Raw genomic sequence first — 72,089 nt, forward strand, 5'->3', positions numbered from 1 at the left:
CTTCCAGCGCTTTATGAATCCTAATTAATTAAGCCTCTCAGCATTCCTGTGAGGCACAGAAACTTTCCCCCCCCCTAGATTGGGAAACTAGAGCCCAGTAATGTTAAACTAATGGGTAGAGATTAGAGTGAAGTGGTGGCAGAAAAGGCACTTGAGCCCGGATAGTTTAGCTCGCCACCCAATTCTAGCCCGAAGCGTGATCCGCCAGGAGCCGCTGCTGCTTAAGGACATAAATGCCATGCTAGGTCAGACCGATGGTCGATCTAGTCCAGTCGGCAGTGGCGGTGGTCCCTCTGATGTCCGCCAGGCTTGGTGGGTCTTTAGATGACCGAGGAGCCCGATTTTTCTGGATGCGCACACTCTTCGGCACTGGGGGCATGTTGTTGTGTAGGGGAGTGGGATTTGCAGCCCCGGGTTGGTCTCCTTCTCCTTCCTCTGCTACCGCCGCTCCACCTCAGTATCGAGTCACTGGGCCTTGAGGTGGCGTGTGCTTTGGTGGACCAGGAAGGCTGTTGGGCCACAGCTTTGCTCCACCTGCTCTGCCACTGGGGGCTTCTTGGACCATCCTTTGTCTGGAACTTCCCCCTCGACTGTACCGCCAGGAGTGGCCCTACCAGAAGCGTGAGCTCCAGACGGCATTGCTTTTGGGGTTATTGAAGCATGCGAGCCTCTCCACCACAACAAGGTGACGATCCTCGGAGGGATCTAGTCCGGTATCCTATCTACAACGGTGCTGGTAGTAGATATTACAGAAGGAGAGCAGGGCATGTATAGAGTAATCCATCCCTGTCATTTCCCAGGCATCAACCATCATTGGTTAAAAGTTATCAGAATACACATCGCCCACTTTCTATTTAGTTTTAATTTGCTTCTCATTCAGTTAGTCTACATGGTGCATCCCTACCCTGCCTTATCATAGATAGAGAAGTAAGGCTGGAAGGGCCTCCAGAAGTCATCTGGTCATCTTCTCTTATTGTCACTTTTGCTGTTTACCTATGTATCTACTCCATGTGGCTTCCCACAGATTAAAATGGGGCATGGTCTCTTGCCCAAGAAGTTGACAGCCAAGGCTTAAGGATGTTGGGGAGAGAGGAGGGAGAACATAAAATACAAGGGGTAATCTTGCAAGGTCAAAGTGAAGTCGGCTGGCTCCGTGCAGGCACAGCAGTTGTCATGGAGGTCTTTTTGCCAATAGGGGGCCTAGCAATTGGGCGTAGTGCACTTCATGCCCAAGAGCATCACGTGCGCATGACTCTTCTGCCACAATTTTCTGATGAAAAATAGAGCCAAGTTCTATTTGGCAACTGTGCGGGCTTGCAATTTTGGGAAGGTGAGATGGAAAGAGGTTTAAGGAGACTCCCTGCCTTTCATTAAAGGCTAGCCAAAGGATTGCAGCTCCACTGCTTGAGGGCCTGTTACTGAGATGGTCCTTATAGGGGAGCATGGTGTTGTGTTAAATGCACTGCAGCACTCGCTGCAGGTAAGGACTGTCCTATTTGAAACTGTCACAAAGCGTAATGGAGGATTGGTATGAAACTGGACCCTCCTCCACTTTCGCACTGTTACCTCCCTGCAAGGGCTGTGGTGCCCGAGTGGTTTGGGTATACTGCTGTGTGCACAGTCCCGAGTTCAAGACGTGAACTGAAGGTTACACTGGCTGATGCTGGTGTAAAGGGGTCTTTTTGTCTGCCTTGGCCTAAATGGCCCAGTAGGGCAGCTTGGTTAAGACACCCCTGCTGTTTCCTTAGGGAAGAGTGCACAAATGACTGATGGGAATAGCATTGTGTCTGGCTGGTTTTGACCCTCCAGCTCAAAAGACCAGGTGCCTATTTCCAACTGGGGTGACTCCAGAGAAACCTAGAGTAAAATTTGAACCTGCACTTCTGGATCTCTCAGGGGACATCTTAACCATTCTGCCAATGTGTCCCATGGAAGGAAGCAAGGGTATGTACAGGGCTTTTTAAAAACATCCAGCTCAATACTCCCTAATTGATTTAAGTGATGATTTTTTTTGCCTTGCAGGTAAGATATTCACTGAACAACCTTTGTTTAAAACTTTAATCAAAGTTTGGCTGGAATAGTTTTACTTCCGTTTACTTCCTTCTGTATCAGCCTCCTAAATGCCCCTTGGATTTCAGCCTTTGCTTGGCTCTCCTGGAAATTCTTGATGCCGAGTGGCAGGTTTTCAAGTCATAATCTGGGCAGTCTCTGCCAGGACAAGAGTCAATCAAACAAAATTAAAGCCTGATTGAATTCAAATGCAGATATTCAAGAATTAGTTAGGTGAAGTCCAATTCCTTCTTGAAGTATGAGGAAGTAGAATTTCTCTGCTCAAAGATGGTAAAAATAAAAAGGTGTGTAGTGGGGGGGGTTCTTCTCTTGTCTCAAGAAACAAAAAAGCTTAAGTGATAGCACTTCTGGTTCACCTCTAATTAAAAAAAAATAAAATCAGGTTCTTTTTATTGCGTCATGACTATCAAAGAAAGTAGGTTCTCTTGATTCTAGCGGTGAATTTAGGCATCCACATTTGAGAACACCACTAAACAATATTTCCTCTGCTTTGATCATCTTGGTAAGCTTTGGGGGAAAAATAAAATATGAATAGGGATTGGGTTTGCCCTCAAAAATAACGTTTCTGTGGCTATCGCCTCTTTTTGATGAGCTATAAGGTCAGCAATCATGTTGTCTTTACTGTTTGCAGTTGCTTTTTGTATCAGTTGGATCCCCTTCAATACGAGGTTTAACGTGCTTTCCATCCATCCTGGCAATTCTTCTGGTACTTTTTTCCCAGCAGGGATTAGGTTCTCCAAGTTTTCCAGTTTTCCCTCTACTAATATATTGCTTTGTACTTTTTGTGAGTTTAGTTAACTTGCCAGACTCTTCTTTATGGCTGTTTATTTTAGTGTCAGCCCAATCCAGATGGAGCTTGCTTTCTATAGCTCTGCTGTCCTACACGGCTAATTTCTCAGCCACAGTCTCTAACCTCTTTTTCAGCTGAGGTTATAGATTTTTGCAGTCAGCCCATCCTGCTGTGAAGCGCTGATATGTTTTCTCTCAAGGAATTGTCCTCCTGCCTTGTTGCATGTCTGCATCTGCAGAAGATGATGCAGGAGAATTATTTGGTGCTCCGAAGACCTGTACCTGGAGGCAAATAAACACCCACTTGCATCCTTTTCTTTTTCCCCATATCAGAGGTGCAGTTTATGTTTATGCTGCACCTGATTTGCTCTTTGGCTACATCACGAGGGAATTAGGTTTTCGTAGATGTTTAATTGCAGATGCTTGGCCTTGTCCCCTCTCATTGTTAAGTTCTGACCTCCAGCCCTTCCCACACACTTGAGCCATCGAACACAAGGTGAAGAATGACCTCCTGTTATGACCTCTATGTCAGTCACCCCTCCCCGGTCAGAAATGGTTTGATTTCCTTGCTGATGGTGGTTTTGTCTTTTTAATTGGCGAAGGCCTGTTGCAAAAGATTTCTGAAAGACATTGGGGTCAGTGAACAAGATAGTGGACTAGGTCTTGAGGACACCTGATGTCTCTTCCCAGCTCTGACACCGTCCTTTCACCTAATGCTTTTCCCCTACTCCTGGTTTATGTTTTAAACCCAGACTTTCTCTTACTATGTGTTTGTATGTCATTTAGCACAAGGGGGCCTTAACCTCAGTAAGGGGCCTCTCGGCACTTAAGAGTACTTACAGTTTGCATGAAGCATGGTTTGGGTGGAGCACAAATGGGCACGCTCCATGGGGACTCGGGGACTTCCACCTGCAGCGGTTTCGCTGAGGACTGCATTGCCTGGATCGGGATGAGGGGGGTCGGGGCAACTTGTGAGCCAGGCTTCGTGTGGGGGCTGGTGTGTGAAATAGGTGCTGGCCACGGTGCTGAAGCTGTGGCCCGATGGAGAGAACGTGTGCTCTTATCCGTGACGCAAAGTTAATAGCTAGCGCACCTCTCTTCCCCAGCCCACCTCTGCCCCAAGGTAAGGGCCTTAAAACCGAATTGTTCTAAAACATTTCTAGAGCAGTTAAAATGTTGGAGATCTACCATGAAATGCTGAGCAAGGGGCCCACGGCTGAGAAATCTGTCCTCATCAATTATTGGGGATCTCACAAGGTTTTGAAGCAGGCCATTTCCCCTCCAAGGGAACAGGCGCATTGGTGCCCAGGTAGCATTGGATGTGATATCTGGCAGGGAGAGTGGGGTGAGAGGCAGCATGCTCTTTACTTCCTGCATATGCCAAGGAGATGTGGGAAGCTAACTGTGACAGAGTCATGGTTCATCTCCTGATCCTTCCCTGAATGACCCAGTTATGCCTTACTTGGGGGAGACTGCAAGGAGCCTTCAGGAAGATGTATCTGGTGAAAGGACAGTGTTCTTGCCCAGGTTCAGCCCCTTTTCACTGACCTGATTTCTTTCTGAAAGTCACAGGAAGTGCTCAGTGAGCACTTGTGGTATATTCCAGGCCCGTTAGGAATAATGGTTAATTTTTTCATGAGATGCATTTCTCTTTAAGATACTGAAATTTACCTTTTTCTTGCTTTCTCAAGATGACTTTTTCTCTGGCTGAGGACCGATTCAATGATGTTGTTCCTTGAAAGTCTTTCTCATTATTTCTGGGGGGGTTTCGGGGGAAGAGGGAGGGGTTTATTGTTGTTGTTGGGTTTTTTTGCAGACTTACTTCACTTTGGAATAATAGAATCCTGTTTAAAAGAGTAAATTTTTAGGATTTTCTAGACACAAATAGATGTTAGAAGATGTCACCCTTACAGCCTTTCTTTAGCCTATGAAATGGACCTATTCTGTTTTTTACGGAGTGCTATTGAATTTGAGTCTCTTTTTTTAATTCAAATATCAGGTGACTATTTGGACTAATATAAATAGCTTAAGTAGCTATTCATTGAAGTCACCAAGTCTAATCCTTTGGCTAATTGATTAAATAGCTCTACCATTGTATATGATTGAAATGCAGTAATGTTAATAAGACCTTGTAAATGCTTAAACACACAAAAAAATCCACAGCCCCTTTAAAGTAGGAAACCAGCATCATTAAGTCAACTGGACTCATTGAAGGATCGATAAGTCAAAATACAAGTCAGAAAAATATTGACCCACAACTCTGAATTTGCTTTCTAAATAATTGTGCTTTTTTCAGAAGGTTGAAAATAAATTTAGTAGTGTCAATAGATTACCTCTGTACACCAGCTTTATTGATATTATTACACCTGTTACAGAAGCATCCTTTAAAGCACAAAATAGTGAAATGACTTTCTTCTGCCAGTGAATCAGTAGCATAGGACCCAGGTGTCTTGGTTCTTCAACCGCCCTCTTTACTAATTATGTTACTTCATAATGAGGAACAAATCTGAGAGCTGTAATTTCATGCAGCCTGGCTGATAATGGTAATTTCTTGATGAGCTATTTATTCATCTACTCCTTTGTCATTTTACTTATGGTTATGCTTATTTGTAAAAATGAGAAAATCGATAGAGTATGGGGGGTGGAGAAGAAATCACTTGCAAGTACTACAATAAATGTATTACAGGGTAGAGAACTCCAGGGATGAAAGCAGATAAATGCTCGATGATAAGTCGAAAGGCAAAATTTGAATGATTCTTTGACTCCCTGGGTAGAGAAAACTGTGGCTGGGGTGATCTAGTCGGGGCTGGTCCTGCTTTGAGCAGGGGGTTGGACTAGATGTGACCCCCCTGAGGTCCCTTCCAAACCTGATTGTCTATGATTCTGTGACTCGCTAGGTATTTTTCTGTAGCATGTATAGAGAGCCTGACATACGGCTGCTTAAAAGAGCAGATAATCCCGATATAATGAGAACTTTACAGTTGCCATGAATTTTTACACCTTCTGATGGTGCAGCACAGCAGTCCCTGGTGAAAACCGGAGGACTGATTCTGTGCAAGCACATGGCAGCAGTGTGGGGGTCCTTTTGTTAGCTCATTTGGACATGGAAGTTATCCACCATTCTTGGAAAACCCCTGCTCAGCCATGGCTGCTGCTTTTTAGTTCTTTTATTTTTTAATTTTTTAAAAAGAATGGACCTTTCCTTTCAGCCTGAGGCCATCATGCATTTACGCTTGTAGAACTGCAATTTCTATTTATTGCAACCGCATCGCTAATCACTGGAGGAGGAGACAATCCCTTCCTTGAACAGCTCACAATCCTAGTGGAGGAGAGGTGACAAAAAAGAGGGAGAGATGACTGAGTGCAGCCTCCACTTCTGTATCAACCCTGGGCTGTGCCCAGCAGTGCCCAGGGATCAGGCCCTGCCCAGTAGCCCCCAGTTCCAGAAGTGGGGCAGGGGACAGTTACCCCAACACTGCTCTCATCATTAGATGTGCACTCAGCCAGGCTCTCGGGCAGCTACATCACCTCATTTTGGGGAGCTGACACGGAGAACCTGAACGAGCCGGTTCCTGGGTGCAGCCCGGAGGCAGCACGGGCCTATCTGGAGGATGGCTGGCAAAGGTAGGCAGCTCCCTGAGCTGGTTTGGGCTTTGTTCTGATGTTTTAAATCCTTCCGTGGGTTGTATTGGGTGGGGATGGACAGACGACGGAGACGGGTCGGTGACGGGGAAACGGGGGCAGGAAGAGCTAGTAGCGTGGAGGGAGGCAAGGCCTTCCAGTGTGAACGCTGTGCGAGCAGTGGGACCTCCTTAAGGCCACGAGGCCCTGCCTGACCTGCTTGCGCAGCTGCTCTCCTGGCTTCGGTCTCCGGCTCGTTCCTCCGTCTACTTCCGTTCCCCCGGCCCATCTGGAACAGCTGGTGGGTCCTGGGAGGAGCAGTCTCCTCTGCTTTGAGCGGGTCCCCAGCTGCATCCCAGTTGAACCTCTCCACCTCGTGCTACAGTCTTCAATGAAGCTGTGAGGATGATAACTCCCCTCTGGCTGGTGCCACCCTTCATGCTCCTGCCGCAAAAGGTGAAAGCTGGGTGCTAGATGCGCGTAGCTGTTTCCTTTTGAAGCAGGTGGCGCGCGATGAGCAAACTTACTCACCCCGCTGGGAGCTTCTTAGCTCCTTTCTCCTCATTATTTGTGCTTGGCTTTTATATAATAAACTGTTACTAGTTTATGGATTGGATCGAAGAGGCTGTTTATTTTGATTGCTTATGCGCCCTGGTGCCACAGTTGAATGAAGCTCCAGCTTTCCACAACATTTAAATTGGATTTTTATTTGATAACTAAATAGTTTAGAGGTTTGCTTTCTTCATCGGCTACTCCTGGCTGGCTGTGTGGGGCAGGACTGCCACTTGGAGTGACCCTGGTTGAAGAACTGGCTTCAGTAACTTGTATGAAGTTTGTCGGGTGATTGCAACACCAAAGATTAGTCTAAGCTCACGATCGCACTTCGCTATCTCTGGCTGCGATGCTGTATCCCTGGTTTACGCAAATTAGAATAAGGTGCAGTAGCTGCAGAGAAGAAATGTAGACAGCAGTAATACTCTTGTTGTAAGCAAAGAGCTCTTTACAAAGGCATTTTGTCTCATTGCAGGCTATGCCATGAAACCACTTGCCAGTCCCTGATATAGGCTCGGCGTTTTGCTATCTACTTTGCCCAGCGCTCAGTCTGCACAAAGACTTGGGTGTTGACAGAAGGGGAATCTCTTGTTTCCTTGAAAAGCACATGAATTTGGGGTCACCAAATCACAGGGGGCTGGATATTGAATGTAACGCTGGATATAAGTTTTGTTGACTCTGTGGATCTGGATATATGTTGGGCAATACCTATTTTTGCTCTTAATCTGGTCAGATCCTTGAAAGCCAAGAAAAGGAGTTTTCCGGAGGGTGATGGAGAGATTCCGGGGCAGAAACTATTCCTGTCTTGAAACTTGAGAGAGAGATTGTCATCTCATCTCTTTTCCAAACTTGTATAAATAAAAGCCTAATGTTGCCGCTTTCTCTTCCCCCCCCAAAGCCTGCGGAAAAAACTCCCCTGATGACATCTCTGCACTGATTAGTCGATATGCAGAAGCACAAGGAAGCAAACCTGGTCTTATCTGTTCCCTTGGTGTTTTCACCACCTTTTCCCCTCCCTCCATGACTCTTCTTCCTTTATTTTGTGTATTTTTTTTAAAAAAGCTCATCTCAACTCATGGTGACCTGGAAGTCTGTTGGGGAAAAGCTACCTTGTTTTGCATCCTAAACCATAGTAAGTGTCAGCTGGTCTCAACAGCGTGAAAACCAAATATATACAAGAAAGGTCAGAGATTGTGTCCAGTGTCCACACTGGAATAGCTAGGGGTATGGTAATTGAAATTGGTATATATGAATGCCCTAATGGGGAACTCGACCTCACTTTGTAGTTGCCAGGTACTATTTCAGATCATAGTTTTTCCACATTACAGTATTAGTTTTGATAACCATGCAGAGACAGATGGCATTTTGTCCGCTTTCCAAAGCAGAGAAATAATTTGCTGAGCTGTAGCTAGTGTAATGAGAAGCCATGTAAGTTGAAGATGAGGTAAAACCAAAGCATCTGTCAGTCCTTGTGTGCCAGTTTTGAGATGCTGCAGACAAACTAATATTTCTAGCACAAAAAAAATAAAAATGGTAGAGACAGTTAGAGATTTGTGGAAAAGATGGGGTTTGATAACAATGCCACAGCAGATGTCATAGAGTCCATGCTTGATTTTTTTTTTTTTTTTTTTTTTTTACTACTGCTCTGTGCCTTTCTGGGAGAGGCTTGCTCTGCACAGCTTGTAAGGAGTATGTTCATTATAAAATTTTATTTTTCAGGAAACAATAAATTGGAAAATTTGTAGCTAATCTGTTATTGTCACCCTTTATCCTGCTTCCTTAGTTGCTGTGGCAGAAGGGTATGTTCTTATTTGATTCCTTTCATGTCGGAGAGAACTACCTTACATATTGTACACAGTATAATTTTTTTTTTAAGAGCTACCTATTAAAGCACAATACAAAATTTGAGGTTGCTTGCATTATCCAATATTACATTTTCCCATGTGTGTCATGGAAAATGTATAATTATCTTTTACCTATTCAAAGAAATCCTTCTCTTGCCCTTAATGCTGCTCTTTTTCATCCTATTTGATGAGGGAGAACAATGTTTCAAAAGTTCCCCTTTACGAGTATGATAGTAAAAAAAAAAAAAATAAAAAAATAAGACTCGAGTAGTGTGTGTGTGTGTGTGTGTGTGTATATGCTACTTGAGTCTTTCTCCTTGATAATAGATGCTGTTGCCTCCATAGAAGAAGTTGCTGTCTGAGATAAAAATGATCCCTGGCATGCACGTCTCCTCGAACGTCTCTCGTTATATGTGCATAATGTTATAGTTGGCCAGATATATTCTGCCCAGAGCAGTACGTGTAGTTAGGTGTATGTAGCAAAACACTGATGGCAAAAACGGGATCAAATTGGGAACTGCTGCCTATAGGATCCAGGTTCTTCCTGCTTGGTTGTCCTTCAGGAGCACTTGTGCAGATGATGTTTTCTTGGCCACTGGAGCTGGGACAGTTGAACGCAGGTGTGGCCGGTGCTCGTCACGCTGCCTTACCTGGAAAATGAGTAGCCGCCTTCTGCTGTAGCTGAAGCTTGTAGGTAAGGCTCAAGGGTAGCCAAAAACTCCAAGGGTCTGGATTTGAGATGGTGAAGACAGCTGCCAAACTCTGCAGAAGTCACACTCGAGAGAAGGACACAATCTGTCGGCTAGCAAGGTGCAGCGCAGATTGTGGTCACTTGTGTTCACCCGGAAACCCGGACTAGGTAAAAGAAAGACCCGGAGATTATAACCCACTTCAGCCATCGGTTGGCAGGTGCTCTGGGCTGAGGGAGGAGCCCTGAACCTTGCCAGGATACTTCCCTCTGCCAGGCGGCACCACCTTATCCAGACTGAGCCTAACCCCGCCATGCTTTCATCCAGGTCTGTATTTCTGCCAGCCGCTGCAAGAGCAAGGACATTTTTCACGCAGTGAATTTGATTCACTGACTTTCTTCCCTTTTTTATGGCTTCTGAAAGGGTATTTAAAACACTTTGTTACTGACTAAAACGAGCACATTTCAGACGCCCATCATTCTCTCTTAACTCTATTATCCTAATAAAGAGGGAACCGCTGTTTTCCAAACTCCACAGCCTTTCTTGGTACAGTAGTATCTGGTGCTGCTTATAAATTGCTGGCGCATTGTACGTTCTGCATACTCCATTGTTTTTATTGTGGTTTGATCTTTACAAGTGTGAAACTCTTATCTCGCATTGTGTTGAATGATAATCCAAACTGCTTTTGGAGGACTGTTTGGATGGTAAATATTAGTATATAGAAAACCCACTAATGTGTAAAAAAAAATAAATAAATCAAATACATAAAGTAAACACATCTGAGCCAGGGAGAGAGGAAAAATAGCAGCCAGCTTGTTTTTATTGCAGCCTCCATGCAAGAAAATCTGGCTCATCTCTCGTCCTTTTATTTTGCCTGAATGTTCATTCATTCAGCTTATCATTTAAAAGAGCCTTGGCTTTAGCGATGCTTTGCCCAGCCACTCTGCACAAAAGTCTCCACTTGATAAAAGCACCATTGATAGCAGGCTGGGGATGTTATCAGTCGGGGAAGTTTTTTGCATGAAACAGTTTAAGATTGTTTGTCTGCCGTTCCAGCACGCAGCTGTTTAGAAAACTCATGCCTCCCGCAGTATTTCTGGATTTCTCTGAGCTTAGTTCATTCCGTTCTCACGTATGGGCCACAGTTAAACAAGAACAAATCTATGTGTGAGCACCAGAATACAAGACGATACATCATGTATACCGATGGTAGCGGCTCCTGTGCAGCGTATGCCCTCTGCCTCCCAGAGCGATAATGGATTTAGCTATCATGTTTATGCATTTCAGGCCACAGCGTGAGGGTTGATGATTGCCCTGAACTTGCAGGTGTTGTAAGGGCTGAGGGTGTGGACAGACCACATGATTACACAAAGAAATGTATCCTGGATTTTACCTTGCTGTATGTTTACCCCGTAGTCAGGAGCCACAGGGGAGGTTCTCCTACATGCCTACAGTACGTCCTAATTGACCTTTCATGTTACTCTTCACACCCCTTGCTAGCTGCAACTCCAGTTGCACTTTGGCCTTCCTGTCTTCAGCCCTGCATGCCCGAGCAATGCTCTTATGTTCTTCCCTGGTTATTTGTCCAAGTTTCCACTTCTTACAAGCTTCCTTTTTGGGATTTGTAGTTTACCGAGGAGTTCCCTGCTAAGCCAAGCTGGTCTTCTGCCAGACTTGCTAGTCTTCTTCCACCACAGGATGGTTTGTTCCTGCGCTCTCAGTAAGGCTGCCTTAAAGTACACGCAGCTCTCCTGGACACCTCTCCCCCGTCTGGCTTCCCAGGGGATCCTGCCCATGAGTGCCCTGAGTGAGTTGAAGTCTGCGTTTCTGAAGTCCAGGGGCCTTACAGTGCTGCTCCCCATCCTTCCTTCCCTCAGGATCCTGAACTCAATCCTCTCGTGGTCGCTGCTGCCCATGTTGCCATCCACTACTACATTCCCCACCAGTTCTTCCCTGTTTGTGAGCAGCGGGTCAAGAAGAGCATGTTCCCTACTTGGTCTCTCCAATGCTTGCACCAGGAAGTTGTTTCCAATACTCTCCGAATCTTCCTGGATTGCCTCTGCACTGCTGTATTGCCCTCCCAGAAGATGTTAGGGTGGTTGAAGTCCCCCATGAGAACCAGGGCCTGTGATCAGGAAACATCTGCTAGCTGTTTGAAGAAAGCCTCATCTACCACTTCCTCCTGGTCTCGTGGTCTATAGCAGACCCCACCACCACATCAGCCTTGTTGCTCTCCCCTCTGACCCTAACCCAGAGCCTCCCAACAGTCCTATCTCCAGTTTCATACCGGAGCTCTGAGCAATCATATGGCTCTTTTACATGAAGTGCAACTCCTCCTCCTCTTCTCCCCTGTCCTTCCTCAGCAGTTTGTACCCATCCCTGACAGTGCTCCAGTGCCCTATACTGCTGCCTTGCAGAACGGAGGGCTGGGTTTGCACTGACCCCCAGATCTCCTGGGGTCAAAAACCCCATGCCAAAAAAAAAGCAGGGTGGCAGTGCACGCCACCAAAAAACCAGAGCCTGGATGGCCAGAGTCATCTCCAGCTGCTGGCCAGGCTCCCTGCTGCAAGACTGCCATGGCTGTAGCTCCCTGAGGCCCCCAGGTAAGGCTGCTGGAGCCAGCACAGTTGCTACCCCCTGCCTCTCCTACCCCGCATGGGGTAACCTGCCCCGAAGCAGAGTACATGTGGTGCAGGCATTTCCCAGGAACAATTAGCAGTGATGCAAGGTGTGCTGCTGCCACTTGTCCCCAGGGAAACAAGTGGCTGCGCTCGTCTGCAGATGGCCTCGGTGTGCTCTCGTCTGGACACGGTCTTGTTCCTCGCGGAAGGACCACATCTCCTAGACTTCCTCCGCCTGTACGGTCAATGGCACTATTATTTTTTGGTATTTCCATAATGCCTAGAAATCACAGCCAAGGGCCAGAGCTTTCCTGGGAGTAGGGGCTGCACACCCCGAATGGAAATTTTGGCCATGACTTGAAGAGCTTATAATCTAAGACAAGTGTATGCAGAAAGACAAACCTGGAGGCACGAAGAAATGCTGAGATGATAGGCAACTACGTGATAATGCTTTCAGCACTGTTCTTTAGGACTTAAACCATAGGGTGGGCTGCAGGCATGAACAATGGTGTGATGGATAGGAGACTGTATTGGGATGGAGGAACTGGAGGTGCAGTACCCGGGTTGGCTCCTGACTTCCTGACCTTGAACAAGTCACTGTTTTTGGGGGGAGGTTGTCCTTTTGCCTTGTTTTTTTGTTTTTGTTTTTGTTTGTTTTTTAAATCTGGAAACTGGGAATTTTGCTTTCCTATGTTACTAGGCTGGTGTGTGAAGATAAAAAATACATGAATGATTTTAAGGTGTATGGGTATCGTGGTGAAGAGGGCTGGATATGTACCCAAACAGAATATATTAGTATCTAGAAATTCCTAACATCTCCAAGTCTTCAGGTCATAGTCCATTCAAAGGAATTATTTAAAGACACAAAGGGAATATCAGTAAAATTACCTCTGTTCCAATTGATGGCATCTCTTATCAGGATGGGGCTTGCAAATTTACGGATAAATACCTAGATATTTTGTGAGGTCTGAAGATAGCGACACGAAGAGGTCTGACATTTGGTATCATTAACAATGGTCTGAGTAACAAGCTAATTTAATTTTGTTCTGTTTCTCGAACTGCTTGGCTTTAACGCTGAACAGTAATTTATGCTTACATTGGTAGCATTTCATAGATTAAATTTGTTAGAATAGTGTTATGGTGAGCTAGTTGTTCACTGCCAGCTACAAGTAGATTTAATCCTTTTCTTGAACTCTTTGTTATTTTTCTGCACGTTCTCCACTGACCCCTGTTTGCTAATGATACATTTTATTAGTGCCAGTTAGAATAAATTGGTCTGTTAGGTTTAGAGCAAAGATGTTAATGGTGTTTTCAACCTTAACACAATGAATATCGTGCAAATTGCCATTCATGCACTTCAGGATGCAGGGCCACTACCGCTTTTGCAATTGGTGCAATTTGGGAGTTTCGCACAATATTTTATTAGAATTCTGTTGATAAATACTTTCGCATCGCCACCGTGCAGCGGGTGGCGTCTTGCATTCCCAGGAGCCTGCTCTGCTTACTCGCGAGTTTTCTTTTAAAAGGTGATAGTTATGCGCTCCATTTTTCTTCCCTTACTCGCAAGTCACTGACATCAATATGAATAACGTGAGCAAGATTTTTGCCCCCGCTCTTCAGACGTTACTGCAGGAACAGTTATTCTCGTAGGAACACTTCTACGGTTCATCTAAGTCCTTTTACTTCAATGGAGCTATATGCATTTACAGTACTGGAGGATCTACCCTGTGCACATCGATCTTCTGAGGTTTACAGTAAAATGATGCAACCTCTGTAAAAAAAAAATAATAATAATAATAATAATCTCTATATTTTTAGTCATTCATTTTGTTGTAACAAAATAGAAAAGAATTTTTTTTTCAAATATTTCTGTTGCTAAAGGAAGGGTGGTGAGGGAAGCCTAAAGGAGCTCTCTTAGGCGCTTTAAGGATGTAATCAATAAAGTCATTCATAAGCCAGAACAATAATTCAGTTCGTGTTTACCAAGAGGGAAAATCTTATTTACCAAGGGGGAAAATACAACTTTTTATAACTGAAGTGGTTTGTGTCTAGAAATTCAGATAATCTGCTCTCAAATTCTCCAGACAGGAAGAAACCCAAAACAGATTTGTCAGGGCTCCTAACCCAGTGCACATCTGGGTCACATCCTAACTTCTCCTGAACTTGACTCGTGCTGCTTTTTAATTGTAGTTTTGGCAGTAACTGGCCTTTTTAATAGGGAGTAATTTGTGGTTTTGATCAATTTTGTAACGGTTGTAACATCATGTAATATATTATCTCTAAATTCCTTCCTTTAAGGACCAATTTACAGTAGAGGTTCTCAGTGCCCTGAAAGTTCAAGGCTGTTTGGGTACATGTCCCAAATATTCATTTCTGAGTTTTAAGAATGTCCTGTATTAATCTGAATCCAGTGCCAGACACTCTGGCTTGGGCCTATCTCTGATTTTTATGGTCCTTTTAACATAAAGAAGTTTTCAGAGGCATTTATAGGTAGCTCATAAAAGGCCAGGAGAAGAGAAAGATCCTTATTATAAAAGAATGGCATAATGTCAGCCTGAATATAAACATTGAGAGCTTTTGCTAACAAGAGCTACTAGAGGAATAGTTTTATAATCTACAAAATTATAAAGGAGCATCAGGTAGGGCAGGCATGATTTTATCCTGATTTACACTCCAGGAATCTCAATGGGGAAAGCTTAAAATGGAGTTGAATGGGATCCCGGTAGAATTTGGCAAAAAAAATAAAATAAAATAAAATTGTGCATTCTGAATATAAATTCCTCTCTCTCTCTCTCTCTCTCTCTCTCTTTTTTTAATCAGTTACTGTTTTGATGGAAAAAACTAAGTATACTGGGCCAAATTGCCAGCTGGCTCAACTTGAATAATAACATTGAACAATTTAATGTAGTGGTGCTGACTTGCTTCTGGGGATACCTGATCTTTAAGTTACAATGCCATTGTTCAAAGCATTTTAACAGTTATTTTTTCCAGGTGTGGCTTATGGCTTCTACCCCAATGTACATGGCTGAGAAGTTGGCTCCATCTCGACTGACATCTGTGGATACGTCCTTCTGGGAACCGTGTCAGGTAGGAGCATCCTGCTGCTTGTAACCCCCCTCGGGTCTCGCATTTAGATTCGTTCAGACCGTGACTTGCAGCCCTGCCACTCCAGATGCCATTCTTGGATTTCAAAGTTAATCCAGGCCTGAGCAATTGTGTAGGTGTGGACTGTGTTTTGTTCTGGGATGAGACTAGCCCTGCTACATAAAGGTTGCTGCACATGCAGTACTAGAGCTCTGGCATCATATTTGCTCTCATGCCCATCTGTTAGAGTGGCATCATGCCCACTTCCAAGGTACTATGCCAGTTTCAACAAGGCGCAGGTGCCAACCAAACATAGATTTAGTAAGATATCCTGCAGAAGATCCTCCTGGTAGCAAGTAATGCCAAATTAGGCCCACATGCTTCATTATGAGGAATCACATCTGTTGAGGCTTGTGGGCCTTATACCATCAATTACTGCTTTTATCTTCTCTTTCTTTTCCCTGAATGCCTTAGTGAATAGAAAATTAAATTTATGAACCAATGAAAGGCCTTGATTAAAATCAGGATTTTTTTGGTGGTCTCTCTGTTGAAATCTCAAATTTCAAGTAGCTGGAGTATATATCTCACTGTTATGGACAGACTTGTAGCACCCTGAAAACTCACAGGGTCACTGCAAATAATAGAGGTATCTATCCTTAAATGAAGTGTCTTGATACCTGCTGGACCCCAAATCATGTTTTGCTCTGGCATCATCATCTAGGAGGAAGAGATGGCAGTTATAGTAAGTGGTAGTCTTAATTTTCTGTCCTCGGGCCCTTCATTCTCTCCAGGGGCTTTTCATTGCAGCACATAAGCTATCGCAGCCACCAGCCAGCCAGTCGCCTCTGCATCCATTTCACATTTTGCAATGCAATGTTTAGAAGGCGACTGCATGCATGCGGTGGTAGTGAAAGCAGATAATCTTTCTCTCTCGGAGAAGCTGCGGATGCATATGGAGATGGTGTGTACACCACATTTTTGGGGCAAAGACCTGAATGGTTGGGAAAGCTTCAGTACCAAAACTACAGCTGCAATTAGCTATGCCTGCATGAGATGCTGCTGCCAATGATGGTTTCTGGGGATTTGTGAAGGAGCACACGGAAGTAAGGACCCCAGCTCCCATGGAAAGTTGATGGGAAATGGGGCCGATTCCTATTTCCACCTTGGAAAAATCTCCCCCTGAATCCTTAGCTTCCTTCTTGCATTTAAGTGAGGGTAGAAAAATGGCAAAAGCCATTTTCCAAAAGGCAGGCTACAACCCCCTGAGTATTTTTGCCCTGATGTGCATGGTAATTATTACTTCTAATGGGAATAATTTGAGACATGAATTTGGATCTCAAATTTCCCAGACTCTGAGGGGAGTAAGGCCTGGAGCATTGATTTAGACCAATCTTTAAAAATTAGAGGGAGATCTGAATATAGTAATGCTGGTGCTTGCTGTTAATATTGTACACCTCGCTAACATGGTTCCACTCATCAGTTCTCAGTTGCTTGTGTCTCGGTCTCCTTCCCAGCTCAGGAACTGTTTGTTGGCAGTGTTAGAAACCTGAAAAGAGCAGAAGTTCAATTCCTCTAGACTCCTGGCTGCAAGAGTGGCTCATTAGACTCCATTTGGACCATAAGGAAAACTAGGGTCTGCAGCAGCTATATATATATATATATATAGCCCTAGCCTAAATGAACTCCCCCCAGTCTGGTTTCTCATAGGGGTTCGTGCCTCAGGATCAGTCTGCTGCATATCTATATCTATATCTAGATACACTTATTAATTTGGAATTGCTTTGGGTTAATAAAACCTGAATTTTTACAGTTTTGTTGGGTGAATCTGGTATCTTTTATTAGACCAACTTAAATAAGGGGAAAAAAATTAGTAAGCTTTTTTTTCCAAATTTTTTCCTCCCAACTATTTAAGTTGTTCTAATAAAAGATACCAGATTTGCCTAAAGAACTTTGTCCACCTATGTCCTTACACCAACATGGCTACAACCTACACCCCTGTATGATTTGATTTTAATTTGGAATTTTTATTTTATTAGAAACCGCACCCCTCAGGAGTGATTTTATTTTATTTTAATGTTTTTTGGCTGCGTTTGGGATTTCTTCTGTTTTTTAGCATCTGGGTGGGATTCCACTGGCTAACTACGCCCATTTAAAATGTGAGTCATCCTCTTTTCTTCTTGGAGCTTGCACTGTAGCAGCACACCATAAGTTTTGACCAGTTCCCCATTACTATGTAGGCATTAATCATTCTTTAACTGCCCGAAAAGACCAAGTTTTTTTTTGCATTACAGGTCTCCTGGCAACATGGAGGCCAATGGGACCACAGGCTTGGTGGTCTGCTCGGTGATACTTTCTCTGCCTGTTGCGTTCTTGTGTTTCTCCTTGTAGCAGGACACTAAAGGGTGCCTGCTAATTTAAGGATGAGGCTGCCTGGCTAAAGAGCCCTGTTTAGTCTGCAGGGCTGTCCAGCTGCTGGGGTAACAGGGAATAGGGAACACCTGCACGAACCACATGATGGGCTGGTGGCAGGGTTTTGGCCCAGATAAGCTACGGCTGGGGTCACCAAGGAGAAGCCCTGGCGGCCCCTGGAGAGAGAGGGAGCTCCTGCAAGTGGAAGTGGTTGGAGAACCGATGCTGTCTGCTTTGTTCCCCAGCACGGTGGCACCTGCCTAGGAACCTCCCAGGTACTTACACTGGAGAGATTGCAGTACAGAAGGGGCGTAGGACTTGTGTTGTAGATGATGGGCAACTTACAGCCTGGAGGCTTTTGGTTTGTGTTTCTGTTTACCTCTGGAGGACCGGGATGAGGTTTGGAGACCTCATTTTGTGCCCTAGAGCCAGAGGGGTTTGGATGCAAGGGCACGGGGAGGCCCTAGAGCCAGAGGGGCTCAGGGGTGGTAAATAGGCTTGACCTTAGGCTGGAGAGGCAGTCCAGCCCCAGCTGGGGAAAGAGAAGGGTCCCCCAGGTGGGTTGCAGCAGAGCTTGGAAGCAAAAAGGGGAGTCCTGGTGAATAACGGCTGAGAGTTTTCCTCCCCGCTTCTTTCCCCCTGCATAGGACCCAGAAGGGATAAAGGGTTGCTGTTCAGGGCCAACTTGGTTGCGAATGCCTAGAGAGGCGGTAGTTTTTGGTGGAAAGTGGTTGCTTGAATTTTTGTTTTTGTCCAGTAGACTGGAAGTGACTGTGAGGGGAGGTGGAGTTCACATTGTAGACGCCTTAAAGCACCCTGCGTGTTTTCACCCCTTGTGGGCAAGGGTCATCCACTAAGGCTGGGAGGCCCGGAGCCTGATGGTGGAGCCTAATTTCCAGCTGTGTGGCTGCTACCAAAGAGCTGAGGCCAGGCTAAGTGGGCCTAGGTCCAAAGGGAGCAGCTAGAGCAAATTAGGCCCCAGCCAAGAGGGTCATGACCTGGACATGTGTGAAAGGGAAAGCCAAGTGGCTCAAAGAAATCCCCCTTCTGCTCCAAGTCTCAGGACACCGCCCACATAATTAATTCCCTGAATGCATGGCAGCCGAGAGAGAGGCCAGAAGCCCAGAGGAGCTAGCGAGTGGAGGGGCAAGGCAAGCTAGCCGGCCACTGGGGTATACGACCTCCCGATAGGGTTAGGCCTGCCACGGGCTCTTTCCAGGTTTTGTTTCCGCTGCTTTTTTCATCTGCCGGCAATCTACTCTCAGGGTATGTCTAATCAGGATATGTGTGTAGTTTTAATTTACTTAAATTGGATGATTGTAAGTACTTCTTGGACAGTAGGCCGAAGAGCACAATCCATCTAGAATGACAGAATCTACATACGACTCTCTCTGGCATGGCTAACGTGAATTTAGACCTGTTTGCTTCAAACCCAAACATTTGCTTCGGACCCCAGGGCTGAGTCTGCAGTATAAACTACATACATTTGTGCAGTGTCCAGACTTAATATTTGCCATCAGGTGAGTGGATTCAAATTAGCTGGTGAACAATGAATTTGAGTTGCAACAGCAGTAAAAACACTAGTCTATCTTCAGAGTCAGAAGGTGTTGGTTGTTCCGGATTCAACCCGTAAGTCTTCTAGAAAATAAAATGTAGCTTTCCACTCTCCTGCCTACGCAGTGCTTGCCAGCTAGCACATGGGGGCACAGTTTGAGGTCCAGACTCTGATCTTTCCAGTGGTATTGCATTGTGTGAACTGTGATTCATGCTATTTTTGTCAGACGGGCAAACCAGACTCAATGTATCCCAATAATAGAAAGCATTGTAAATGTTATAGTATTTATTCCATGCTTATATCATTAAGTGAGGCATTTTTTTCAGATCCTGGTGATTCCTGCAGATTGAATTTTATTTTCATAATGATACAAATATTGATATCCGAACATTCTGTTATTTATGCATCATTAGGTATTTCCCTCACAGCCTCTTCCCATGCCTTTCCATTTAAACCTAGAAAACATATGCTGCAGTACACTTCACCTATTTATTCTTTAAGAGTTAAAATAATAAAAACAGCACAGTGGGGTCTTATCCATAAACAATGGAAACATTGCTCTAAATTCAATACTATTTCTGTTTTTATTATGTGATCGCTTTTTTTGTTGTTAATCACTTGCCCTACTTAATTCATTCATTATACTCAAAAGCTTTGAGATTAAACCCCCAGGCAGGATAGCTTCATATGAATCCTTTCTTTTTTTTTATCTGTTCCAAGTTAGATTAAGCCTAGGTCCTGTTTAATGAGGTGCCACTTGCTGGCTTTTCATGCAGAAAAATTCCTCCTACACTGTGGTATGTATATACCATATAAATTATAAAATATTTTAGATTTTTCTGAATTTCTGACTAACGCGCCCTGCAAAAAACACAATTACTACAAGTTCCCTGGGATCTGGGGAGCTAAGTATCTTTCATGTGATGTTTTTTCCCTTAAGTTTTTGTAAAAGATCTATCTTGTTTTTAGTTTATTTCATTTTATAGAAAGATCATTTTTTTCATGCAGTATTGTGTGTATTATTCTGCATAGTAGATAATGCTGTCCTAGTATCTACAAATTGTAGCAGCAGTACTGTGATGGCACTGATAGCATTTTTATTTGTCCACATGACCTCACTTCAGGAAACTTGCTCCAAGAATGGCTGTATCCACCCTATAATGTCAAAGCTGTGCCCCAAGTCAATCTTTGGGCCACGCCAGTTCATATAGTCATTAGCACCCAGACTACTCATGTGGACCTGGAATCACGTGTAGTTTCCTTTGACTCTTCAGCCCAAAAAGCATGATTTCATGGGAGCCGCATTCAATTTACTGGAGTTGACAACTGCTAAGTGGTTGTTTCAAAACCTTGCATATGTCAAAGATAAAATCTCTTTGAAAGTCAGTGGTATAATTTCTCTAGGTGGGATAATGCGGGACTGATGGTCTAGATTCCTTGCTTACCAGTTCCCAATCACAGGGCTCTAAACGCATCTTCTTTTGGTATTGAGCAGTCTTATAGTTGAATGCTTCTGCTATAAAATGCAATATAATTCAATGGTTTGACTTGGTGCCATCTGGTTAGCACTTTTGTCACTATGTGGTGTTTTCTACTACAGTAACTGTCCATTCTTATAGGTTTTTTTTCATTATTGTAACTCCAAGGTCCCATGTTCTCTGAGTTCGGTTTTCATTCAGGAGGGTCTTAAGAGGGCATTACATCTAGAACTGGGCAGGAAATGCATTTTCCTATTGTAACTTATCACAAATTACAAAATGTTCCCATTCTGCACTGGGATAAAATGGGGGGAGGTTCTGTCTTTCTACAATGAACCTGAATTCATGATACTTCACATGGCATATGGGAGATCCAGATACAAGTTCTCTGGTCTTTCTGATTCAGATTGGGGCCTAGGTTTGGACCTTGGGTCTTCCATATCTTACATGAGTGCTCTGACCCCCAGATCATTGTCCATTTTGAAGTGGGCCTCTCAGTCTTTCATTTTTCAGTTGTTCCACTTCGCATGAATTAAATATTTATGGACTCATTGGCTTGAACCTGGTTCTCCAACATACCTGATAATTGCCCCTACTCATCAGGCAATAGAAAATCAGGCTACAGAGGTATGATCTCTCTGATATGCTAAACATTTAATTGTTGATAAAACACAGAACGGTTTCAACAGGAGAGGCTCGGGGAGACCTGACCTGGCCTGCACGTTGGCTTGGGATCCCAGCTGGGATGTATGAAATTCAAATTCAGGTGCCCTTCTACCAGATTTTGACCAGGCCTTGACCTTGGTTTCCCATATCCAAGGATGACCAGCCAGTCAACTTTTCTGGAAGCTTCTTTCTCCTGGTTGGTGTTGACCTGAAATCCCATCCTGGATTGAGAAACCTTTTCCAAGAAAATTCTATCAAAATGGCCATGTTCCCATGGCATGTTTCGATTCTGACAAACTGGTGTTTTCTGATGGAAAACTTTTTTTTCGTTGGGAAATTCTTGACCACCTGTCATCACTGCTTGTATTTCCATGCTGTGGTCAGTATTTAGACAAGTGCTGCAAATGATCTACCTGCCTGAAAACAGGGTCTGTATCTATTTTATGCATATCCCTGGCACACAACTAAGAAAAAAAGAGAGAAGCTCTTAAGAATTCTGTTAAAAGCAAGCTAGTGGCTTTGGCTAAGGATGGGCGCTTTGCCCTGAGCTGTATGAAGCTGTCTTGCACAAGATGTCTGTGAAACTGTTCAATTTTGTTGTACAATTTAAATGTGCAGCTACCTCTCAAAAATAGGAAGTTAATGGCACTGCCATGTTGCACATCAGTCTGATTTAGTGGACCTGTGGCAGGCCTAAAGCTCTGTGGAGCAGAGGTGCTAGTTATAATGAATGGTGCTGGGTGATGTCATGGTTTTATGCCTTATGAATGAGGATTAGCTGGAGCCACTTTCAGTTGGTTAGAAAGTCAGAATTTAAACATGCTGATCTCAAACCCGGGCATCTGATGTTTGAAACCTTCCAGTACACACACAGTTACACAGATATGCAAGAAATTAGCCATTGGTCGTCCTTTTAACACAGCTGTGTATTGAATTGTTGCAAACTATTTGCGAAAGCTCTCTTGAGGATCTATGCACACACGAAAAATGTGGCTTGTTTCTCTATTTGCTTCTTAGACATATCTGTTCTGGCATATCTCTTGATGTGGTGTTTAATGGCAACAAGCACTGGTTGAGAAGATATTTTACAGCCGGTGATGTAAACAATGGACAAAAAGGGAATCTAACTTCATGAGCTGCTTATGAGCAGACTGTGATAGCCATGAATTTGTTTGAAAGGATTCAGCAGTTGGGCGGATTTATTTATTTATTTGGTACTAAAAAGAATGAATTAATGGGCAACCACAAACATTTGTCTAACATTAGTCTTCACTATTGGAGCCACATTGGCTATTTGGGATTGGTCTAGTAATTCATGTTGCTGCTGTTGTGAATTGGAATAGTATGTGATCATTTTTAGAGCAAATAACCATGATTTAAAAATAAGTGTCAACATGTGACCTTATAAAGACGTTTATGTCAGTACCATCAGCTTCAGTAAACAAATTCATTAAAGATCTGAGTGTGTATTCACAGGAAGATTATTTTGTACTATTATCCTAGCTCTACTTGTGATGATAGGAAGAAGGAAAAAATACTTCAAAGCATCACTGAGAAAAATTGGTAATTTTTTTCTTAAATTGTGGTCCAAGTTAGTTCTGAAGATGAGAGAGAGGAAAAAGAAACTTTTTTATTATATTATAAATGTGTTTTGAGGTCTGCTATGATCAGGCATGATGATCAAATCAGAAAAAAGTGACAATATGGGAAGGGGGCTGCCGAAGTGACAAATGTCTAAGAAGACCAAAATTCCCATTTTTCCCAGGAAGAGCAAGATGTCAAATACTTGTACTTCAAATGTTTATGGTATTGCTCCTGGACCATACACATTGTGATAATGTAATATGGCCCAACCTAGGTCAAATTTGGGTAACATTTGATTTCTTACAATAGCTGTGCTGCTTAAAAGAAGGAAGGGAACTAATGAGAGGACATTATGGTAGGTAAGCACCTGCACCTACTGCATCTTCAACACACCTCTACTTCCTGAATCATCAGGAAGATTTGCATTGCTATACTTGAACTCCTCTTTCCCCCTTACCCCCTACCAGATCCACTGGGTTTCTTACTGCCCAACATACATGGCATCTCCTATAGATAATGACACAGTCTGCTAGTTCACTAGCAGTAACAAAGGAATTGCATTGCTTTCAGTTCTCTGTATTGGTGGCACTTCACAGTGGGCTTCCTCCCCCACTACCAGCTTTAGAGAAGAGATCGGTAGCTTTTCAACTGCATAGTGTGATGTTATCAAATATTTTGAACTGTAATCTTTCAATTACTATTAATGTTGCATTAAAAGATTATTTAATGAAGGAGATCATGCAGAGAACACGCATTATAATGGCTCCAAACAGGCTGCCTCCTACATACCTGGAAAAATTCCCTGCTGTTACAGAGGGAGGAAGAACAGTTAGTGCCATTTCTAAACAATAGGCTTCGCTCTAGATCAGTTAAGGCCTGTTGCTTTTGGCAACAGAAAAGTGACTAAAGGCATGAATTTAAATTTAAAAGTTGTGCTCGGTGATTAAAGACAAGCTCGATAGAATATTCTAGGGGGTTTTAGTGTGTTTTATTTATTATTCCAAGATGGTTTCTAAGTGGTGGGCTATAGCGTAGTCCTCTACTCCACATCTTCTTCAGCCTGTCAACCACACTGTGGGGCCTGGTTTTGCTCTTGGCTAAACCCAGGCTAATCAAGAGTTATATCAGTTTAGAGCTTGTCTAAGGAGCAGCAGAATCAGTCCCTTTTTGTTGTGTTTTGGCGGTTAAACTCAAATTGCTTGATTTGTTAAATGTAAACCTCTCTCTTACCTGTCTGCTTCGTTGGCAGGAACCTAACGTAGGGTCTGTCACCATAGTTTCTGAACCAATGAAGTTTCTGAGCCTTTCCCATGGTCCTTTTGCTCTGTGTTTCTTTTTCGGAAGGCGCAGAAAGGAGAAAACAAAAAGAAGGATGAATATAGGCCCAAATCCAGAAAAGTATCATCTGCACTGAGAAGCTTTGCCACAGGACTCCCAAAATTTGGCCCATAGCAAAGAGTATGTATAATTCGGAAGCAGGAATTAGAGGCTGTAATTTATTTCAAAACATGATGCAAAAGAAAGGATGTTTGCAGTAAAAGAGGAGCCAGCCTCATCAAACAACGATAAGCTACTGGGGACAGAGTGTACATTTCTAAGTACTAGAGTCGGCATACGTACTGAAGGCTAGTTTTCTTAAACTGTGATAAAGTAGGTATGTGAGACGGTTGGTATGGCTTTTGGGTTGGAAATGGTCTTCCACCAAGGCTGAGAATCGGGTATCGGCCACATTTGAGGATATGCCACCAGGCTATGATTATTGTTTTTGCAGCTTGCTATGGGAATGTAGTGGCAGCTTTGGATCATTGAAACTTGCTTATTACTGTGATCTGGGATGGTACACTGGGTTTTCTTAAAGGATGATTTGAGGCATGCAGCATGTCTACAGTAATACTCTGGTTGAGAATATGCATACCCAATCCTTTTCATCCTGCACTGGTGTTTATCGGTGCATCAATAAGTAGGGCCTACCAACTCCTCTTCATGTTGAAGAGGACATAGCTGCTAAGAAGATTCAGGATACTTGGGTATCCTGATCATTGGGTACCCTATCCTGACCTGGTACTTTAATCTTGGTGGAAGAAGAGAGTCATCTCTTCAACATGAAATGCAAAATAGCAAATATTGTACCTTTTTAGTTTCTGCCTATACAATGTTCTACCTTTCTGCATGAAAAGGCTCCTGGGTTGGGTTTGTTTTTTGGAACTTCTCCCTACCTTGCAATCAGCTGTATCTGTTGTATCTATGTTTGCAATTGTAAGACTCCTCAGCTTCAATCCTACAATGAATTCCTGACAAATGCTTCCTACTGTGCTTCACCCAGCTCCATGGACCTCCTCCTGTTTATTGATCATGGCTATACTGAAGCTCACTGAAAACTGTGGTATTTTACTGGCATGTATCTTTTTTTGAACTGGGGAAGAATCCTGACTCTCTTTAGTGGCTATGTGCTATTTAAACAATATTCTATTATTAACCACCAGAAAATCCCACATCTGACACAACCTAATTGTTTGACTGGAGATTTAAACTAATTGGAGATCATACGCATTTCTTTATGCACATTTAAAGTTCAGTGTTTTCATCCAATTTATTAAACAATAAGCCTATTTTCATCTCATCGTTATTTACGATTGCATTTGCAAGCCACGAATAATTAGAAATAATATTTGAAACAAAGGCCTTTTGGGCTGTATGAATCGAGAGGAGAAAGTTCCTTGTGAAATTTTGTATGAGTGGAACTGCCAGTGAAAGATGTGCCCCCAACACATGAACTCTTTAGGAAGAAAAGGTAATGAATTTAGCTTCGCGGCACCTTTGTGAAATAAAGTGGTACGATTTAGAATAATTTTACACAGGAGGAAATGGTGTTCTAGGAGTGCAGCCATCCACCCTACCTGTCCTTCAGTTAATAGGAAGCATCATTCAGGTGCCCAGCTCTTTTCCCACTGGCTTGCTTTGGATAAAGAGTCCAGAACAATTCAGAACCTCCATGTGCAAGTAATCTGAAAGACTGGGTTGGATATCCTGCTACAGCTGGGGTTTTCCATAGTCTCTATATTCCTCTGGCAGAAACAAATTGTCAACAAAGACAGAGGCTCACGAGCACAGGAGATGGATATTTTCTCCTGTGATGGGCCAAGACTGTGGAACGCATTGCCATAGGCGGCAAGAAAGACCACGGGCCTCTGTGTAGAAACTAACAACTGATTTTTGACTTAGCCTTTCTTCAATAATTTCTTCACAGTGAACAACTCACACTTGTACATGCCCTTTCTCTCTCTCTGGCACCGTGTACACCTAAACAAGCCATTATTCTTGCAGGTGCGAAAGATGAAATAAGTTTCTCATCATTTCTGTTTCGTAAGAAGGTGCTGGCACACCACCGCGATTAAAGGTCAAGTAGGGAGATGGACGGTTGCCCATGAGGCTGGTGACAGAGCTGAGGGATAGGATTTTGGTCACTTGATTCCCAGCACCCCACAAGATGTTTTACGGGAAACTCCGATAAAGCCCAACTTAAAAACCCAATTAGTCCAGCCATTTATGCGCGCCTCAATTTACAAATTTTCCACTTCTGTTTTCCTTACTACTCGGCGTTGTTACTATAGTAACTAATGTCATGATCATTCTTTTTTTTGCTCTTAGTAACATTATCAGTAAGTTGCATTACCTCATGCATGTTATTTTTATCCTTTATTTATTTATTTATTTATTTATTTATATTTTACAAAACCTTGTTTTAAATTTTGTGACAGAAAAGCAGTGGGTGTGCTGGACAGCTTGGAGATTTACGTGGGTGTATAAAAAAAATCACACTTTGCCAATATTTTCACTGATTAGGAATAAGCAATACAATGATGAATACTACTTACTAGTTGAGCAATTATCCTTTTAAATGCAATGCATTTACTATGAAACTAATTTAAATATAGACAGAAAGTAACCCATTATAGATATTTAATTTTTGCAAAAATTGACTGAAATCCATTTTCACACTAATACATCTACTCCTTCTTTATGGAGAAGAAGCAAAATAGTCCTCCTTCCGTTTCTGTGCCAAAAATATTTTAATTTAACTGCATTAAATTCTAATTCAGCTATAAAAGAGAGAAGTTTGCAATTAGACCATATGGGTGCAGAGGTGATCAGCCCAATTTTCATTATTATATACTACTTATAAGTGGTATGTCTTAGTAACGTTTATTACTGGCTACCAAATAATACTTAATTACACAGTTCAATTAATGTTTTATCTGAAAAACATAAATCAAAAGTTTATGTTCAGACAATATTTTTAGTCCATTTTTTGTTATTTAGTCCATAATTTGTGGATGTCCCGTGTCTGACAGAAAGAGGCTTTGTCCTTGGTTTTACTTAAGGGCTCTGTAGCTGAGATGCATAACTTCGAGTTATCACTGAGAGTTATGTGTGGCAAAATGGAATTGCTGAAGTGCAAAACAATGTACTTTATGCACAAAAAAGCCTTTAGCATAATTTGAAATTCAGGAACGTTACAAAAGAAATCTGGTTTTGTGTTTGTGTGTTCTTACTTCTTACACATTTAAGCTTAATGCAATGATTACAGTTATTACACTATAATCATTAAAGCATCAATAATCCTAATAATTGATATGGTAACACACAGTGCTTGAAAGCTTTAAGAAAGTTTTTATGCATGATGCAAAAGCGAGAGCTGTTAAAGTTTAGCTGTGTGTGATTTCTTTATTTCTTTTTCTTCCACAACACCCCCCTTCTCCTTTTCACATGAGACAAAAGCGGATAAGATAATACGGGCAGAATAGCAGTTTATTTTGTTCCCTCAGTTATTCTTATAACAGCCTTAATAATACTAGCTGTCTGCACCGGTTATTTTGGGTCCTAAAAACGAGTGTACTTGTAGCATAACACGGATTTAAGTTCAAAATGGGCCTCTAGACTGTATAGTGGCACTTTTTATACTGAAGTGACACTGATGTAACAGAATTAGAGACCTGAGGTATTGTATATTGTCCCAGGTTTGTGTGTTTTATATGCTTCTTTTTGTGAAAAAGGTAATCGTTCTGGCTTTATAGCCAACTGCTTTGAATTCAGTCTCATAGTGAATGTCTTCCTGTCTGTAAAACTGAGGAGATAATTCTTCATTTGCATCAGCAACTCTTCTCTACTAACTGGAGTCACTCTAAGACTCCCATAATCATTAGTGGGCATCAGACTGGGTTTTTAGAGTGGCTGGCAATTAGAGCTTGTTGGAACCTGGAATTTTTTCAGATTTTGCAATTTTTGTTTTTCCTACCTGAATTGGAATAAAACTTGGAAATTTTGAAATTACCCAATGGAAAGGGAGCTTCTGCAACTTTGCTTTGAAAATTAGAAGAGCCTTCTCTCTCTGTCAGAATGTTTCAGTCTAACAGTTGTTCTTTTTTAAAAGAAGGAAGTAATGAAATCAGTATTTTGCAAATTTGAGTACATTTTGCTTTTGGCAAACAATTTGCCAATGGGAAATTGTGATATGAAAAATTTCAGCCAGTTCTGTTTCCCTTCTCACGGAATAATTCACTACTTGCACTCTTAGAAATTGGAGATGGACTGTTCTCAGTGATGGCAGACAACAGAACAAGAGCAATGGTATTAAGTTGCAGCAAAGGAAGCTGAGGTTGGATATTAGGAAAAACTTTTTCACTAGGAGGGTATGAAGCACTGGAATGGGTGACCTAGAGAGGTGGTAGAGGTTTTTAAGACCCAGCTTCATGGGCGACTGGTACCTCCTGACTCTGGAGGATCCCTCAGCGGCCGATCGCCGACTCCGGAAGCACCAGCAGCAAACCAGAAGTGCTGCCGGTGCTTCTCTGAGGGGGCACTGGCCAGCGAGGACCGATTTCAGGGGGGGCATGTGCCCTGACATATCCCACCTAGGCATCACTTATGCCCAGCTTAACAAAGCCCTGGCTGGGATGATCTAGTTGGAGATGATCCTGCTTTGAGCAGGGGGTTGGACTAGATGGCCTCCTGAGATCCTTCCCACCCTCATTTTCTATGATTCTAAGTTGAGGAATTTGATTCTACGATTCTAACATTTTTAGAAAAAAACCTCTTTTTTTTTTTTTTTTCCCTTTGCAGGGGACACAACATCAGTAGCCTCTAAGATGTCTTGCATATTTCCAGCTGCTACTTGTTTATAATTTCTTTAATCTATCATTGGCATTTATTTTAATCTAAGTAGCATCTTGCCCCTTTTTACATTGCTGAATAAAATTGTGCACAATAAAGAGAAAAATCTGAATAGCCCGACAGAAGACGGAGTATTTATTATAGTAAATAGCTTATTTGTCCCTTTCACAGTAAGATAATTTTATCCTGTGAGGCTTTTGTGCTTTGTGAAATGTCACCACTTAAATTGTGACATGATTTCCCACAAGGACAAGTTGAAAGGGCCTCTCCTGAAACATTGCTTAGCAATGTAACCTACACATTTTGTCTGTAAACTAAACTGATTTTATTACACTTATAAACTGGATGACTACTTGCACAATGGACGTGGTTCACTTATTCTATTCTATTTTTGCTATGAGGGCCGGTGCAAGATATAACAGGGCTCTTCATTTTTGATCTTGACATTTATTTTAAGTCATTTGGCCATTTCTTGAAAGCGTGTTCTCTGTCATCAGCATTTACGTAGCATGGGCTTAAATGTACCTTACTTTCAGCTGCCTTTTTGTAGTGATATACATCCCATTGGAACAGAAAATACCGTGTGTGTTGTTTGTTACCTTGAACTGAATGATATCGAAGCCATCATGAAGTTTAATTGTGCCTTGGATCCTGCCTGTGCACCTGTAAAAGTTCTCCAGTTTTAAACATAAAAGATTATAGAACGTTCTTGTTGGCATAAAGTTTTGTTACTGAAATGGAAAAAGAGTGGGTAATCCAAGGCCAAAATAATACAATGTACAGAAGTGTGTGTGCGCGTACGCGTGACTTTTTATAGATCTTTAATTGCATAATTATAGAGTTTTTTAAAAATCATTTTGGTACAGGCAGCCCCCACTTAGCGCTCCTAATTGGTTCCTGAAAAAACGAGTGTTAAGCTCAGTGAGTGTTAAGTGAAACTGAAAGTATCTGATGATCCAAGATGGCGACCGCAATTGTTTTCAATGACCCAAGATGGCAACCACAAGCGTTATAAAAAACTCGCTGAGCGCCAAGTGAAATCGGGTATCAATTTCAAATGAATGTTAAAGCAAAACAGCACTAAGGGAAACGGCATTAAGCGGGGATTGCCTGTACATGTAATGAGTCACAAATAAATCAATAGAAAGAACATTAATAACTTACCAGAATGAATCGACTTGTGAATGCATTCATTTAAAAAAATAAACAGAAAGCTTTCTAGGAACGTTTCTGAGGTGGGTTAGTAACATCTGTCGACCTCTTCCTGGGTGAAGGCCCACATTACCTGAGCCAGTACCGTCCCCGCTGCAGTTGCTGCTACTTGCCAGCTTTGTGGGCTGTTGCAACAAAACACTCAAAGCCTGATTAACAGGGTACCCTCTGTTTATCAGGGCGCCCCTCGGGGTTTCCAGAAATAATGGCCACAAACTGAAAGAGGACAGATTTAGATTGGACATGAGGAAGAAATTCTTTATGGTAAGGGGTGGCAAAATATGGAATGGGCTTCCAAAGGAGGTGGTGCTTTCCCCTACCTTGAAGGTGTTCGAGAGGATTAGACAGGCATCTGGCTGGGGTTACTTAACCCCGGCGCTCTTTCCTACCTGGAGCAGGGGGTCAGACCCGATGATCTACCAGGTCCCTTCCGACCCTGGAAATCTGTGAATAGGCTGGAGAAACCAAGCCACTTCCTTGTTATGAAGTGGATGAAATCCTTGTTCTGTTGTTAAAAATCTGTAAGTTTTTTCACACGGAAAACATTTCATTTAGTATTCCCAGGCCTTGCTTAAGGCATGCTGAAGGGGAATGTGGAGAGGCGAACACCACTGTTAGCTGTGCTTCTGGGGGAAAGTGGACCCATTTGCAATACAGTTGCAGTCCATGAGAGTTTTTCCATTTCCTATAACTGGACTTGGATCAAGCCAGTAACGAAGTACAATGAGAGGCTGTCAATCATGTTTGCAAAGGGCGTGTGTGGACTAATAAGTTGCAAGAAGCACATGGTTCATATTGGCTTTAGTTTGCAGTTAGTCTAAACAAATGACAGTGGCATTTGTCCCTGATACTAAATGAAGAAGGAATGAACCTGCTTTTGCTGATTATTTCATGCTTTCTTTTTAACTTGACAACAAAGTAACTGAATAATGGCCCGTTAATCATTGCATGAAAAAGACATGATTACTTGGTTGCACTAATTGTGGTGCTATCGCTTGGCTTAATTTTTTTGTGTCGGATAATGGAGAAAAGTGTTATTTTTATAAGTCTGTGGTGTTTGTTTTCTGTTGTTCCTCACTTGAAAGCCTAGCAACTTGTTTTCTCTTGCATCTGATGGAAAAGAAGCAGAGATGTTCTGCGTACTCTACAGAAATATGTTTAAATAGATGAATAAAATAACACAGAGTGAAATTTTCCCAAGAATGGGGTAACTTGTTTGCTTTTAGAGTAACACGCATCTACAGGATTGCAACATACCCCAGTTGGTTCAGGTCAATATATTAAAATCGGCTCTAGACACGCCTTTATGAATCTATTTTCAAGTGCGCTGGTTCCAGTAGAAAGATGTATTGGCCCAATTTCTGGGGTGCACTTTGGTGCTTTGTGCTGCTTGGCTGAGGCTAGCTGGTTCAAAAACCAGTTTGGCAGGTTACCCTCAACGCAGTGACGGTCTAGTGGTATAGGAGCCATTATGTTCAGCTCCTACATTTGGCATAGGGGATGTCCAAGGGGAAATAAAGAGCCAGCTGAGCCTTTCCTTCATCTTGCTGATCACTGGCAGCTGCTTTTGGCAACCAGAGCAATTTAAGATGCTGCCAGGGGACTGGGTTGGCATGCAGTGCCTTGTGCCCCTTCTCCTTTTGTGTGCTCCCTAGCTCCATCGCTTGATCTGGACCACTGTTTTCAGAATATATAATGATTTTAAATGCAAAAGATTGGGTCCCAGAAAGCTAAAACTAAAATGGGTTGATCTCAGTAGAAATGGGCTACTCTCAGTAGCATCAGTTCTGTAAAGAGAATTAGCTACAAGAAAAAAAAATCCTAAACTACTACATACCTACTCATAAGTTGCAATATTGTATAGGAAATGTCAGTACTGTTGTCAGCATGAACAGCATTAACCAAGCTAAAGAAGAGGAGTCAACAGAAGCACAGTTAGATGGGGCATTTATCTCTGACACATGCCTCTGCTTCATTTTTTCTTCTGCAACGTTGCATCTCTGGTGACTTGATTTCCTACCCCAGCAATGTTTGCTTCGTGTCTCTCGTAATGCCAGCCTTGTTTGTTGTTTCCTTCCTCTGCTGTATCTTCTAGAATGAAAGTGAACCTATGATTCATGATATCCCCAAAAGAGATTTCCCTTCAGTACCTTAAGTAAAGAAAGGATTGTCTGACATGCTGTTACTGTTTACTGTTTCGGTTATTAAATATTAAGCATTATACTGTGGTGCCCACCTCATTAATTTTATAGGTATTTATTTATACACTTCCACACTCTTCCAAGTACCCTTAGCTGCAACTCTATGAAGCTCCATGATTATTATGATTTCAGAGGCTTACAGAAGTCCAGTGTTTAGTTGCAGACCTCCGTCCCAAAAACAATTGGACAAATACTAACCCTCTAGCTTCAAATGGGATGCATATTCAGAATCAGGTGTGCATTTTTTGGTTGTCATAGCCTGTGCTTTTCCATGGTGACATATTTTCTAGGATACAGATTTGCAAAATGAAATAAGCTGTGAACATAGTTTGGGGGTTTTTCCCTTCAAAGTCATTTTTCTATTATTTCACATAATTGTATGCAACTTTAGGTAGTGTTTAATAGCGATTAGAAGTATAATAGCAAAATGACAAAAATCACTGTTTTCAGTAAGACACAATAGGCTAATGCTCCCAGCCGAATGGTGGAGCCGTCCGTGGCATGAGGTTCGATAAAGTTAGGAAAGGCCTTCAGAAAGCAGTGTAGGGGAAGACTGGAGCCTGTGCAGAGGGCAAGAGCACATCATGTGTAGGGTAATTATGGATGAGATGTTCAAAAATAACGAGTTCCCATTGAAAGTCACTGGGATTTGCTTCAGATCACTTCGTGTTTTTTGACGATCCCACTAGATACCCATGACATCCATACAAGCGTTGTATGCAAGCCTCTGGTTCTCTCAGCAGATCCTCAGCCCCACGTTCCCATCTACCTGCAGACCTCTTAAGTGTATCGTATTGATCGGTGTATGGTTATGGGGAATGTGTAATTTAATCATTTTATTATATTTTTGTTACTGATTTCACCTCTAACCTTATAATGGCACTGGCCATCTTAGACGTGATGTACTGGATGAAATAAAATATGATCATCTTTCTTTATAATGTTCAATTTTAGCTTTTCCAGGAAGGGTATTTTCTGTTAGTGAATGAACTAATAATTCTGTGTCTCGTGCTGCTCTCACGTTTATCAACACACTTACACGATGGGCCAGATCTTTAGACGTCTGCTCCTGATTTTCATCTGCAAAATGTATGTGGACACGCAAACACAAATGCATTCATATGGAAATAAGGATTTCCACATGCAGGTGTCTGTGTGCAGGTGTCCATATGCACATACAGTTACCAATTTTGTGCATGCATATATTTGTATGCACAATTTGGGTACTGAGTACTGAAAATTAAGCCTGTATTTAAAAATAATTGCATCAATTGCCATCCTCTAAATTGCAGTCTCCCGTTTTTCTTTCTTTCATTGTATGCCATTAGTTATTTCCTGCTCGTGTGTAGGTGGGTTTTTATGGGTTCACTTGTGGTAAAAGAGGTATTGCTGTTCTTCTTTACTTTTTTTCCTTGCATTTCTTCTTCTATTCTCTTCTTGAATTATATTATTTATTGGTTGTTTTTTTTCCTGCCGGGGGTCTGGAATCTGTCACAGAACAGCAGTGATAATGCCACTTTCCTCAAGCTGCAAATCTACTGTTGAATGCAATTGTAGGGCCCTTATTTTAAAGGGAAAACAAAATTCTGTTCCAAAAACCACCCCTAAAATAGAAAGGATAGAGGGCAGTGACACATTGGCTTAATTCTCCTTTCCGTGACACCCATAGTAAGACTCCCATAAAAAAAAGAAACCTTAGTGGAACTCCATTCTGGCACTGAACAAAGGCTGTGAAATGCATCATATTTTAAGCAAGCAAGTTGATGTTGCAGAGTATGACAATCAAAAAAAGCTGTTGGTATAATTATATTAAGATACCTCAGGAAGTGTCACGCACTTTGCCAGTCTGAATTTTAAAGTGTTGATTTATACTAATAAAGATTCAAGAGTTTGTAATTTGTTTATTTATTTAAATCGCATGCAGTCCATGTTTCCAACTAATTGAAAAGTATACTTGTGATACAGAAAGTATTTAATTTGGGCAGGCAAGCTCCGAGACTTCCAAATAAAGATGATGAATTGCAAATTCCCAATCTTAATCCCTGTAGGTTGACAGTTACCCCTTTAAAAGCAGCACTTGAGTGATATACTGTAGCTGGTAATAGCACACAGCTGCAGTGTAGGAAATCCCATTGCTATTTTGCAAAGCTTTTATTTTGCCTCGTTCGTTTATTTTTTCAAAACGATATTTTCCTCCTTTAGAATCGGAACTTTTGGCCATTGTGACCAGAGCAAATCTTTAACAAACTGTAGCCTGTTCATTTGCAACCCCGTGCACACACAGTGCATGATTTACTAGGGGTCAGGCAGAATTTGCTTCTCTGGTGCGTGTTATTTTGTGTGCAAGTGTATTTGTAATTGCTTAACCTTTTCTTCCTCGGTATGTAAAAGGACACCTCTCTCTTAAGCATTCTAGCATTCAGAATACCAGATCAGATGCAGAGAGGCAGTTCCTGTCTTTAATGTATAAAACATATGTCCAACAATAACAAAAAAAAAAAATCTGTGCCAGAGGAAGCTGCCTATAGTGAAGCAGTAATTTGTGTGTCTGCACATTATTCTGTGTCTCTGCTCATATTAACCCTGGTATACAGTAAATTGTGTTACCATGGCAGCCCTTACATGGAAAGTTTATACACTGGGTAGCGTATTTCTACCAACCACCAATAGGGAATATGCGTGTACCAGCAAATGTAGAAGGGTGTCGTTTTTTCTCGGCAGTAACAAGGCTCTGTACTTAAGGATGGGGGAAAAATGGGTTGCAGAAAAGAAGCAGTGGTTCCCCTGTATGTCCCAAATTTCAACAGGAAAAAAATGGCATAGTGTAGTCCTGTTTTGAGCAGAGTTTCAATTGAAGCTAAAACCCATTCTTATAATGACCATGTTTTATGTAAAGTTTAGACAGGAGGTTTTACTGGCTTCTCTGCCTGTATTAGGACTCCTTGCTCCGTCCAAAAGCCAAGCTTATTATAGGCATGGTGGTTATCATGACCTATGCTTAAGACCCTCCCGTGCTCCCCCTTCTAAGGCCTTGGTTTTGGTTATTTACAACTTGGCCAGACCGTACCAATTTGGCCTGAACTTTTTCACGTTGATGTTTGCTTCAGATCCAATATGTTTTGGGTAGCTTAAGGAAAAGGGGCTCCCCCCATTTCTGAGGATGAGATTAGGAAGAGCCACGTTATTTATCTCATGGTATAAAATATATATATCAGCTTTTACGGCACAACTCTAGGATTTCCCTAGTTTGGAACAGAGATGTGAAATCCGGAAAAGAAACTGCTGCCATTTCCCAAATAGCAACACTAAGTTAAATGAATTTGATTTAAAGAAATGGCAGTAATGGAAGGACAATGTGTCATTGTTTTATTGTACAAAAACTGAAGTTGTACAGGGTGAATTTACGGTCAACACTTTGGGTGAGTCATCAGTGGTTTAGAGGGGGGGGAAAAGATGAGACGGATGCACCCAGGGAACATAGGCTTTCTCTTTGGTTGAAGTTTAATGGAGAAACGGTGATCTTGTCAGCTAGTATACTACATAATAATGTTAACACTACTACAAACAGGTTGTGGTTTATTGCTTCAATTTCTTATGTACTGGCAAGTGAATTAACAAGATTGATGCACTGGGATCTTAGATCTCAGTCAAATTAGGTGACTAAGAGGGTGATGAAAAAACACTTGTTCTTTGAAGGAGTATAACTCCATCAGAAACTTGTTACATCCTAGCATCAGACCATTTGATGAGCTGCTGATTTAACAGCACACTTAGCAGGCAGTAGTTACATTGATAGGGGCAACTACTTAATCAGACCTTTAAAGATATTACATTCTGAGTGATTTAAAGGGATATTGTGCCTTAGCAAATGCGCCTTGTGTATGAATATGGTCCGTAAGAAATGAATACGAGAATGTATATGCAAATGTCATCCATGCCGTCAATATCTTGTCAGTTCTGGTTTAAGTATATTTTAGGAGGTGCAAAGGAGAGGCTGGCATTTAGAGAGTGATGCTTACGTATTTGGTAATCAGAAAAGAGTAAGAAAAATAGATTAACAGCTATATATACCCTTATTGACATGCTGTAGAAGAATAAAGAGAATAAAAGAGTGATCATAAAATATAGAGGAGCAGATTTGTTTCCAAAGGCACAAATGGAAGTTGGAATACTAATTCCCATTGAGTGATGGCCTTCTGCGGCCTGGAAAATTTTCCCCCATCTCTACTGATACACTCAGGAACACCACCTACATTTCTGTATGCATCTTATCTTATAACTGGCTTACAAAGTAAACCCTACGTACTCTCCCAACTCCAAATGAGCAGATTGAGCGTAAGGCGGGGGTCTTTCACTGTTTGGGACAAAATATGGTACCTGACCAATGGCTGATGAGAACCAGCTTGGAAATGTCTTTGGCTTTCCTGAAGTGTCATAGAGAATGTGTCAAGTGACAAACAGGAAACAAAGAAGAAAAATCCTTGAAAAGTATTTAAAATATTTGGTGTCGGGATGTCAGGAAACAACTGAGAGCCAGAACCCTTTGTGTCCAAGTCACTGGTTCAAGGCCAGCTTGAATGAGGATTTTAAGGCACCACCCTTCTTTGGGTGTTACTGATGTTTTATTGGGCATAGTCTACAAGTGCCTGCATCTCCCAGTTTAAAGCTCCCCAACAAGTGCCTTGTCTAATATCATGCTTTATTCTGCTATTTTGTCATCAGTCCCAGCAGAAGGATTCAAAAAGAAGGAACGATCGACACAAGGTGATGTGTCCCCTCTTCCCTAGGGTTGATTCTTTCCGTTAAGACTTGGTCACCATCGCGAAACAACATGGTGTAGCCCCTACCTATAACATGCTATGTGTGTCCTGTAGATGAATATAGAATTAACTGTGTCCAGGAGTGACTGTCTGGAACCTTTTCCTAGAACTGAATTCATTAAGTATTTTAATTTACCATATCTTTAAGGCCCATCACATTGAGCACAAAAATAAAGGGATAAAAATAAAAACAGGCTTTGCCAAGGGCATGGGGGCTATTCATTTTGTTGAAGAGAAAATGAGGCTAGGCAGAGTCATTAGGAGGGCTTCTTATGAAAGCAGAAGTTGCTTGGGAAATTACAGTGCCATTGACTAGAATACATTGAGTACAAAAGGGAGATATAATAAGAGAAAAAGCAGTTATGCACCTAAGCCCTGAAATGTAACATTACATCCATCCTGAGAGGTAATCATTCCTGTCATTACTAAGCTGTATGATCACACAGACCTAGCACAGTAGAAATCCAGGAGCTCAACACATCAGTCAGGTAGATTTTCATAACTCTCTGCTTCTGTGGCTCAGCTCAACCATATAAGTGGCTGAAAAAAAACATATAGAGGTATTGAGGCAGTCAGTCATCCTGATGGTTTCCAGCTAACCTTGTAAGTAATGACTTGTAGGCTGCCTTAATTGAAATAAATTAAATTTTCTTTTCATTATTGCTTTGCAAAGTCACTTAAAACTGCAGTGTTCTTGCTCTGGAACTGACCTACTCTTGTGTGCAGTGGTGACTTCAAAACTGAAATGTTCAGGATCATGTGATATATGTGAATACATACTTCCAGCTCCATTTGCCGCTTTTCTCTTTTTTAATTGCTGTGGTTGTATATTATGGTGTTTATGTAACTGATTTAGCTCCCTTGCTTTATTTAATCAGTGCAGATGCACACTACCATAGTTAGGGACCTAGTCTATTCGCAATTTTATGGATTTTGTAGAAATCGTGAAATTGGGCCTTGCCCATCAAATTCACAAATGTTCACAAATTTCATTTAAAAAAAAAAAAAAAAAATTTAGTAAAAATGCAGAGGGAGCTGGCAATCCTCCTGGCTGCAGAGGCTCAGCTGCACAACCCGCCGCGTGGAAAGGAGATGCCAGCACAGACTGGAACAGCCAAGATGGCTGCTGCCCCTGCCCCTCACTGCTATTGGCTGAGGGGGTTGCCTCACATGTGGCCCCACTCCTCTCCAATCAGCAGCGAGTGGGAGGGACTGCAAGATAGACAGTCCTATCAGCCATTCAGTGGCAAGGGGCAGGACAGTATGACAGACAACCGTCTCAACCAATCAGCAGTGCAGAGGAGGGCCACCAGGGCCCCTCAGCCAGTCGGGGGCATGGGGGAAACCCCATTGTGATAAGCCCGTGAAAATGCCGGCTGGTCCTACAATCTGCCTGCAAAATCAGCTGCCTGCCTCCTTGCCGTGGGTCAGTCCCTAGCCATAGTGGACTGGTATTAGAAGTCATATTGAAACCCACGGCTCTGGAGATGAATGCAAACTGAATGTAATGCACAAAGTCCATTGGGCCTTCCTTCTGCCCTTGCACATGCTAGTGACTGTCTTAAAAACTAGGAATCAGATAGGGGGACTCATTGCTACCAGAAGCCAATGAGGGTAATAATTTAGGAAGAATCAAAAAAGAAATTGGACTTTTTTTGCTTGGGAGAGTGGATTCAGTGAAATGAGTGGGTCCAACAGGAGCCCTTCATTTAGGTTAAATGTAAACTTTAGACCAGTGACCCAGAGGAGAATGAAGGTCATGAGGAAAGGAAAGCCTGTTTCTCATCTTCTTTACCCTTTGCCTGCTTTCCTTCAAGATCATGGCCTATTTGATTCATGGTTGGGATGTTCTTTTGATAATTTTCCAGTGTAGCAAAGGATAACTGATTAAAGAAAGAGTTCCAGTTCCCTGCCTAGAAAGTGCAGTTAGTTTTTATTTGTGTTGAGCTGCAATCATAATGCTGTTATATGCATTATGAACACATGAGCAATTTGCCATGGAATAAAAAGGGTGAGGCTTAACCACATGCTAGCTGCTCCAGTGCAACCACCTATGCACTTGCTTTTACCTTGTGGTAATTACTACCATCTTTAGGTCTCTCTTTCATTGGGGGCTAAGCTAATATGGTTTAGCATCCACTTGCCACAATAGAAAGATGTGCATGCACACACAGTCATTAGAAAAGCTGGCCCCCTGGGAAAGCCCCATGCCAATTTCCAATTTTGTTTGTATGTGGACGCCCTAGGTCTCTTATTGTGCATAATTTCCTGTCTTGCATCTGTGAAACAACCTGAGAAATCAGAAAAAAAAAACCTGTTTGTAATATTTAAGTTTGACCAGATATAGAATCTTTTGATATTCTTAAAGGATAAGACATGAGCAATTCCTGCCAAATAGGTAATCTTGGAGAATGGAGATGGAAAATTGTAATGTGTCAGCTAAAAGACTCAAATTAAGGCAAAGAAATAAAGAATCTAAATGGTGGTGGAAGCTGACTTTAGCAAGGGATTGAACATTTGTTCCCAGAGGATATGGAGACTTTAAGACCAGAAAGGAGCCATTACGATGATCTCATCTGACCTCTTGCATAACGCACTGTATGCACAGAATTTCATCCTTTTATTTTCCTATACCAAACCCCAGCTTCAGCGAGAGCATATATTTTAGACCACAATCTATTTTTAAAGACAGCAAGTGGCAGTGTCTACTGCATCCTTAGGCAAGTTGTTGCAATGGTTCTTTAAAAAAATAAAAAAAGGCAGTGTACCTCATTTCTCATGTCTCATATAAATTTGTCTAGCTTCTGTCTCCAGTTATAGGGTCTTGTTACATCTTTGTCTGCTAACTTAAGGCGGGCCTACTAATGAGAAATCCTCTTTCTTGCATACATTACGTTTCCTTTTATGTTTCTCTTGGATAAATTAAACTGAGTTTCCTTAATCATTGTCAGAGAGGTTTTCCAGACCCTGAGTCACTCTTACAAAGCCATTTCTGGGCCCTCTCCTGTTGACCAACAGCTTTTTTTTTTTTTTTAACGTTACAGACAAAATATTTAGAAAATTTAACTCAACCCCCAAACTGTCAGAAAGGCAATTTGCTGGTTTCCTAATCTTGTGCCTCTAATGTTTTTGTCTGTTTTTTAAATGAAGGCCCAGTTGTGTTTCAGAAAGAGAATACTGCTCATTCAAGACTTGCATACCAGCAAGACAAAAAGGGGATTTCAATTTTTCACTCGCTTCCTCTGAAAGAGGAAGAAAGAGATACTGAGAACGACACCAACAGAAATGTAGGTGTAGGTGGGTCCGGGAAAGGAAATTCACGACTGCGTTGGGTGTCGGAGCTCACCGTGTCAAGCCTGGGGAGAGCTGGGTGGCTCTGGTTATGCCTGTAGCACTTATGGTTCAGTTGTTCAACACTGGAGCTCAGGACGGAGCTACACAAGGCAGCTCATACTGAGACGTGCTGTACCGGCTATGCACGCCCTAGCTCTCAAACTGGGTATCTGCCTTACCGTCATGCTGCATATATACCAATCTGCTCAAGGGATTTAGATGGAAGAACAATTTGAGCTTTCCCATACAGACTTTGGTGCGAGAGAAGCAGCAAACCGTTCTGCCTTGTCAAGAGGGCCTCGGCTCTGGGCACGGGAGCACGCAGAGCTCGAGGTGCTGAGGGAACTTTATAATGAAAACAGATTTCATGGGTCTAAAGGCATAAGTGAGGGCTTGAGGTTCGTGCTTGTGGACTAAGTTTCACTAAAGTCCCATTTCAAATGCCCAAGCCCTTCTGTGAATCTGGGTCTGAGGATATAAAAGGCAGGAAATGGGAGCTGCTATGCTGTGCTCAAAATAAAAGTCCAGACTGCAAACATAGAAACTTTGGTTTGGAGTCAGGCCAACGTTGGGGTTAGATCCGATAAGAAAGCACATGTCTGTGGGGACTGCAGATCAACAGGCAGGGGCTGAGTAAAACGAGAGCAAAGTGAAGAAGAAGCTGAGAGTAAAGAGGAACCTAGGACTCCTTTCTGAGTAACTTTAGAGGCTGCACTTGCAGAAACGGCTGGCGAAGACGAGCTCTGAGGGTGTCCTGTTCTGTTTAATTTGGTAACGATTCGGGGTTCTTTTTAGGCACAATGAAAGTTGGTTGGAGATCGTCACGAGGCACTGAAATCTTTCACGTGCGAGATGTTCCATGCTTTTCTTTCTACAGCTGCTTTCTGCCACCGTGGCTAATTAGACCCAGCCGGGGAACGTCTGCCTGCTGCACTGCGCATGAATGTTCTGGTTCTGTAAAGTCCATTTCCTGGTGAGGTCGCAACCCGTGTTTCTCACCTATTTGGCAGGAAGGGGCTCTAATCTAGCCAAAAATGCCCAAGAGAATTTTTCTGTTGGAGGAAATCTTCATCCTGTGTGCCCTCCTGGGCTGCTATCTGACATCTTGCATCTCCCATTATCTGACATCTCCCATTAGGGCTGGGAGTGTCCCTGAGACTCAGGGAGCAAGCAATCCCTGAGAGTCCCTTTCCCCTCAGCCTGATTAATCCAAAATGCTGAAGAGGACCTGCTGGAGAGAGAGGGGTATCTTAAATATCTCCTGGGACTAAATACTTAATTCTTGAAGGAGCTCAGGGTTATGTCGCATTGGGTGACATTGTAGTATGGGCTCTGTGCTTCTGCTTGGAGAAGTCCAGAGCCCTCAGATCATAATGTCCTTACTCATGTTGGATGGTATCTTTACTCACAGGGATTACTCATCCTTACTTATGTTGGCACTCATAATAGCTTTACTCATGTGGACGCCGCCAGTTGTCCCTTGACGTCAGTGGAGCCCTTCCTAGAGCAGGGGCGGGCGATGATTTTGGGCGGAGGGCCACTTACTGAGTTTTGGCAAGCCATCGAGGGCCACATGACGGGTAGCCAGGGGCACATAAGTATTAATTTTTAAAAATTTTCGGGGGCCCCTTCAGGCCGGATAGCATGGCCTGGCAGGCCGCATTTTGCCCACCCCTGTTCTAGAGTGAAACAGTGCTCAGATTGCAAGCCTCTGGGGCAGGGTTTGCAAAATGCCTTTAAGTGCTGGGAAATACAAATCTCATTCAACACAACTTGAATATCTGGTTTTAGAAAGACGGAGCAGTGGATGCCTCCAAAAAGCAGCAAAAAACCCCTAGGCCAGCCCCAGGAAAAGGCCCTCCCGTTGCAGAGCGAGAGGAAGGAATGTAAAATAGGAGGATCAGATGGAGCAGATCCGGGCTGCTGGTCTTTCCTGCCTGCTCTGGTAACTGGTGGAGGAAGGAGCAGTGTTCCTGGGATCGTGTTCTGGGACTTGTGAAGGAAAATCGGTCTCATTGCTGGTCACATACGGAGGGAAAGAATAAAAAAGAACCTGCGCTTTGGCCACCTGAAGCTGCTCCCCTTTGGATGACAGACAGGTCATATCTACTCTTTGTGGACAATCATATTAGAAACCCTCTAAAATTAATGATCGTCCATTAATGCCCTGGTTTTCTATGCGAGAACCTATTTTTATATCAGTACATCAGTCAAGTTCTGCATGCTGGTGGAAAGGGAAGGGTCACAGGGGAGAAGAAGTGGTTATCCTATCCATCTCCACGTGCACAGATGCATTTGTTTTCTTTGCTCTGTGTCTCCATAGCTCTTTTTAAAATACCTGTCTTTGCTTTGTCCCCTTCCCCCACCGTGCCATGCCCCATCACCACATCGGCACAGTCTAGCACAGCTGTAATGACAGCCACCAAAATTGTGGCGCTCCCCTTCCTATCCTGATTTACATTAAATACATCTCTGCAGCCCATGGAGTAAAACAGCTGGGCTGTCTGAGAGATTTAACTACCATTAGCAGGTTTGATCCTTCAAATAAAATATGGCAGCTATCTGTGCCAGTGATCTGCTAACGCATTTTAGCATTACAACATGCGTTTCCTGTTCTGATAACAGCAGCATTGCAATTGCCATGGTACCACGGAGGGTGACGAAACAATTCATTCCCGTTCTGTCCAGGTTGGCAGAGCTGGGTTTTTTCTGTACTGTGAACTATAAGAAGGTTAATTGGCTTGTGGGTATCTTAAAGAAATGACAAATCTTCAAACCAGATACCCTTTTGTTTCCAAATGCTTTTCACAGGCTTGACTGAGAAGTAACACCTGCTTGCTTTTCTGACGTACAGTATTTTATATTCTAAGAAAACACCTCTTCCCGAAGCCACCAGGGGAGGTTTAAACTGGGTAATAGAAAGAAGAGGTCATAAGGTAAATACCTAACCAGGAGTATTTAAAAAAAATATAGAAGTCTGTGTGTGGTATCATTAGGAACTATTTGAGTCTATTTCAGATTTTTCTTATTTTTTTTTTTTTTTCAATGACTGCACACATCATTATATTTGTGACCAAGCACTTGGGAGCAAGAACAACAGATCCCATCCATGGGTAGGGAAGTGTTGGCTGCAGCCCTGGCTCACAAAAGGAGAAGATGGAAATTCATTTTACGAGCAATTAGAGGAACTTCTGGAGTTCCCACGCATGCTCTGCGATTTGGCAGCGCAGAGGAATCCGAGAGGTCTTAATGGTAGTGCCGAAAGATTGTAAAATCATGCCTTGCGATGTAGAAAATGGAAGTTTCTTCGAAACCTGCATTAATGAGCTCATTTTACTAAACTTCATTAAACCAGCCATATAATCTGTGCAAACTTAGGCTGCTTCTCAATTATGTGAGACTGGAGTGAGCTATGAAGAGTTAGAAATCATTGCCCAAGCCTGAGCGTGGTATGACAGAGTCTGAACAACTGCAGCGGTCCTGTTTTTTAATTATCATTTGATTTGAACATCCAGGCCAAGAATTGTTGGATCAGGGATCTGGCAAGTTATTTTAGACTGATTAGAGGTTCAACATGCATGTGTTGTAGAAGTGACAAATGTTAAAAAAAAAAAAAAAAAAAAAAAGTGTTCAAGTGCAAGTTTAAAGCTTTGCTCTAAGCTAGTCATAATCTATAACAGGGGTGGGCAATATGCAGCCCATGGGCCAGATGCAGCCCACCAGGCTATTCTATCCGGCCCACTGGGCCCCTAAAAAATTTAGAAAATTAATATTTATCTGCCCTGGGCTGCCTGCCATGCACCCCTGAATGACTTACCAAAACTCAGTAAGTGGCCCTCTGCCCAAAATAATTGCCTGCCCCTGATCTATAGTCTACAAGACACTGGGCACATTTGCATGTGTGCTTTAATGCTCCTTAGCCTATTTTAATGCACATTTAAAAGCATCACAAAAAAGCATGCCCTTTAGCTAATGCACTTTAAAATAAGCTAATGCACATGTTTCCAGTACCTCACAATAGAGAGTGCCTATACATGAGCACGGAGGCTGCTCTGTCACGCTGGAAGTCCAGCGTCGGAGCAGATTCAATTTGATTAAGCGAGTCTGTTGGAGCATGGCAAGTACTGTGCTCTAGCAGCCACCCGTGGCACGTGTATCGGCATCCCCACACTTGAAAATGGAGGTGGGGGTGCTTTCTTTTCAGCTCAAACACCCCTGCTGCCCTTTGAAGTGTGGAGATGCTGATACAGGAGATGCAGCAGCTCTTTAATTGGAGCAGGTCTTGGAGCCATTGTAATTAAAGCACGTTCCCCAAACCACGTATAAAAGTGTCTGGAGGTACTAGATTGAATGTGCATTACCTAAAGCACATTAATTGAACATGTAGATGTGCCCTGGTGCTTTGCAAGCACAACGGTACAAAGGAATATTCCCTCCAGCTCTCCCAAATCAGCTTAGTAAAGGGACAGATCCATGCTGCTGCCTGTATTTCTTAGGCATATGAGAAGTTGGCCTGCAAACCCACCACTGGAATGGTGGTCAACAGTTTTACAAAACTGAACATTTGATTTCTTCAAACCCTTTGTAGTTTGAGGGCTCAATCGCGTGCTTTCAGCTAGGCCCGAGTAGGGGTCAGGGCACAGCTGGGCAGCTCCATGAATAGAATAGGAACTGCTGCTTGCACACCATGCCGTCTCTGGTTACTCTCTTGCTCCAGGGAAGTAACCTGTTTCAAGCACTTTACATGCTACCATGTACTTTCTCCCAAATACGCCATCTCTGCTGCTCTCCCAACATGTTTACCTGGGGTGGAGCCTGTTCGGGGCATTTGAGGAAGGCAGGGTCAAAAAAAATCTCATGGAGATTTCCTCCCCCCGTCCCCTTTGTATTGGAACTTGGGCTGGCCAGGAATTTGTTTTCAGTGAATGTTACACTGTGGGTAAAGGAAGGTTGATTTGGGTGAATCCCCAATTGGCAATACTTTTGGCAGATTGAGGTCTTTTTGAAGCAGAATGACTTCTCATTTGGAAAATGTCATAAATTTAGACTAAACATAGGGATGTAGATTGAAATCAAAGAAACATATTTTGCTTGACCCTAGCTGAACATTTTTATTTTTTTTTGGATGGCTGGCTTTGAACCTTTTTGAGTGTTCATATTATTTTATTTTATTTTATTTTTTGGCCTGATCCAAGGTAGGAAGTGTTTGGCTATTTCAGACTTTCCATGGGAGAGGAAACCCGTTTCAGCCAGTTGTAATCCACGACGTGGGTAATCCCTACATTGGAAGAAAGGGGTGCATATAGTCCCTTCTGTTTCTGTGCACATCTGTAGGGTAAACCACAATCTTGAATTATTTCGAATGAGTCTTTAATGACCTACTAATTTCAAACTAGATTTTTTTTAAATCACTAGTCACAAATGTCTGTCTGTCAGAAGTAGATGCAGTTTGCCTACCTGCTGTTGATCTTAGTGTGTCAATCTGTCCTGTTGCATCAACCCTCTGCTCTTCTTTTAATCATGTTCCACGCTGCCACATTTGCCCTGTGGAAGGCAGCACGCTAGAACAGTTTAAAACCAAGGCATCAAAGCTGACTGAGCTTTCGGTGGTGGGGAGGAAGCAGTCTAAATGACAAAATTGTAGATCTGGGATACCACCAGAGCTTTCCTGCCAGACCTGATGGAAATCATGCATATGCATGAAGGAAGACATTGGTTAGATTTCTTCCCTCCCCCACCACCATCATATCTTACTCCAAGATTCATAAATCAGACTTAAAAGAATTTTAAGAACTAGCTATTTTGGGAGCCTAACTTAAGGATCCAGGGGTGGGAATATCAGAGTGTACTGAGCATCCATCCTTTGAAAAGACAGGCTTCATATGGTGCCTCCAGCACTTCTGATGTAAAGAGGTGCTGAAGCCTGGCTGGCAATTCATACTCGCAGTGGAAACGAGTGCTACAGATCAATTAAAACACTGCTAGGAAGCCAGGATGCCAGGTTTGGGGCTGCCATGCAAGTTGAACAACGTGTTTCAGACAAAAGCTTGAAAGAACCAGCCTATCTAATAAAGAACTAGGAGAAGGGAAGACTAAGGGGGGGATTTGCTAGCAGTCTCCTAATACCTGGAAGGCAATTACAGCGAGAGTAGAGATGGGCTTTTATCCATGACTGTAAGGGGCAAGTCTCGGAGCAATGGCCTTAAGCTTCAGAAGGGGAAATTTAGATTGGAGATTAGGAGAGACTTTATGACTATGAGGATGGTCAAGGACTGCAATGGGCTACCTCAAAAACTCTCCATCCTTGGAAGATTTCAAGAGCAGGATAGACAGACGCTTGTCTGGGATGGCTTGGGGTGATCCTGCTTTGAGCAGTGGGCTGGACTGGATGACCTTGTGAGGTCCCTTCAAGCCCTAGTGTCCTATGCTCCCCTTGTAGACACATTGTACGCTATAGTGTGCGTGGCTTTACACCATGTTATTGAAATGGAGGCAGAAGGGTACGGATTGTTTTCTTCTGATGCAAATGCTTAAACATGAGCTGGGGTCATGTAGGTACATTTGCTATGTCTGTTTTGCTTGCATTTAATATAATTTGTTCTAAGCAGCTTCAGCTCCAAAGGAAGGGTCATATCTGTAATGAGACTTGATTAAGTTAGGAAGAATAGGAAAAAAGCAGCATTTTAGGCCCAGTGATAAAACTTACACAGTGCTATGCAGGCCCACAAGATGCATAACATTACCTTTAGGTAATAAAGACAGTGACGGCAACATGGACTTTTAAAATGCCATCATGCAACAGCTGAAAAACTAAAGGAGGGGGAGCCCGCAGTGTTGTATGTGGAAGTCTAGTTTCCTTTGTAGTTTGGCCCCTTTGCTCTACTCCGCTTTTTTTGGAGCCATGGAGAGCATGTTTGGGAGTGGCGGGGAGTGTGTGCACTGGTAGGTTTGCACAAGAGGCTTTCATAAGAGCTGCTCTAATTTGTGTTGTTACCAAAACGGAAGCTGGCATCCACTGACCCACCAGATCAGGGAGCAGTGACCAGCTTCTTGGTGCTGCACATCCTGAAAACAATCTGCCCGAGATTTGTCTCTGGATCTCTTGTGACGGTGCTAGTCCATCGGCTAAGGAAATGAGAAAAGTCTTAAGTGGGATGGCCTGTGGTAGGGAAATACGAGAGTAGGGTAGGCTGAATTGGGCTGTATGCCATTTCCTGCAATGGAAAATGGATGTTAAATGTTCTTTGTAAAATAAACCTATCAACAACTGGTAATAGTCCAGGTGAGAAGACCTACTTAAAAAATTCATCCAAATTATTAGCACAAACCCTCCTCCGCTCATGACTCTATTAAAGGAAAAGCAATAGTAAATGCAATGGCAACAGCATAACAGGAACAATTGTAATGGTGTAACTAAGGACCGAGGGTGACTAAAATCTGAGCCCTTCTGAGGCAAGTACAGAGGTTGAGAGGGCCTAGTAAAGCATTAACAAGCAACAGGAAAGATGATCTTCCAATTTTTCCCCATTTCCTGATGAAGTAAAGTATTTTTTTTGTATCAGAAGCACCTGGTTGGAGAAGTTTGCATATGGAGAGGTGGAAGAGCCAGTGCAGCAATTTATTTAGAAGCCAAAAGGTGCATTTTTGCAGGCAATGACACTCAAAGGTTTGCATTAATATGCCATTAAAACACTCGGTGGGCGGCTTGTGACCCATTAACGCACTCTGTCATGTCCTTTGTGCATAAATGGTTCATTTCGCCAGAATCTAAAGTTTTTTTGTTCAGTATAAATCCAACTTTCTCCCCCTTCCTTTTTATTTTTTGACTTGAGTATGCTGTCCTTTTGCCCACCTTCATTTTTGGATCATTTGATTATCTTTAGGGGGAAAAAAACCAAGAAACGGCTTAAATTACTGTACCAGTGGAATATGAGTCAGCGTTTACAAAATTCTGTTCCAGTCAAAAGATTTACATGAAATGCTTTCCCTGAGGCCAGAGGACTTTAAATGATAGGTCAGTTTTCAAGATGAGTCATTGGGGTTTGGAAAAGGCTAACCAAAGTACAATCAAATCATGCTGCCGACGCAGAAGTATGCTCACAGTGATAACCATTTTGGGTTTAGAAATAACAAATAGATTTTTCTAATAGCCAACATTTTCCCCCAGAAGGCCATATTAATAAATCATAGAAACAGGATCCTTTTTGTTAACTTTGTATTTCCCCCTCCCCGCAAAAACCTGGGAATTGGTATATTGCCACCTGTATAAAAACCTCATCCCTTTCTGTATGCATCAGTCCTTTTCCTCTAATCAATATGAGCCACATCCAGCAGAAATAAAATGTCTTGAGGAGCTGGCTACGGTTGCTTTGTTCCTTATCATGCATGGAGCACAATGCTACTTCAAAGAGACGAGAACTTTTCTTTCCTCAACCACAAATTGCAGTCCTGCAGCTCCCTCTTCATGGCCATCCGACATGGATGAAGGCCCACTTTCTCACAGCAACGATCTGTGGAAGTTGGTGAATGTTTCAGGGCACATCAAGGGACCTACATAACGGATGACTTGTGACTGCCAACGTGGACTGAAACCAAGGGAAAGAGGAACTGGGAAGGAACCGCACTTTGAAGTTATGGGCTGGTTGAAACCCTCGCATTCAAAACACAACCCAGGCTGAACCCACAGGCATTGTCTAGCTGGGGCTGTTGTCTAGATCAGTGTTTCTCAACCCATGGGTCGTGACCCAGAAGTGGGTCACAAGAATATATGCAGGCATTGCACACCAACTTTTAAAGATGAATCAACAGACTTTAAAAATGGATCCTCCTTTTAAAGGAGGAAAATGTGGGAAACGGTGGCTTTTGCCTTGCAGGCTGGCAGAGATCCAGCTTGCAAGGGGCTGCTTGGGGCCCCCCATGTCCCACCCGCTGTTCAACAAACCAGGGAGTGTGGGGCGGCGGGTTGGGAACAAGGGGCACTGGGTCAGGACTGGCCATCGATGTTTACAAATGGGTCCTGGCCCAAAAAAGGTTGAGAACCACTGGTCGAGACGAATTTCTGTGCAAACATTTTCTACTCTCACTGAAAAAGCTTGCAAGTGCTTCCCTAGATTTAAAACCCATGATTGCCCTTCCTTTAGGATTATGAAAGCTTGGCTTAGGGTTAGCAAATGAATGCACTGCTCTGGTAAGGGGTGATGCTGATGGACTTGAAAAGAGACTGTAACCCATTTCAGCGTGGCCAGAAGGATCCTGGTGGGGAGGTAGAGATTAAAGAAGGATGAGTACTGAATAAAGCTCAGCATGCCCCAAGAAAAATGAAAGTTTCCTGGGGAGTCAGTGGGATGAACAGGGCTCTTTACCTTGTGAACCTAATTTTGAGACTCCTTCCTGCTAGCCTATTTCTAGTTGAAGAGTAACTCCGCAGTTAATTTTGGTCTGCCGTTTTTCCTTTGTTGCTTTACTCTCACTGGCATTGCTTAGAAGCCTACTCCTCTAATAAACAATAGCTCAGCAAGCCTTGCATTCTCCGTCAGTGAATCTTTTAGTGCCATCCGGCTCATTTCCAAGACTCCAGTTTCTCATTTTGGTTTATTATTACATTTTACTGTTCTACAAGATGATGTAGGTAATTTTGCCGGTCCCTTAGCTAACGATAAATTCTGTTTTAGCTTATTAATCATGTTGAAATTGTCATAGATGTGTTGCACTATTTTGTTCAGAAATAAACCTTTAAGTAGAGATTTGCACACAGTGGTTCCGGGCTGCCCTGTGGCAACAATTAAAATATAGCACTGTTTGATTATATAATTGAAATTGCTTCTATTTGATGAGCTTGGATTCTTTCCATAAACATAGCCCATCTTTTAGAGGAGCGCAGCCTTTGTGCTGCAGTTGTGCAGTGAGAACATTAATGAAGACATTGCCGTAGGCGTGAAAATTCAGGGTAGTTTCAACACACAGGTAACAAAAACATCTACTCTAGTGCTAGTAAATGGAAAAATATATGTTTTGTTTGCAATTAGATGCCTGTGCAGGAATTTTAGGAATGGGCTAGAGTCACTTAATTACCTAGTCTCTTCACCCCCTAGCTTTTATTTCTCTGTGTTTTTAAATATTCAATGACACTGAAAACCAGATTTCTCCCCATTTCCCCCCTCCTACAGGTGAGTAAATTAGCTATTAGGCTGTAAAGTCACATTCACTCTTGTGTGCTATCTCTAATGAATATTGAAGTATTCCATGCAAAAGGCCCTAGCTACCGTCTGATGGTTCAGGCACTCCCCTGGGAGATAGGGATTTGAACCCATCTCTTTTTAAAGCAAAGAAGGGAATTGAGCCCGGGTGGGAATTGAGCTTGGGTAAATTGTCTAACCTGGGTGGGTGTCTTGGATAAATCATGTCTTGGGTAAATTGTTTAAGCACTTAGTTGTAGGGTAAAATGAGATGTTCCCACCACCGTGTTCTCTATGCTGCTCCTCCTTTGGGCGTGCTGTGAGCATGCCTCCTGGGTCAGACCTTGCAGGCCAAAGGGCAAGGGAACAGCTCGTTTATCAAGCCTGATGGGGTTTAAATATGAGACAGGCTCCGAGCTGCACGATCAAGACTCTGGTACTTCTTGGCATGCCCCATAGCAAGATGTCTTGCGTCTTGGGAACATCACTGGTACAAACAAGCCTCTATGGACTTTAATCACCTCTAGATATAGCCAGCAGTTAAGTGTTTGGTTCTGGGGGGGGGGGTCTAATTCTGGAAGTAGGTAGCATTTAAGCACTTAAGTCCATCTAAGAGCTTTTGGGCAACATTGACAAATACGGAGCTGGCACTGAGTGAGCTCTGAAGCTATGGGTAGGTGCGACAACTGAAACACAGTGGGTTTTACTCGGTGGACGTGATTTGCAGCAAAGTGGAACGTACCCTGCGAAGGAGTCTTAATGCAATGCTAGATATGACCCACGAACACCTGAAGGATAGAAAACAATTTGACACTAAACTCAGTTTGTGTTTTTTTTATGGTTCCATCAAATGCTACTTGGTACAGGTGGAGCCTGATTTATGCAAAGATATTCACAAAAGTCCAACCCCTCATGGAGATCAGGAGTTAATTGGAATGGAAGTAGCAGGTAAGCAGTTAGTCCCCAAATTTCCATTGTTTTGAGGAGTTTATTAAAAGTTCCAGTAGAATTGCACTGTAATTCACAGCATACAAAGCATGACATTTAATTAAAGCATTGATTAATGAATTTATGATTTAGTAGTGAATTGATGCAAACAGCAAAGTTAAAATGTAATGAATTAAAAACCAGCACTGTATGAATGAAATTCAATTTAAGTTAAAATCTAATGAATTAAAATGTCAGGGCCATTCTTTTAAAATTAGAATTCAATAGTTTAAAATCACTTAATCATTTTTTATAATTATTATAGGACATGCGAGGAGTCAAAATCCAAAAAGCAGGGCCATAATTTGGATATTGTAAATAGTTGAATTAGCAAGGCAGGCTGGGGCTCATCTCTTGGACTACACATTAACCACCTTCAGCATTATTAATTCTCTTGTTTAGATAAAATTTGCTAGTCATCCAGGTAAGACAGTTTCCAAAAGAACAGGTGACTGGTCCTAGAAAGAGTGGATTAATTGGTGTGTAATCCTCGTCGCCTGTCATCCAATATACTTCAGGGCAGGATTTCAATTTCAAATTGTTGTTGTAAGGTTTAAAGCTAAATATTTGAATTTAGCCATTTCAGGCTTGATTTTGCAAGGTGCTGGAAACCCTCAGCTTTTCCTACTGGTTCAAAAGTCAGTTGGATGAAGTCCTTGCTCCATGGGGGCTGGACTGAGTTCTTTGCCCTGTGCAGGCTTTATCCATCCTCTTTCTGGTTACAGGATGCCACGCACCAATGTTGTCCTAGCAGAAGACTTTTCTTGAAGTGTTAGTCTCTGGATAATGTGATTTTTGGACAAAAGTCGTTACTGTTGCTGCTGAGGTTTTTAGTGAATAATAGCTAACCAGGAAAATAATCTGATTGGTTTATGGATACCATATGGTATAAGCAGTATTAATCTCCTACAGGAGAAACCAGTAAAGCCAGAGCTCACAAATACTGTACCTTGACATTTTAATCTCTGTAGAACCAGTCATCAACAATTTGCATATCTAGTAGTTGTTTGTGATATAGTGCAGCTTATAAATGTATCACAGGATCATAGGAATTAGAGATGGAAAAGAGCTGTTATCCTCGTGCCAGGAAAGGATGGTTCCCTATGTTATACTTCAAGCGTGAAGCCCGGTTGGCCCAATTTGAATGACTTGATATTGATGTGAAGGTAATTTTTCCTCTTAGCCGGAACAGTGCTCTATTATCAATAAAATAGATTATATTTCTGCCAATAGGAGAGCCCCCTGCTGAAAAGCTAAGTAAAACCCTATATGTTCTTTTAGGAAGAAAAACAACTTAATTATAAGGCTAGAAAATTACCATAGAATAATTAATACGCCTGGTATTTACACTTATGCAAGTGCTTATATTAAATGAAATACAATATTAAATTAAATTCGGCTACACTTATTTCAGTTACTATAATAGCCACCCTCTTTCTTTTTTTTCTTTTTTTACCACCTCTTGTGGGACCTCTCCAACATCTGTTTGAAGAAATGAGACAAAATCAACCCACAGTTTCTGCATGATCAAATTGTAGATCTCCAGTAAGTTCTTGGGCTCCATCCAAAACAACTTTAGCTCCAATTTTTCCAGTTTTCCTTGTGCTGGGAAGTCAACCACCCATGTTATTACTGGGAAACATGACCCTGTGCTATGTTCCCTCGCTGAGGTCTTTGAGTCAATAATCCCAGCAGTGCCTCAGCTTTTTAGAAGTCCTGTTTTCTTCTTTCAACACACTTTAGTCTAGATCTGGTGCCAAAAAGTTATAATAGGTTAGAAAAGTGCCAGAGTTACAATAATTAATGCTCAGAGAGCATCAGAAAGGATATAAAACTTGTGCTTTGGGGTTTAAAACAATTCCCAGCTATTAGGGAATAAGATGGAGGGGGGAGAGGGTGAAAAGGGACAATTGGGTGGGTTTTTTTTCTTTTTTCTGCTTTTTAAAGTGTACCTAATTTGTGCTTTCTTGTACCTACATCTGAAGCATCTGCTAGTGACCACTGTTGGAAACAGTGTAAACCAGGATGCTGAGCCATTCCACCAACTTGTTTGTTCAAAAACAAGCACAAAAATCACACTGTCTTTTTTATTTTAATCAAAATCAAATTAAAGATCAAGTTTCCAATATTTTAACAGCTTAACTAATGACTTAGCTACTCAAATTAATTCTGGTCAAAAGCAAACACTAATTGGCACATACATGGGTCCGTATCCCTGCAGGCATAAATTGGTATCAGCTTAATTAGAACCAGTTGGCCTAATTTTCTCCACTTAAGCACATGGTCATCTTTTGACTAAGCTTTAAGATGTTGCCCACCCCCGCGGCCCAGTTGTGTGAGAGTCTATGTTGTCCTGTTCGAAGAGGTTTCACGCACAACCATTTTGCCTTCAGAAGTAAGATGCAAATTTAATGTCCACATTACCATTTTTAGCTATGAAGCCCCAAATGACGTTTCAGTTAAAACAGCACTTTTATACATAAGTTGAACATGCATCCGCTCCACTCTGCACTATTTCCTTTCTGGTGTGGCATTTTGCTGCACCTCCCACCCTGTCCCTCTCAGACCAAGCATGGGTGAATGTGGTCTCAGCTCAGACTATCAAAAGTCCCCTCCATCTTGAATTTAGGGGGTGGGTTAATATCTTTGGAAAAGATTTTGTTTGATTTAGAGGGGGAGCTCCGACCGTTTTTCAGCAACGAGAAAGAGGTTGCGACCCTCTGAGAATTTTGGCTGCAGAGTGAAATTTCCTCTTCATATAGGAAACCACAGGAGAGACCACTTCTATAATACTTCCATTCAGATGAATTCAGGTATTCCAATAATGCTATGGTCTCCAGTAAATGCATCAAATAAACCTGTCATAGACTTTTCCCTTGGATGTCTAGATGCTGTGTTCTTTCACTGCTCACCCATGTAATGTAGCATAAAGCAGTAAAGGCCGTGCAAGGTTGCACTTCTGTGGCGTAGTCTCCACGGCTTGGCCTAGAACAAGACAATGGTTTCACTGTGTCCTCGGGCCAGTGTTTGAAGCCCTCTCTTGCTCAGTTAGCAAATGGCATGAAAAGCATCTTGGCCTGAAATGGTTAGATAACTTCTTGGGTCCTGTGCCTCTTGAAGACGACGTACTTTAAAATATGATGCAGTCGACTCTGGGATGACATCATTCACAAATTCAGTTTGTAAGGCAAGTTGTACTGCATTGAAAAGGCAGAAGTAATAAGGAATAATCAGAAGCCAAACCATTATAACTACCTAACAACAATTTTTGGCTGGTGGAGAAGGGTTTGCTGCAGAGAAGTATAAAAGACAAAAAATCAATAGCATTTAAAGATCTTTACTTGGAAACCTCCTGTTTGAGAAGGCAGCGGGCCTGCTCATGCTGTGTGCTAGAAACCAAAGTAAACCTCATGGTTCCCTTTTGTTCTACGGCTCAGGGCTGATCCCCCCGCTTTTCCCTTCGGGATCTAAGAAGGGTGGTCTTAACCTCTGCCCAGCCTCTCCAGTGTCAACCCTGAATGTATCGTACCTTTTAATACACCGAAGTTTAAATGACAATGAGCAACTGTACTGAATTCTGCATCCCAGAAGGGCATCTTCATCCTTTTGTATGCAGCTCGCCCTCACAATGTAGCGTGATAGATTCAAGCCCCCGAGGTATTTTTAGGTAAAACAGAGATGAATCCCTAATACATTGGTGAATCTTAAAGGCATCTCAGCGATACCATGGTCCCACTTTAGATCTGACATGCAGTAGCTTTAAAAAGTTAGAATTAGCTTGGAGTGGCAGATTTCTCGTTCAGCTGTGGTGTATCCTGTATCACTTCTGATACCATTCCGCCTTTTAAGCAGCTCAGAAACACAAGACCCAATTTAAAGGATAAAGTTAGTTGACTCTTTACCTATTCCCAGTGACTCAAATTCATTTCTAATGGGCAAAAGGGATTGGATCCACTGTGTGTGCAAGTGTCATTAACTGCAGTGGAGTTGGATGGGGGTGACTTGGGCACTAAGGTGCACGGTTGAGAGCCCGGAGGTCACAGGGAGGCCTGTCAGATTTGAATGAAATCTGTGAATGCTGTTAAATGCCTTGTCACGAGGACATGGAAAAGGAAAGAAGTGGAGTAGGATGAGGGCTGGATTTCGCACCGTCTGTTGTGCTAGCTCTTCTCTGAATAGCAATATATTGCTTTACACTGACATGGCTTTTAATGATGAGGCAGTATATTTTTTGTTTATTAATTTGCACACCTATAGTCTATTGCATTTGGGAGTGTCACTGGAAAGCACTTCAGAAACATCAGCTGATAGCTACTGACACTTTTATATTCATCTGAATGTGCATACAGGCACCTTCCTCTTAGTAAAGTTTTGTACATCTGTAGAAAACCATACAGCCTGCATGTACTTAACTGAAAGAAATTCAGAACTGTATTGGTGTAAATCCACATGCACGAAGCATGGGCCAACCACATGTTTGAGCATTAATTTTACATACAGGAAAAGAGATTTTCCTTTTTGATTATGCAAGTTACTGTAGCGGAGGGAGAGTATGCACAGTCTGAGCAAGCCATAGTCTTTATTATTATGAAATGGGCGGGAGAAATTGAGTGCCTGGATGGGTTGATAAGAATTCGGAGCAATGGCTTCATTGTATTAGAATTCATTGCTCAGGACATGTAAGCCCTATATCTTATTTAATAATATACGGATGCTTAAAAATAACCATTTTAGGATTATTAAATATATTATCACAATCGGGCACTTCTGCATGCAAACTGTTGTGAATTAAATCACACCTAGTTGGGCGGATGGCTGTTTGCCTTCAGCCTCATGTTTAACCATACGCTCGCTTGAATTAATGCACTGTACTTCTCAGCCTGTCGTATCTTATTACTCAGCCATATCACTGAAGTCTGCTCCTCTAGTTGAATGAGCTTATATCGTCCAGTAGAAGAATGGCCTTGCTCTCAGGCCCACTGCATCTGATATAATATAATGCTGTAAGCCACCCGAGAGAGAGAGAGATGGAGAACTCCCCTTGATATCAGTTGTGCTATACCTATAATGCTCCGTCCACCTGCATCATCTTGATTTAGCTTCAGTGGTAAACATGCAAGCTATACGAGCTGGATCTGCTTGGCGGTTCAACTCGCAACTGGTGAGTGTTCATGAATCGGGGTTGTCAAGCTGTGGCCCAAAGCTTCTTGAAGACAACAGAAAGAGCCCTGACTTTGCATCAAGCCTTCCGAGTGGTTATGAAGTGCAGGGTAAGTCAACCAAAAAAGTCAAGGATATAAAAGAGAGAAGCTTGATAGGTGTGGTAATAAATCTAAATAAATAAATGAGGGTTGCTGCAAGACACCGAGGTAGTAATTTTGCTGAGCTGTGTTGGAAGAAAGCCCTGATACTCTGCCAAGGCAAGGGAACAGCTGTGAAATGCTGGGGTGTGGATATACAGCAGTAATCTGTTTTAACCCTGCATATAATGATATAATGCAGCGCCCGGCCCATGCTCAGTTAGTGGTAAAACACTTTCAGAGGGTGCCACACAGACACAAACTATGCGTAACCCACTTCTTTCTTTCCAGAATAATTGAGTTAAGTCCATACTGATTTTTCTGTCCATATGAACTACAAACCTTAGAAGATCCTGGACTTTTCTTTCAGGCTTGGAGGCCTTTCAGCGTTCTTTCAGCTTCATAATTTTAAGTTTATAAGCGAGCATTTTCTGATCTGGGATATTAATTTTAAGTTCCTACAGCCACATTTTCAAGTGCCTAAATATAGTTTGAGATGGTTTTTAGAAAGACTGACTACACCTGGACCCGTTCATGTTCATGGGAGCTGAAATGGATTCCCCCTTTTGGAAGTTTAGGCCTGGGGCATTTTTACACATGCACGCGCCACCGCCCGGGGTGCTTTGCAAAGTACCCAGCGCTGCGACACATGCAGTTGTATAAGCGGCGAAAAGTGCATCCGTGCGCAGAAAATGGCAGCAGTGCCACTTTTGAACTAAAACACCTCAAAGGTGTGTGTCAGCTCACGGGCGGAGCAGGCGCCATTAATCAAGTCTGCGCCGATGCAATGGATCTCCAGTGCGTCGCAGAGGTGAAAAGCATGTGTACGCACGCCTGTTTAAGAATCTATATAGGATCGAGCCGTTTCATATTAGACATTTGGGTTTGAAAAAATAGTTTGTTGGTTTTGTCTGAATGCATGTTTGAACTCGTTTAGCATCCGTCGATGAAAGCCTGAGACCCATCCGTTTGCCGGGTGCGTGTCCACGTATGTAGATTCAGCATTTCTATTTACTGGGTGAAGTAACTGAATTGCTCTGAGCTGAGTGAGGTTCTGTACGTGATCTGAAGAAATCTATGTTTAATTTAATAGGTCATGTATCTGTTTCAATGGGAATTACAATATCTAGTTTAAAGTGATGTATAGTACCAGGCTTATTATGTAGTTTTTATTTTTAGCAAGGAATTGGATTTAACAGTTGACATTGCTGGTTAAGTATGAAATACATCAGACTTACTACTCAGGCTGGCCTCTGGCTGTCCTACCTAGGTGAACTAGTTTACAAGCAACATTGGGACTCCCGGTTTTGGGTAGTTAGGGGCGTTGTGAAGTGACAGGCTGCAGGGGTAAAATTGTGTACTGTGAGCTTTCAGCCTGGCTGATTTATGGAGCAGCATTGACGGCGAAGTTAAAAAGCCGACTAGCGGAAGGGCTGATCGTTGCACTGGGAGGAAAGTCCGGCGCAAAACAGGGTGAACGGTATCGAGTGAACAACAGCCTGTGCTTGAATGCTGTGGAAACGCATGCCTCTGGTGCTCCACTTCATATTTGACATTAGCTGGCGGTGTTGGGTGGAGGGGCCACTAGGAAGAGAGAAAGCAAATGAGCGCTACGGAAAATATAAGCAGAGGGGGGTTTTTTGTTTTGTTTTTTTGGCGGGGCGGAAGTGTGGGATGTTAAGAATGGCACAAATGTTTCGGAAGTAGAAAGGGTTTTAGTTTGAGGATTGGTTTTAAAATAATAATAATCATTCAGTGATTTGGGCCTACAAATTGTGCAAACACTAACACATATAACCCCAAGATGCTATCGCTGCTACCCTTAGCTTCCCTTATCTACACACCCCTACTGCTTTTACGCTTACCTGCTGCATTGGGTTTCCCATCAGGTGGGAGCAGTGCTTGTGCAGAGTCTTGCAGGAAAAAGGAAGTTCATCCCAGCAAACGGAGATTCAGTCTCCGCTGCTCCTGGCACAGCTACATGAACCAGACAGGATTGTGAAGAGGGGTGCTCCTGGAGCTGAAGCCCCTAGTGTTAATTAGATTAGACATACAGTGAGAAGGCTCTAGTGTTAATTAGATTAGACATACAGTGAGAAGGCCCCAGTGTTAATTAAATTAGACTGGAGAAACCACATTTTTGTACACCTTGTTTTGTTGGTGAACCTGGTTTTACTATGGTGGTACAAAGCGCACCTTTGCTTTCATAATTGTGTTCATATTGGAAGTAAAGTATAGTATACTGATATCCCTCCAGGTAAAAGGCTTCCAGTGTAGACGTAACCTTGGTTATTGAGATTAATTTTGGATTTTTTTTTTATCTTAACTCATTTATATCTAGTTGCAAAATCAATATCTCATGACCAGAGGTACAGCTATAAAAATTCCAATAAATCCATCCTAAAGTGCAATTCTGCTCTAACAAATGATGCTGTAACATTGTCTTCCCATTCATTGCCTCTCAGTGACTCCAGACCGTATTTGCTCAGCTTACACATGAAATGCGTTCCTTCTCACTCACAGCCTTGGAAACCCAACCCGAGCTCTCGTGGTCCAACTGGGCTCTCTCCTTCTCGTACCTCTTAACTCACAGAAAGGAGTTTGCAAGTCAGACTATGTCCTCACTTGCACTGCAAGCTGGTGTGGTTGCACAGACGCAGTGCATGTTGTAACATAGAGGCAATGGGTTTATTTACAGGTGTAACCAGAGGCATAATTTGGTCTTCAGGTTCTTAACTGCTGGTTATGATCTGTGAGAAAAAGCAAAACTGTTTTGATCGTCAGAGCCCAGACTGAGTTTTCAGGTTTGGCAGTTGGATTTTTTGGGGGATTTTTTTTTTTTTTAAACCTATGTGAAGCATACATGTGATGTGGATTTGCTGAGACACGATAAATAAGGAACCCCACAATGCTATTTTCACAGAATCACTTTTCAAAGAAGAACTTCACTTGAACAAAATTGATAGTGGAGATGACTTTAATCCTGTTTGTTCCTTCTTCCTCAATGCATGAGCCTCTGTCCTGACAGCTAAAGCCTTGTCCTGAACCCTGCATCATCTGTCTTTTCGGCAGCAAATTGGTTATTTCTGAAGGTAAGGTTAGTGGCATATTGAGACTGCTAAGCAGGAGATGTCCAGGAAAGTTTAATTGGCTCCCCACAGGTCCTATACTTTCAATATCGCTTTTGTAATAAATCCAAAACATCACTTGTTAAATAACCCAAGACCTTTCTTGTAATCACACAGGATTACATTAGGACATTAAATCAGACATAATTGGACTGTCCCATTTAGACATAATTTTAAGGTAAAAATAAAAAAAATCAGACAGAAGTGTATTATATGTAATGAGAAATTTATTGCAGTTCCAAATATATCTTCACTAAAAGTATAAAAGAATTTATGGGGTAATTTTTTTTTTTTACTGGAAATAAAAAGGACTAACTAGAGTGTTTTAATCTGCAATGACTGAAGTAAGCACTCTTTTTTTTTTTTTTTTCCCTGACACAAAGGGTTTGCTTTTACTAACGGTAATTAGATCTTAAGCCACGTGTGGGAGAAAATATGGAAAGCCTCTGGTCTTTGTTGGTCTCGTTATCAATTTTAAATTGCACTTTTACTTTTCCCTGAATTAGTGTTGACATAACTTCATTGGTTTGGATAGTGTAACATATATAATCGGTCTCACAGCTGATCCTCAAACTGATGAATTCGGAGCGAAACTGGAATAGGTTGAATTGAGATAAATACAAAACAGCTTCAATCCTTTTTTGGAAAGCATTATTATCGACAGGCTAATACTGCCATTGCCAGGGCTTTGGGCAAAGGAGGGACTCTGAGGAAGAGCTGCAGTGTCAGCATTGCCTCTTCCCAGGCAGTGCATATATCTTGTCTTTGCTCAGAGAGGGTTTTCAAAAGGCTTCCTATCCTGAAGCTGAGAAAAGAATTAGGGGCAAGGAGACTATGCGTGGCCATGCATGCTTCCTGCCACACTGCAACCCCTGTCTTCCTTCCCTTGCCAAGTCACATTATGTGGGTGTATATAGGATGTGGATAGGTGAAGAAATCTATACAGGATGCAAACAACTGTTTCACTTCAATGGTATGTCTTTGAACAGTTATTACTGGGCACTCTCATATACTAATCCAGCTTCAGCCTGCAAGTTTGGAGGGGGAAAATAGCTTCAAGAGTACTGGATTTTTTAATGGGTTCCCATTGTGCTGTACAGGGTCAGATATCCTGAACCTGTACTGCATTCATTCATGCACCTAAGCTTTCATTTAAAATGCAATAAGAAGTATAAATGCAATTGGAATTTTTATCCTCCAGCAAATGTTCCATAGCTTTGGCCCTTTTTGTGCTAAGACCTAATAAAGTGTGTATATACTGTATAAAAAAATAATAATCAAATGGAGTTCACAGAGTTTGGTTTTCATTTCTTGTGCTAGCACTTTCTGAGATACCCTGGTTGTACTTTAAATCACACAAAGTTTAACCAGGTTCAGGATTTACTTAGTGGTGTTCTTTCATCCATATTTTATTGTCTGACGTTTCTAAATGAATACGTTTCATATTTATAGCATAGAGGACTTTAGCAACCTTATGCGATTATCATTTGCTTTAGCTTGACATAAATCAGGAGCCAAACCTTACAGAAAAGCGTGAGGGAAACAGGATTTTTTTGGTGTGTTTTTAAATAGTTTGGCTCATACTATTTGAGGCTCTTCATGACTTTCACTTTAAAAATATCCTTCCAGCTTCATTAAACTGTCTCTGGCAGGCAGCAACTTATTTAGCACATGCACGCACGCGCATACACATACACACGTATTAATTTTAATTTGGACTATTTCCCTTCAGTCTCCGATAATCAAGATTTCTGTCTGGGGGAATGAATTGTTGAAAAGAAGTAAGAGGCCATGAGGCTTTAAACCCAGTGTTCAGGTTCATCTACTAAGAAATTAGATAAATCAAGTTCAGGTTTAAAAAGGAAAGCAAATTACCCTTGGGTCTTCACACAGTGGATCAGAACTGACTTGACATCTTTAATTATACTGCAGGTTTTTGCCCTTCTAAAGAGAAATGAAGCACTTCTCTACCACAGCCACGTAGGGAGGTGACAATAAGGTTATCAGGCAAGCTAGAATTGTTGCAACAGCTCCTTAAATATATTGAAACACATAGATGGGACCTGGTAATAATGAGATGTACTTAGATTAACACCCAACCAGCCAGTAACAATCTTAGTTGGCCACTCCCAGTTGTAATTTTCAGTCCGTAGTGCAGAGGGGCAGGAAGAGCAGGAGGAAAAAACATGACTTCCAGCAACATGGAAAGCAGGAAGCTGTGTAGTCTTGTAAGCCTTGAACAATAAAGTGGTGTTTTCTAGATGGCATGCCACCATCTCTCTGTACTGTAGATCTACGTTAGAGGTGGATGGAGTCCAGAATTGTAAGTCTTAATATGCTAAGTGTCCAGAGAAGAGAACATCCGTTGAGTATTCCAGAAACATCAGCGATGCAACAAATGGATGTGATTTATTGTTCCCAACTCTCCTATGATCAAGGTCCTGTAAACCGATTACGAATTTTGGCTTCCAGATGGGGAGTTGATTTTTGTTCGTACTGAATTGTTTCATACCAAAATGTTTAACTAAGCATAGGCGGCAGAAGGCCAGGGCTAACAGGGTTCAGCCCTCCCAAATGTACTGCCTCTGGAGCCGTGCAATGCCATGTGCGTCCCGCTGCCGGGCAGGCAGGGGTGCAGCGCAGCCCAGCAGCAGCAGGACACGCATGGCATCCCGCCGCTCCGGGGGCAACTGCAGTGGTGCACAGAGCCCAGCGCACAGTGGCAGCTGCCTCTGCCCCACACATGGATCAGGGGGGGCATGTGGCTCCTGGGCCTCCACCAGGGTGCACACAGCGGCAGGAGTCCCCCCGCACCCCTGGGTGAGCCGCCGAGGCTCCGATTGTCGCATCATCCCACCCAGCTGGGGCCCCATTCACCCCAACCCCAGCTTGTGTCCTGCTCCCTCCGTCATCGTGGGGACTTCTGTCTGCCACCCCTGCCCCTTCCCCCACAGACTTACCTGCTGGGAGGGAGCATGCTTGTGCCCATGCACATGCTCAGCTCCCCCCAAATAATTTTTTCTCCCTCTGCCTATGTAACTAATGGACTCCATGCATACATCTCTGTAGATTTTCTTTAAGCCTGTTATAGCCACTTACTCTGTAGTAGCAATGCTAAGAGAGAAGAACATGACAGAGAAGAGAAGAACATGAGTCTAAATGAAAGGGTGTTTATTAGGACTGTGCAAAGCTTAGGTCCCTGATTCGATTTGGCAGAGATTCGGCCTAACTCAGTGGTCTAATCTCTGAATCCAAATCAAATCAGAGAACCTTTTAATCTCTCCAAGATTGAATTGGAACCCTCCGAATAGATTTGGGGAAATTTGGAAAGATTCAGTGATTTGGACATAGAGACAGCTTTAAATGTTTTTTCTACATACCTCTAGGTAGCAGGGGCTCGCGAGTGCTGAGATCCTGGGGTGCATGGAGTGTCCCACAGAAGGGTGGGGGGGCTTCCCAGTATGCTCAGCAGCAGACCTGGAAGTGGACCGGAAACGCTTCCAGTCCACTTCTGGGTCTGCCAGAGAGTGCATGGAGGGGGCCCCCCCCCATACCTCCCAGCTTGGCGATTGGTCCCTGGGTCTGCGGAGGCACCTGGGGTCCCCCTGTGGCTGATTGCTGAGCCGGGGTATGCAGGGGCGTTCCCAGTGTGCTCAGCAGCAGACCCAGAAGTGGACCAGAAGTGCTTCCAGTCCACTTCTGGGTTCGCCACTGACCACGCAGGAGGCGGGGCATGCTCCTGTGGGATGTTCCGTCCACCCCAGCATCACAGCTGTGCTTGGTACCTCAAGGTATGTAGAAAAAACATTGAAAGCTGTGTCTATGGCCGAATTGCCAATTCTCTGAATCTGCGTTGAATCTTCAGATTCGGATTCGGCCAAATAGAGTTGGGGACGGTGATCCGAATAGACTCACTGTCCCAGATTCAGGCCAAGCCAAATAGAATATGCCAGTTTCATACACCCCTAGTGTTTATAATCACTAGACACAGGCTATTACATTTGGATACCAAAACTCACCTTATCTTTCAACTTTTTAAAGTGAATTAACCTAGCCACCAGCTGGCAATAGTTTTGGAGAGGAGGCTGGAATGGTTTCTGCGGTCAACTGCTCAAAGGAATTTAAAAAGCAGAATTTAAAAGTGTTCGTGTGTACAGTTCAACAGAAATACAAAGTGCCTTCTCAGTTCTGTAGCTGAAGCTTGGCTGAAATGCAGGTAAATTGCCAGTGTTTGTGTGTGGTTATTGCTATGCATAGTATATTTGACATCTCACTACCAGAGCCTTCTAAAGTTTCAGTTACCTCCTTATTAGACACCTGTGTAATGTGGCCACTGACAGAGTGTATCTTCACTCTTAGAGTATATTTTTGCAGTCATCTAGAGCAAATTTATAGATATGAGTCATTTGCTAGTTCAATTCCTACATATTCTTCCTTGGTCACAGTCTTCTAGTATGATGTATATTATTGATTGAAGCAATGAAAATGTCTCTGGTAACAACTCATTTGTTTTGGGTTTAAGGGGAAAAGAAACTAGTACACCGAGTATAAACTCGTATTTCTGTGTGCACACCAAGAATATCCAAGAAAAATCAGGAGTAATTGTGTAACTTACAGTGGTTTTGACAGTTCCTCTCAAAAGACAAGATAGTCCTCCAGCATCACTTCTCCCCCCTGCTCCCCTTCCCCCACCCCCAAAAAGATATTGTGTCTCTTGTTGGACCCTGCTGTTCCAGCAGAGAGCAGAGCCTCCTCCTCCCACCCCCCGCCCAATCCCCACATTATGTTGCAGGCAAATACTGGCTGACCATGGACAGTCTGGCTCTGCCAATCTGGGTTGCCCTGTGCACTGCTACTGTCTGTCACCAGGCAGAATAAGGGAGCCTACAAGGCATGCTGAGATGTGTGCACAGCCCCACCACCCAGCTGCACAGTGTCATCACTGGAAGGTCTTCACTCTTCAGGGCCCCAGCATACAAATATCTGTACATGCAATCCAAGGGAATATTTTTCTACCAGGAGAACAAACCTGGGAGAATTCTTCCAGATTATTTGAATGTGTGTACACAGCCATTTTCCACCTCCTTCCATCTCAGGATAATCATGAGTTTGTAAACAAGCTATGACTGGGTCCCTCGCCACGTGGTGGTGAGGTGCTCTAATACCACCTACTTCCAGCTGCTATCCTAGAATAATTGATTTTTTTGACTGCTCTGGATGCTGGGATGATTTATATATACAATCAGCATATATTATCAGTGTAAATTACCCCAGTGTTAATGCGTTGTGTGTCCTGGCCCTAAATTTTCTACCCGACTTATGATCACAGGACGCATGCTGTTCAAGCACACAATAAAAGGAAACCGAAATGTCCAAAAGCTACAATCCACAGGGCTTGAGGATCCCAAGCATAGCAACAGTGTCCAAGCAGAATCAGCAGTTTCTAAACCCCTTAAATATCTCAAAGAAGATCTGGATAAAATTAGACTTCAGAGAAGTAGGAATCAAAGCAGTTTCATTGGTGCTAGTGGGAACTTTAGGTAGTAATCTACAGCTCAGGAGAACAATGTCTCAAACGTTTGTGGTCCACCCACTGACACTTTAACACAGGAATTCCGGGAGACTAACTCAGTGGTCTGCAGTAATAGCTTAACGCTAGTAAGAAACCCAAGATAGTATCAACAGGCTAGCAGTGGCACCGTGGAAGGATGCACAAGTAGTTTCAGCTTGAACTTTAGATGCTGATCGCTGACCATAATGACTGGGTACAGTAGGAAAAGTTTTCTCATCATACTGAGCAGACCTCTTGACTACAAAAATAAACACAGATATAGCTGTTATGCCTACTGTGGAGCTGGAGTGCTACTGTCTTTGGAAGGAACAGACCCCTGTACAGATTCACACGAAAACATGTGAATCAATGCTATGCCCGCAATCCACACAAAAGTCTATTCCTATGGCAACAAGCAGCAACAAAGATGGCTCCCACACTGTGCAACAGGATAATGAATAAAACAACAAAGTGCCAACCAGTAGGTGAGACCTGCAGTATCACAGATAATAAATTGGAGAAAGAGAGAGCGGGAGTGTGAAGCTTGAATGGGAGATACCAATATCAGAATGAATAGCAAATGTTGATACTTTGTGGGCTGTTGATAAAGGACCCAATTCTGCCTGCCTCACTGACTATCAGCAAGAGTAGTGGACAGCAGAGTCAGAGGCATGAAAGATATACCCTCCCTTGTGCCTTCATGGAAGTAATGCTTGCCTGAATGATACTTGCCTGCAATCAAAGAGTTCTGAAATTTGTGACATAAGCATGATGGATGCAGAAGGCCGGTGGGGGGAAAAAAGGTCGATTTGGGACATTCCTTTCACCTGTTGTCTAAAGTATTTTCAAGTGGCTAAGGTTTTTCTTTCTCTATTCAAAGATACCTTTGAATAGCATCTTTTTAAAGTAAAATGGCCTTCTTTGTCATCATTTAGGGCTATATCCTTCTTGCAAGTGCTATCTTTGGCTTCAAAGTGATAAGGAAGAAAATAATGTTTGTTCTTATTGTATGTTTGGTGCTTCCTGCATGTTCTGTATTATTGGTGGCGAGATTGCTCTTTTTTGTTTCGAGTGTAATGTGTATTCATACACGTAGAATGTGAAAGCTACTAGATGTCTTTCTTTTTCACTACTTAATGGCACTTCTGCTTTCAAACTCCCCATCAAACTGTAGGATACATGTTCTTCATGGAACACTTGAGTTAGTGATTTTTCTCTGGCAATGGAAAGAATGTTATAATTGTGCGACAAAATTCAGATGGGAAAGAAATACTTCACAAAAGCATGAATTAAACATCTAATTACAAGTGTTAAATCTAATTTGAATTTTGTTTAAAACACTGAAGACAAAAAAAAAAGCAGCATTCTGCATGGAGAATATAATAAGATTAAGACCTAGTTAGGTACAAGCATATAACTGATGTGATGAGTTCAAGAAACTGTTTATTTATAAAATAAAAAAGGTGGGATTTTTGGATTCTGGAGGTGTGATTTCTGAGATACTTGTAGTAGTAACAGTTAAAGAAACAAAATCTAGAAGATTTGAATCGTGCTAGGGCTGCATGTAGAGCGACCACATTTTAATTATCAGTAGCTTCCTTCCTGCTACTCAGCAGATGATACATTGATAAGTGATTCCCTGATCACACCTTTGATCTTTGAGCTGTAGGTTTATAAACAGTTGTCACATGGGCTGATATGATGGTTTGAAGTGCAGGTTTGGGGGATATTCATTTGCCTTTTCTATCCAGTATCTACTAAACAATGTATTAAGAAACTGGCTCTTTTATCAGGTGAAATTCCAAAACGCAGGCAGAGAAGTTTGGGGGGGATTTGCTTCCCCCTGCCCCGTGTACTATAATTTCAGTAGGGTATTATTTTTTAATAATTTTTCCATGTTGCATCTTTACTTAAATAGTGCCAGTATATATTTGTTATGGGCTGGCTGGCAGTGACCTGGCCCAGGGGTTTTGAAAGGGCAAAAGATGATTGGAGGACTTGGGGTTCCCTTTCCTCACCAATCTGGTAATGATTTGGCCCAGAGATTTTGAAGGAGGGGTAAAAGATGATTGGAGGACTTGGGATTCCCTTTCTGCACCCATCAGGCCCCAGAGACTCACCCCCCCCCCATGGCCCCTGACTGGCCCCTTGGGTCACCTGAAGGGTGGTAAAAGGGGGGCAGCATGTGTTAACTCAGGAGAGACCAGCAAGGGACAGCAAGGAAGGAGCTTCACAGAGCTGGCAAGAGCTGAGCCAGCGGGGCAGGAGCAGTGCCCCAGAAGAGCCTGAAAGAGCAGGACCTGCAGGCAGCAGTGAGACCCTCAGCAGTGCAGCATGTGGCTGGCAGGAGAGGCTCCCCATTGGGCTCCAGGATCCCCTGGGAGAGGCTACAGCCAGCAGGAGAGGCTCCCCAGCTCCAGGAAGGATCTGAGCAGTGACCTGAGAGGTTCCCAGCTCTGCTTCCAGCTCCTCCAATCAGAAGTCAGGCAGCTCCATGTGAGGCTGCGGCTCTGGAAAGGTCAAGACCCCTAGCAAGTTGGAGTAGTGTTACCAGTGGTGGCTGTGTGGCAGCATTCCTGCCTACCCCATGGGAGATCTGGGTTCAAGTCCCAGCTGAGGTGGCTTGGGGTGAGTGAGATAAGAAGAAGCGAATCTCCTTACAGTGGAAAGGGGCCATTGTGTTTTCCCCACTTTCTCCCCCTCCAGGTACCAAGGCCCTATATTTCCTTGTCATTTGACATTTTGCATTTTATGCTTTTTTTATATTTCACCAACCCGTATTGTTTGTTCTGCTGTTTCTGTTTTATATTTTGTTAACCCTGGTTTTTTTGTCAATGATTGTAAGTGTCTAGCCTTTGTTGAATCCTGCCCCCTTGGGGCACTGTAGTGTCCACTATACCCTCTGATTTATGCCTGTTATGTTCCCAGTATTAAAAAGTATATGGTTAAGTCCCCGTTGGTGGTCTGGCTCTGCTCTATAGGGGGAGGAGAGTCCCTACACCTCCCACAGTGCTTGTGCACCTGCTTTGATCCCTTCAATTGGAGAGGGGGTACCTCTTAGAGTACCGCCCAAGTTACATATTGTATGACCCAGGATTATCCTTTCTTATCCTATTATGTAGCTGTACAGGCTAATATTTGCTATGTAAATACAAAATACACTGGGACAGCTAAATGGCTTAGGCCATTTTATACAGTTGTGGAGAAAAAGCTCTTCACCTAATTATAATTTAAATTCAAAATGTAGTAAAAAAATACTAAAAAGTTATCTGTACTAACAAAGTTCCGCTTAAAGTGAAAGCAACCTGTTTTTCTTGCCTCCCTCAAGGTGGGCCGTATTCTGTCAGAAGTTTATGCAGACTTATCTTCTTTAAAGGGCTCTGAGCAGTGGACCTTTGCGCAGTGCCTTTGGTTGTCCTTGTTCTGGATTTCCCCATAGCTTGCAAAGATCTGTAGGCCTTCCTTGGGACACCAGAGAGAGACACGGTGAGGCAGGCAGTACCAACCTTGATTCTGCTGCTAGTAGCTAAGTACAAACAGTCAAAAAGTCCAAGGCTGAATCGATTCTATCTTCACAGGCTAAGCTAAGCTGGATTCTAGATTGAACCAAGAATCAAGTGAACAGACATTCATTTTTTTCATTCAGGAAATGCAGCCCCATGCCTGCAGTGGCCCAGGCCACAAGCCGGGGGGCACTAGAGCACGCCTCCCTGCTTGGCGAGATCAGACTGCTTGGGCCAAGGCTAGCCTGCCTACCCATCCTGTTGGGGGGATTGCAGAGGGAGGTGTAAAGCATTCTGGGATGTGGGGAGACTGTGAATTAACTTGAGTCTGGAGAGAATCTGGGATGGAAGTTCAATAAACCAATTTAACCTAAATCGTTAAGTCTGATACTACATCCATTCAGGTTTATCTTAAACTGGTTTTGGCCATTTTCAAACTGGTTTATGTGCACTGAATTTCTGTTGTGTTACAGATTTGAACAAGTTTCCACTCACTTATACTGGTCTATGCGTAATTCCTGTCCCAAGCTAGCGTGTTCATTTTATCCCAGTTTAAATGGAACTGTGGAACTGATCGTTTCATCTGTGATATTTGAGCTCAGCATCTGGCCTCATAGTATATTTTCAAGTGTATACCTTGACTCTGCAATGGCCCTTATGCACAGGTTACTGCTGAAATAACTGATGCTTCTTGTGGGGACAATCTCTATGAAAAGCTGTGCCTGGCTTTAAGGATATGTGCAGGAATGATGTGTGCCCCCAGAAGCTGGGGGGCACGGTGGCAGTGGGAGCACTGCAGCAGTGGCGGGAGTGCAGCAGCAGTAAGCGGTAAGCTCCTGCAGATGCTGCCGGTGCCATCAGTGGTGTCGGGGTGTGTGGCGAGCACTGCCATCAACACTGTCGGCAGTGCCTTTTCATAGGGGGTGCACCACCACACACAGGGAGTGCACGTGCGCCTGTGTGCACCCCCTACACGTCGCCAGTGGATATGTGTACGCTAACACTCATTTTGTAGTATTTATGTGCAAACCACTTCTGTGGTAGGAATGTTTCACCCCATGATTTTACAAAGCTTTTATTTTATTTCTTAGAATTTTGAAGGCTTTAATCATTTCATTGCTAAAATACTGGGTAATTTGGTCTATGGATCTAAGGGTAGAAAGAGGAGCAATTCAAGGTTATCATGGAAACGCGACATGCATTTTGCTTCTCTTTGACTGTAGTCACCATTATAGATACTTTTGACTTTTAAGAAATCGGCCTAAATTAGGACATACTCACCTTTATAGCTTAAGTACTGAAGAAGCTCTAACAATGGTTTTTACATGTTTTGCAGCGGGCCAGATTCTTGGGTTTATGCTTTGCATGTTTGTGACAAGCAAGTGAACAGATTGACTTTTATTAGTAGATGTTTTGGATGGGGAATCCAGAAAAAAGATGACAAAGCTGAGATGGAAATACAAAGCGCCCAAGCGAAGGACTAACAATCGAGGGATGGGGGAGAGGAGGGGAATGTGACTAGGTTACAAACGATACAATGTTAGCCAACTAAGCCTGGGGGTGGGGGAATGGGGGAAGGGGGAAGTGGAAGGGGAGGGGGGGTCGCGACGCTGAGAGAGAAAGGAGATAGATACTCACATACCCATTACAGTGGTCCGCACTGTTGGAGGAAGTGGCTCGGAGAAAGCGTCTCAGTCCATAAAGTCTGATTGCGGGGGTCCTCTTCGGGTGGGGTTCAGGCAGCGGGGGGCGGTTCAGGCAGCGGTGTTCTCCGGGTCCGATCCGGCGGCGGCTCGTCTGGAGGGGTCGGCGTACTGGCGGTGGCCCGTGATGTGCTCCACGTAGATGTCGCGGGACCAGCGGATGGTGTCAGACACCATGAGGCAGCGCATCAGCTTGGCGTAGCAGTGGGAAACACGGCAGGCGCGGAGGACGCTCTCGTAGCTGGGGTCCCAGGCTCTGAGTGTCCCCACGATGAGCGCGTCCACCGTCACGTCATAGCTGCAGCCCCTCAGGGTGTCGTCCAGCGGGGCGAACTACATAGTGGAACAATTCTGCCCCAGTTGTTTTTCTTCTCCAAGAGAGAGCACCACAGCTGCCTGTAGCTGAGTGTAACTGTGTGCATGTCCAGGAATCGCGCAGAACAATACATGCATTTCAATAACTATGCTCCCCTTTCTTCCAAGAATCCCACATCGTCTTCAGTTCTGTCTCTGGATGGAACAATTAGCGTGCACGGCTTCTGAGAAGTTCTGAGCACCTGGATTATGGATGCACCTGACACTGCAAAAGACACTTTCTCTGAGGTCAGGACGACATTTGCAGCTTTACTTACGATGTTCTTGTAAGTTTGACGCCACATAGGGAATAGAAAATAAAATAAGTTTAACAAGTGTGAGTAATGCATGTGAAACCCCTCAACTGATTTGATTTGGTATTATAAAAATGTGTCAGTCAGTAGCTGAAAATCAACATCCAGCCCTCAGATTTCAAGAGGATAGGATTGTATTCTAAGAAAAATCAATGAAATATTTAAGCAGAAAAAAGTAATTGCGCCTCTTTGATTTAGAGTCTGATAGCAATTGAAAATACATTTCTGGACTCCTTATAGCCCATACAATTTCTCATTCACTGCCAAAAAAAGTCTCATTATTCCTAAACACAAGAACAGAATAAAGTGGATACTCATTTATTCAATATATTATTGCACAGTAATGTTGTAAAATAAGAAGTTTAGGGGACTTGC

This window comes from Crocodylus siamensis, chromosome 8 (genome assembly GCF_052110815.1).
Source record: "Crocodylus siamensis isolate JL-2025a chromosome 8, ASM5211081v1, whole genome shotgun sequence".
NCBI lineage: Eukaryota > Metazoa > Chordata > Crocodylia > Crocodylidae > Crocodylus > Crocodylus siamensis.